The following is a 71,369-nucleotide window of genomic DNA, read 5'->3' as shown; positions in this document are numbered from 1 at the left end:
TTGTTGCTTCAGCGTTCTTATTTCATCTTCACTCTTTGAAAAAATACAAAACAAAACTTATATTGATGATAACGTCTATCACATGACCTTAAAATATTAAAACACATCAAGATCAGACACAAATATTGTAGATGAGACCATTTTAAGAGTGTTAATATTTACTAAAAAGTGCTAGAAGATCCAAGAGAAGGAGGTTTCTTCAGGTAGTTTATTGCTACCACCATACATATCTACTAACTACAGGAGAATAGTTTGTTACTACTGCTAAGATTCCCACACTTACATTAGGATTTTGTTCAATGTATATTTTATAATTATTAGTAAATAGTTTCCCTTAAAGAATTCTGCTTCAATATGAACATGCATTGTCATAGACAGAACTGCCTTTAACTCTATTTTCAGTCAATAATATTTCTTCATGAGTTTGATTGAGTCTGTTTAAGAAATTGTCTGTGAATTTTCTCACATAAGCAGAGTTTAGGAGTTGAATTCCTCTTAATTGTCAGTATTCTTATAACCACAGAGACCCAGGGACGCTTTTTCTATAAATGACACAAAAGAGGTTTCACCAAGACACAATTCCACAAAAAAAAACCACCCACTTGATCCTGGTTTTATACATGGATCATCTTTTCAGAACAATAAGCTAAAACCAACGTGTCTGAACTGGTGCAGACTTCAAAAGTTAAGTGGGTGAACTGAAGACCACAGTCAATATGTAGCAAGAATTTCAGGCTACTGTGCCTAAGTTCTATTCAGTTAGTGCTGTGATAACAATAAAAACGAAGCTATGCCCTTCCTTTGGAAGATGGAATCAGCTCTGCATCAATACACTTCATTTTCCAGATTATTTCATTAAACTTTCCTTAGTAGATAAAATTTACATCAGCATAATATTTGGGCATTTAACATATAATCAACAAAAGGATACTAGAATAGGCAGCACAGAAAATGCAAACACTCAAGTGCTAAATATTATTGACACTTTTACATAGAAGGTTCACATCAACTTAGTTGCCTTTGTTGTTTTATTATTAAAAAAAAAAATCTTACATGAAAAACTTACCAGCTCTTTTATCCTTTTCCTATGTCTGCTGTGGGGATTGTTCAGGTGACTTGTAAGATCAAATATGGTTGGCACAGCATTATCCCGCAAAACCGTTCTGTAAGGGCTCTGTAAGAGACACATCTGGATTAGGGATATCTTTGGGAAGTTCTCACTGTGTGTGCAAAAAAAGCCCCCAGAATTTCAGATGCCCCCCATCCCGTTTCTATTTTCTTCCTTTTTTTATGTTTACTTTCTGATGTCTCAAAATAACACTGAAAAAAAGAAGAGAGATGTTTAAAAAAAAACAACCACCACCCAAATCCAAACCAGAAACCCTTTTTCTTCCCTATTATCTTCACATCAAAAAACCTAGATGCAATAATTAATACTGTAACATTGTGATTTTTTGTTTGTTCTGGATATAAAGATACCTATGCATCAGAAAGGAAACTTTTTGTTACTATTGAGCTTTGGGTTTTATCACCCAAATTTCACAATTCTAGAAACAATCACATAACCATTTTGACAATGAAAACGTTCAACTGGTTCTTTATGTAGAATTATGAATTCCACAAAACACTACCGTGAAAGATCATCCTGAAGGAAAATATATCTGTCAAATGAGAAGCAGGATGAAAACACTTCTAGATGGTCATGTAAATGTTTCTAGCAATTAAAGAAAAATATTTTAAGTAAAATTTTATATTTGGATGTAGTGTGCATTTACATGATCTAAACTGGCTAATTTCATAGAACCATAGAACGGTTTAGGTTGGAAGGGATCTTTCAGATCATCTAGTCTAACCATTAACCTGACACCGACAAAAACCATCACTAAACTGTATCACTACAGACTTTTAACTGATTATGTTTATACCTGTCATTAGATTGAAATACATTAAATAAACTGAGTTTCATGAAGCTTCGTTTCAGATTCAGAATTAATTCCAACATTCATTTGTTTCTAGGGTGCTGGCTAATCAGAGACGCTGTCATGCGTAATACAAGCAGGAGCTCAAAGCCTGACCAGCGTACTTTAATTATCTTTCACAACTAAAGGACTGATTCTGCCCATCTATAAGAGTAAAATTCAGCCTGGAGATTAAAACTAGATACAAAGACCCAAATCCACCATTTTCTACTGTTAAGTAAGCTGTTAAAATCAGCATTATCATGTTAATAAGAAGAACTGAAAGCTATTATTTCATTAAGAGGAAACAGTGCCATAATTTTAGCTGGATAAAACATAACAGGAACCAAAAGCTTGACGGATGTAAAGAATGTTTAAATCTCTTGGCCACAACAGTGTAACTTAACTGAATCACACCATGTACACACTTCAGTAACAGCATATTAATGATTTTAAATAATTAGAGGTATGCAAACTTAAATACTTACACCAAATAAATTTACATAACGTTGTAATATCTAGTGACAACAAACAAAATGAGCATTGCTTTGCGTGAGGAAAGGACTGCAGCGAAGACCAGGGCTCCACAAAAATATTAAACCAGTGGGAGCAGTTCTCTTTTTCTCTTCCCCAGCTGCTCATTTCCACCTCAACCTTTGTGCCAACATCTGCGAGTCCGTGCGGTGCCCTGGCCCATGACAACGATCTCAATTAAGACTAAGAAATTAATTTTCCCAGGGATCACTTACACAGAGGATCAAAGATTAAAATGCAGCATTCTGATGAAAAACATTAATCACTTTTTGCAAGATGCAATAAACAAGTGCTTGGCTTTACTTACACTTCTGCATATCATAGAAGTCTCAAAATGTTTGGCGCACAATCTGTAATGCTTGTTGAGTTGATCTGGAGTTTTATCTTCCAGATCTGCCCTTCGACAGTTCTCTACCCATCTTTGACATCTGCATGTAAACAAAAGAATTAGCTAATTTTAAGAAAAAACAATTTCAAACCGTACCCAGAATTGGAGTGCAGTGAGTCCTGCCCCTTATGCGAGGCCAAGGAAAGTTCTGTACACCTTCTGTTGCAACATACCATCAGAATCTTTTTAAAAATTTGATTTTCTCCTTTGGCTCACCACTTAGTATCACCCCAGGAAATTCACAGATCTTTTTCCTTAATTTATACATTCTTGTTTAACAACCCCAGCAAATTCAGGAATCTTTTCCCTCATTTTTATATATCCTTGCCTTTGTCTCACACACACACTCTCCAGATTGTAGCAGCTGCACATGAAACATGCCTCTCTAATTCCTACGAATTTAATCTTAAAAATAAAAGTTACAAAAAGAGATGTGCTGTAGACTGAAGTCAAAGTTTTTAAAGGCAGCTATTAAAATAGTTGTCTTCTTCATCTCCCTTCTAAACACAGCATTTTTCTTATTTATTGTGGTCATTGGGGAGTTCAGAGTAAATTTTTGAAAAGGGAAATAATAAAAGAGCAATCATTCTACAGACAGTGCTTACGCACCTGAAGTAAGTTTTTGTTAGATGCCTACTTTTTGCAATATTTACTTCTGCTTCGGGTTAGTTCTCCGAGATAGAACACAAAGTTAAAGAAACATTTCCCCTACTTATAGGGCTCCTTTTAGATACGCAAGATACTGTCTCCTCTGGCGAGTAAAACACTTGCAGTAATTGATGCAAATGCACTAGTCAGCTTGTATTTCCCCCCAATGGGGTCTACACAACCACTTTCTTGTTATGGATTTTTGAGCAACGACACGCATAGACTGATTCTGCACAGCTACTCCAGTAAAACTCATCTGCTATACAAGAATTAACAGCAGCCATAGATATCTCTCTATTTAAAAGTTTCAAGAAAAAAAAAAAAAAAACATGGTCATAATTTCCTTCCTACGAAAATAATCATCTGAAGCAGCATTATTTTAATGCACTTGCTTACACCTCATGGCACCACAGAGCCACTGATTTACAACAGCACATAAGCAAATGGAGAGTTGAAAACACACAATACAGATGACTAAAAACCTCCACATGAACACAACTGATGACTTGTTCGTTATTCTAACTGTACAGAGTGGTTACACGAGCTTCCATTCCTCCTCCCCCAGACAAACTCAACAATGCCAGAGACAACCGTATTAAAAGAATTCTAGTAACATCAGAATAATTCTAGAACAAAAAAGGAGAAGGAACTTTCACTACAGTCTCAGAAACTTATTTTACTTTACAGTCCATCACTTTTCTACATACTTTTCAACACGGACTCATACTTTAAAGTGTTGTGTTGGTTTTGTTGTGTTTGTTGGTTTGGTTTTTTGGGGTTTTTTTTTTGTTTGTTTGTTTTTCAATTGGTACATGTTAACAATGTCCACAAAGTTCCAGGAACCTACACAGAGAAGTCACATGAAGAGTCTACTAGGACAAAAGGGGAGGAGACCTCCCCACAACCGAATCACTGCCAAAATTCACGTAAGTGAAGAAGTTACTCAGTTCACTTAAAACCAAAAGGCTTTAACCTAAATTAAAAAGAAGATGGGTCCCAACCCCAAAACCAGCTAGAAGTTACAAGAAAGCAATTTTATTATTATTTTTGACTGCAAACATGGAATTATTGCTCACAGGAGCAAGGAGGGAGAAAAACACTTAGCAATTATTCAACAATTTAGGAATGAAGGCTGTCTCACCAGATGTTTTGGTGGGCAGCCCAAATGAGGAAATCCACAGCTCTGAGTGGATTCACCATCATCTCTGCTTTAACCGAGTGCAATAAAGGGCAACTGTGAAGATGAAAGGGGGAAATCTTGGGTTCTGATCTCTGCTGGCCAAACGGTTTGCGCATCTTAATTTTTCGCTCATGCAAAATATCAAAGTGACAGTGGCAGCAAGTGCCATAAAACAGGAATCTTTTCTATTACTCCTGTAGATCTAGACATAGTATCCTTAATAATGACCTAAAATAAAAAAAAAAAAAAAAAAAAAAAATCATTTCTTGCTCAGTCTTTTGGCACCACAGATCTTGCACTCTTGCCTGGACAGTGCAACCACCCCAAAAAGAGAACATTCTTCATTTAACCAAAAGGTATAAACACAGCCTGTTTTACAGAGAAGACCTTTAGCATGCAGATTACATTGAACCTGGCTTTCATACTTTCTGAGTGAGTTCTGATTACCAGAAAACTCATTAAAGGTGATCAGGTCGGGCTGTCACAAAGGCTGATGAGCCTCCCTATACCCAGTGGGGAGGGTTTCAGTTCAGAGGGGTATCCAGAGCAAGAGCCTGACCCCAGTGGTCTCACTTGCCTTGCTCTGTGGCTCAGGGAACCTGAGGAAGAACTGCCAGGGAGGAAGGTCAGAGCTCCTCACATTACTCCTGAATAACTGCTCTGAATCCTCTCCTGGCAACCACACAGGGACAAATCAGACAGGGCCACGAAAATGATCAGGGGGCTGGAACATCTCTGCTACGAGGACAGGCTGAGGGAGCTGGGGTTGTTCAGCCTGGAGAAGAGGAGGCTCTGGGAAGACCTAATAGCAGCCTTCCAGTACCTGAGGGGGGCCTACAGGAAGGCTGGGGAGAGTCTGTTTACAAAGGCCTGCAGTGACAGGATGAGGGGCAATGGCTTTAAGCTGGAGAAGAGCACATTTAGATTGGATATTAGGAAAAAGTTCTTTACCATGAGGGTGGTGGAACACTGGAACAGGTTGCCCAGGGAGGTGGTTGAGGCCCCTTCCCTTGAGATATTCAAGACGAGGCTCGACGAGGCCCTGGGCAACCTGGTCTAGTTGGGGGTGTCCCTGCTGACTGCGGGGAGGTTGGACTAGATGACCTTTGGAGGTCCCTTCCGGCCCAGACCATTCTATGATTCTGTGAAATCAGTGGCAGCAATGGGGCATCTAGAATTGGAACACACTTGTCAAGGACAGGCAAAAATCAGCCTGAATCCCATCACCTCCGATGTAGCTGCCAACCAGAGAACAGGTTAAGCAGACACCAGTAATATCCAGGGACCAGATCAGATGGAGCGATGGCAAAAGATACCGTGAGCTCTTCAGAGGGCACATACTCAGGAAGTGAGCCTCACAAAGATTAAATTAACCACCCAATATTCCTTTCCCTTCCCAACTTTTGCACTTACATAAAAGTGACTTCGCCACAAAAGGCAGCCACCACAGCCAACACTGAGCACACGATCCTGAAGAAGCCCTTGGCATGCTGAGCCCCAGTTTGCGGGTCCTAATCAAACGCAGGCGCTGAGCTCCTCACCCCATCAGGAGCAGCAGATGGGAAACCAGAGCTCTAGCCATCTAGGAGACTACTGGCAAAAGCTGGAGGGTTGATGTGGTGAGACACTGGAACAGGCTGCCCAGAGAAGATGTGGATGCCGCATCCCTGGAGGTGTTCACGGCCAGGCTGGATGGGGCTTTGAGCAACCTGGTCTGTTGGGAAGTGTCCCTGCCCATGGCAGGGGGATTGGAACTGGATCATCTTTTAGGGTTCTTTCCAACTCAAACCATTCTATGATTCTATGCTTTCTCAGGCAGCTACAAGACTAGAGGAACATGGTGGAGGTTATGTGGCTGGACACAGAAATTCTATCTGAGTCCTGCAACAAGTTTGGCTCCAAAAGGAATCCTCTCCGAGGGATGGAAGAACAAAGAAAGAGGAGGTCAGACCTCTGAAATGACCCAACATGGCTCTCCATGATATTATCCAAGCAGCAATTAAAAAGATTTTAGAATAAAATTATGTATAAAAAATTCTCCAGTTTTTATTATTCAAGTAACACACCCTGTTCTACTGTTGCACAAGTGCTTTAGTTGCAAAATATTTGCCACAAATTAAAAGCCATTTCAATGCAATATATTACACTACTGCTTAGGTATCACTCATAGAATCATAGAATGGTTAAGAGTTGGAAGGGACTTTAAAGCCACAGGTTCTCTGGGCAACCTGGGCCAGTGCCTCACCACCCTCACAGCAAAGCATTTCTAATAACTCATCTAAATCTCCACTCTTTCAGTTTAGAGGAGAGAAGCTGTGGCTGCCCCATCCCTGGAGGTGTTCAAGGCCAGGCTGGATGGGTCCTTGAGCAACCTGGTCTGGTGGGAGGTGTTCCTGCCCATGGCAGAGGGTTGGAACTCGATGGTCTTTAAGGTCTCTTTCAACCCAAACCATTCTATGATTCTATGCTCAGAAAGCATGCTGGCTCACACACTATAGAACTATAACCCAGTACATGCTTCCAAAAACCACGTCCACTTTAGTGTTTGCAAAGGAAATATCCATAAAACAATATTGTTCAACTGACTGTAGCTGACATGCACTGGTTTCTTCAAAAGATTTTCATTTCTAAACTTCCACAAATGCTGGTTAAAAGTAGTAGTCTAATTCTGAAATATAGTTAAAAAAAAACAACTTTAAGATTAGTGCATTCTTCAATTAACTGCAAATTTTTTGATCTCTGTATCGCTACCATGGAAAACATCAATTCAAAATATCTTTCAATAGAAAAATTTTAAAGTGAAAGAGGTATTTTCTTCTTACAATAAACTGTCACATATTGTCCAATTCTGCACAACTGGACATGACTCAAGATTTTACAGCATGGACTCCTTAAAAATCAAGACTGAAGCTCAGACAGCACCAAATTCTCTTCAATTCTGCACAAACCATAGCCATCCCTTTGACTGAACAAGACCCTGCTGCTCTCACAGGACAGAAGGTGGAAAGAGACAATGCTAGGAGCGAATCATACAAATGAAAGGCTAGGAGTTAGGCAATCAATTTCAATTTCAGTTTTCATTAAACATGTAAAGATATGTAATAAGGATTGTGCTACAAAACCATGAATATAAGGGCATTAGAAAGCTGCCTGGTTATCCTAGCTTTAAGGCAAGGCACTGAATTCACTCAGGAGAGCTTGACGACATACCCAAAACCACAGCTTTAAGCACCACCTACTCCTGTACAAGCTTTTTGTGTCTTCTTTTGAAATCACTTAGAGAAGACTGTTTTCTGTGCACCTAAAATTCCCACGGATTTTGAAATTTTCCAAAAGTCAGGTAAAGCAGCTTCAAGAAAGGAATGAAGTGAATATCACGTAAAAATTGTCAAAAATTTCAGCCTTAATTACCTACTGTTGGGAGAGAGACAACTGGTATTGCTCTAGCACCTATGCACCATCGAAAATTGTGAGAAGCACGTTAAATCAAACGATTTTAAGAGTGTTATCTAGATTCAAAGGGCTTCTACATGGGGGTTTCTACATGTAAGTGCATGATTTATTTGTCATGGTATTTTCCATGGCCTCTCACAAACACTTCTTGCTGTACCAGTGCATCAAGCCCTGCTTTTCACCCATTGGGAACTTGAATATCCCACCACTTCTGCTGTTGCTCATGATGCTTCGCCACCAACCATCATCCTTGCTATCCTGTGACAGATGCTTGTCACACCAGTATCCTATTTGTCTCGCACACACCTCATCGTACAGCACCACATCACCTCAGCACACACGGCAGGACTGACAAACTTCCACCACCCGGACTAGTGCTGGCCCTGCGGGGGCTCCCCATGAAGCATGGGCTCCCTTGCCTCATCCCAGTGTTCCTGCACCCGTCCAGCTGCCCCCATACCTTTAACAGCCAGACATCCCATCGTTGCCCCACATCCTCCAACATATGTGTACCCCCTCACATCCAGGTACCCCCTCCCACAACCCTCACACCCTCAGCCCCCCACCCCCCTCCAGAACCAGGCACTCCCTGAGCTCCCCCAACTCCCCTCACAGCCCCTCATGCCCACAGCACCCCACTCCACTCAGAATCACAAAATGGTTGAGGTTGGAAAGGACCTCTGGAGATCATCCAGTCCAACCCCCTGCCAAAGCAGGGTCACCCAGAGCAGGTTGGACTGCAACACGTCCAGGAGGGCTTTGAACACCTCCAAAGAAGACGACTCTACACCATCTCTGAGCAGCCTGTCCCAGTGCTCTGTCACCCTCACAGGAAAGAAGTTTTTCCTCATGTTCAGATGGAACTTACTGTTCCAGTTTGTGCCCGTTTCCCCTTTTCCTGAAGAAGAGTCTGTCTGTCCCCATCCTCTTGACACCTGCTCTAGATACCTATAAGCATTGATGAGATCCCCTCTCAGTCTTCTCCAGGCTGAACAGCCCCAGGTCTCTCAGCCTTTCCTCCGCAGAAAGATGCTCCAGTCCCTTCATCACCTTTGTAGCCTCCGCTGGACTTTCTCCAACAGTTCCCTGTCCTTCTTGAACAGGGGGGCCCAGAACTGGACCCAGTGCTCCAGATGTGGCCTCACCAGGGCAGAGCAGAGGGGGAGGATGACCTCCCTCCACCTGCTGACCATGCTCTTTTTAATACACCCCAAAAGACCACTGGCCTCCTTGGCCACAAGGCCACATTGCTGGCGCAGGGTCAACTTGTCCTCACATCCCCTCTCAGCACCCCCACTTCCCTCACGGCCCCACTCCTTCAGCCCCGCCCCCCCCCCCCTCACAGCCAGGCAGCCCCTCACAGCCTCTCAGTGCCTTCGCAGCCCACTCACTCCCTCAGCCTCCGGCTCTCCTCACCGGCCACCCCCCGGTGCGGACCCGCCGTCTGTCACCATCACTCCCACGAGTCGTGTGTGTTCCCCCCCCCCCCCGCCCCAGGGAGGGGAAGCGGCGGCCTCCCCGGCGCATGCGCAGCCGCCCTCCCGCCCGCCGCAGCCCGGGGGGTCCGGCCGAGCCCCGCCCCCCCAGCGAGCGGCCTCCGCCGGCGGAACCGGCAGCTCCGGGAGGCCCCGGGCCCTCGCAGTCCCCTCCCCGGCTCGTACTGCGGCGGCAACCCCCGCCCCCCGCCTAGGTGAGGAGAGGGGGCGCGGGGGATAGGAGGGGGGATAAAGGGGGCGCCTGCCCGCCGCGTCTCCTCAGGCGGAGCGGAGGGCTGCGGGCCGGCGGGGCCTGAGGGGAGGGGAGAGGCGAGCGCGTCCCGTCGTCCCCCACCCCCTCAACCCGCCCCTCCTGAGGCGAGGGCGGCAGTGCCCGGTGTGGGGGGTCTCACCTGACTGGGTCCCGGGGGAAGCGGAAGAAGGCCAGGTCGGACTGGGTGCTCTTGCGGGTGCAGTTGGGAGCCGCACAGAAGTTCGGCATGGTCCGTCCCCCCCCCGGCTTGGCGCCGCTGCCCCTTTAAATCGGCGGGACGGAGGGAGGAGGAGAAGGGGGGGGAGGGTGGGGGGTGTGTATGTGGGGTGGAGGAGGATGGGGGGGGGGGGTGGGGGAGGAAGGAGGAAGCAGGGGGGGTAAGGGGGGTGGGGGGGGAAGCGGCTCTACACTGCTGTGAGCGGCCGGGAGGATTCACCGCCGTCCTCCGCCGGGAGAAGAGCCGCCTCCTTCCCACAATGCACCGCGCCCGGCCGCCGCGGCGGGGCCCGGATGAGCGGCGCGCATGCGCCCACGGCTGTGCGCCGCTCTACCCAACCCCTTCCCCCTTTTTTCTCCGCCCAGCGCGCGCGCGCGCGGGAGGGCGGCGCGCCTGCGCACGGCAAGGGGGGGGGGGGGGGGGGGGGGGGGCGGGGGCGGTGCCGCGCATGCGCAGAGGCGCCGGACAGGGCTGGCCTGTCAATCGCTGGGCCTCCGTGTGGAGAACGTATATACGTGGTAGATTGCATATATTTACCTTAAAAACGAACTGAGGATGTAGCGTGAGGTCCTGATCTTTTGTCTACTTTCTTCTTGTCCTCTACAACTCCCTGAAAGGAGGGTGTAGAGAGGCGGGGGTCGGTCTCTTCTCCCAACGAACAGGGCATGGAAGAGGAAACGGCCTCAAGTTGTGCCAGGGGAGGTTCAGATTGGATATTAGCAAAGATTTTTACACTGAAGGGGTTTTTCAGCACTGGGATGGGCTGCCCCGGGAGGTGGTTGAGGCACCATCCCTGGAGGTATTTAAAAGACGGGTTGACATAGAGCTTAGAGACATGGTTGAGAGAGGTCTCAAGGCTCAAGGTCTCGAGGCTGGTCTCAAGGCTGAGAGAGCTGGGACTCTTTAGCCTGGAGAAGAGAAGGCTGAGGGGAGACCTTATCAATGCTTATAAGTATCTAAAGGGTGGGTTGAAGGAGGAGGGAGCCAGACTCTTTTCAGTGGTTCCCAGTGAGAGGATGAGGGGCAACGGGCACAAGCTGGAACATAGGAGATTCCACTCAAATATGAGAAGAAACTTCTTTATGGTGAGCATGACAGAGCCCTGGAACAGGCTGCCCAGGGAGGTTGTGGAGTCCCCTTTGGAGATTTTCAAGACCTGCCTGGATGCAGTCCTGAGTAACATGCTCTGACATGCTCTAGGCAACCCTGCTTCAGCAGGGGAGTTGGACTAGATGATCTTTATGGTCCCTTCCAACTCTAAAAAATTCAGTGAAATTCAGTGAAATGGTTTAGTCATGTGGGTTTTTGTTTGTTTGTTTTATCAGAGTTAGATCGATGGTTGGACTAGATGATCTTAAAGGTCCCTTCCAACCTAGACAATTCTATGATTCCATGACACAGGACTAATTTCTCTTCTAAGGCTTGGGAAAACTTCACTTTTAGAAGGCTGGTGTCTGAATTCCTGAAAATACTTACTTTATAGCCAGCCAGGCTATGTGGGATTCAAGGTCTCAGTGTGTTCGAGCCTTGCCAGGCACAGGGATGAGGAGGAGCAAGGCCTGGGCACTTGACCAAAGATGCCAACAGGATTATTTCACACCATGAACGTCACATTCAGTATAAATTAGAAAGTTTGCTGAGGGGTTCTCTGGCTCCCTTGATGGAGGTAGTCCAGAGAACTTCTCACCCTGGTTCTGGAACCCTGAGTCCTTCCCTTCGTCCCAAAGCTGTGGACATTTGCTGTCTACTGCTGGGAGTGCACAGCTTCCTGCTGATAAAGTGGCTGAGTATAATCCTTGTATATTTTATATTGGTATCATGATCAATACTGGTTCTTTAGTACTATTAATGTTAATTATTTAGTCTTATCCTATTAAATCTATTTATATTTCAAATCTCATATTTCCTTGGTTTTCCTGATGCCCCTTCCCGGGTGGGGAGGGGTCACTGGGTAATAGAGTAATTGTCTATATGACAATAAATTGTTATGGGTTTCTCAAACCCTAACACTTCTGTTTTGCTTTTTAGGAAGATGTCATTACTCTGCATCCCTGATGGATAATGAGAGAAACGACGAATATTTTAAGCAATAAAGTAATCAAAGAGGGAGCATGCCTAGCATGAAGACTTTGCCAGGTCTGTTATAGGTAAAAATGAAGCAAAGATTAGGGAAAAAAAAAACAAAACAGAAAGCTACATGGCTGGAAGAAGAAAAAGACTCATTCACCAAGTGTGGCCTGCTGGTAGTGTGAGGATACAGATATAGCAGCTGTGAAATGTATACATGCTGATGGCAAGTGATCATTGTTTCAGGTGTAATAGGTAATAGTGCTATAAGGTAAGAATTCAGTTGTGATACATCTTTTATATAGCTTTAAAATCACGTAAAAAGCATCCTGACATGGAGATTTGCTGGGCATAATCCAAATTTATGACATAGCCAAAGTATGCGTCTTTTCCAAAAAGTGCATAAAGGAAAAACAAAACCACCAAAAATTACTTGCGTGATTCCTTTTGGCTGGCTTCAAAATTCGTAAGCTTTTCTGTTCAGTATGAGTTTACTTGAGGAAGCCTTGTCATCAAGTGCCCTTCAGACTAGGAATCTCAAAACATGTTTCGTTTGCAATAACATCAATTTATTTGGCGTTAATTCTAACTCAGGCGTGTATGTGAGTTCATTCCTTTTAAGTAGCTTGGAGTAGTCATTTAAGCCAAATCTAAAGATAAGTTTAGCTGCAGCTGACTGCTTTCACTTTACTGGGCGATTGCCAATGTTTGTATATAGTGAACTGTATAAGGGAGCTAATCAGATAAGTAACCTTTTTTTAAATACACTCATTTACCTTTAGGTTAGATTTAATTCAGGTAACAGATCCGGTTTGCTGTGCAGATTGCATAAATGCTAATGCTGACGCAAGGGGATGCACGGGAGAGAGTGGGATCATCTTCATTTGCAGTAATACTTCAGAGGCGTGACTGTATTACAGTAATGTGAAGTTCCCTAATTTTCAAACACTTTTGAAACCCATTTAGGTATGAAAAAGTACTTCTTCACCCTTAAATAATTGTTATTATCTTTTGCCAAGATTGAAGGGCCTTTTCCCTTCCAAATTGATTCACCAAACAAAAGTGAAACTCCTCAGGGTTCTGAAGAAGCAGAACCAGAACAGTATTAAATAAACATATTTCTAAACAGCTACTTCTGACTGAAGCTTCAGTTGATATTACGTCATTTGAATCACTATACAAGTATGTTACGGCTGTTATCTTCTATATGTGTATATATTTGTATATGAGCTGTCCTAATGACATGGATGCAATGACTTGTGCATAATGATGGTTTTTTTATGGGGAGACTAATTTTTCAGTGATTCCTATATAATGGAAAGAAAACAAAATTAATTATTTTCAAAACCGAACGATGTTACTAGAAGTACATTACTTTTAAAGAAAATTACTTTACATTACTATTTAGTTGGAGGTTCCAAAAATTAGCTTCTGTTGTAGAGTACAGAAATCACTGAAACCCTTTTTTTTTCGTTCCTGCAGAGTAGCCTTATATGTACATATATAATTTGTATGATAGTGATTTTGTCTTAAATAATCCTCCAGGTTATTCAGGTGTTCACAGTATTTTTTCCACGTGTGTCTATCTATTGTCTGTTCACAGGGAATGGGGATTATAGACTGTATTAGTAGTGTTGTACATATGATCTGTATTCTCTGGATAAATTATTCTTAAAGGAACTTTGTGCGTTTGTGTGGATTTTTTAATTGCTTTATTTCCCCACTGTGCCTCTCAAGGCCAGCTGTATCTTAAATCCAGGACTCTATCACATGATAGTGGTTGTAAAATAACCTCCTTGATTTATTTCTGGAGATGAACTGCATGTCTCTCTCCCAGAGCGAAAGTCAGTATGCCTTTATTTTCTGATTGTACTGTTTAAGTACGATTGTGTACTCCTGCAGGCTTCCTGCTATTAAAAGTTTATTCACAAGAGAATATTTGAAGTCTGAAATGCTTTCATGAATCTTACTACTATTATAATCTCTTGTGAGCCCTGTTGTTGTTGGGAGAACCTACCTGTAACAACTAAATGGACATCAGGTTAATCCCATAGAGGTATTTTTATATTCTTGCTCCCTTTGAGACCTGCTGAAATTCAGAGAACTGGGAGGCAAAAGTGGGGAATAACTAAGTCTTACACACTGTGTGAGAGGATCTCAGACCATGCGAGTGCTTGCTGAAGTATGCAATACTAGCGACCAACACGAGACTTAATTCCAACCGTAAATTGGAATAATGCAGCATCCTGGCTCCCCCCTCGTGGTTGGCTTTTTGCAAATGCAAGTTAGCAATGCCTATGATGATATTTAAGGACTGTCAGACCCAATTCCCATTGCATTTTCCCGGGTATCTTACGGGTATCTTTCTATTTTTTTATAATTCTGATTCAAAGAATGCAGATTTTCCTAGGTTTTGTATCAGGTCTTCGATAGGAGGAAATCCAGAGGGCTGTTGCCGTTGCAACACTGCATTTTTTTGTGAGCGTGTTGGGAGAGTCTGCCCAAATGACGTGGTTTTGTGCACAGGCAGAGCTTTCCAAATGGCCTGTACTTAAGCGATTTACTCACAGCCGCCTGCTAAATTCCAAGCAACTGCTCCGAGTCTAGTCCTCGCTTTCACCCGAGCTGCTGCAGTTTCTGAAGGGTCCAGCCAGCCCAAGCAGATGATTACAGCTCTGTGGGCAGCCCATGCTGATGGAAAAACAGGCATTTATATCACCACGAAGGAGTTAAAGTGAGGGAATCTGGGATGTCTTTTATTTTCCCTATTTGCTTGCTCCAGCCCAGGAGTGACAGGTTGTCCTTATTTGTCTGCCCAAGCCTTGCTAACCACCACTGTTAAGATTAACCTCTTAAAAAGTACATGAGCTTTTCCCAAAGTTTCAGTGAAGGCTGCACAGTGACAAAAATGGTACTGATTGCAGTTTGCAAACTCGGGGCCAGCTTGCTTTCCTTCTCCATTGCTGTTTTCACAATATTTTAAAGTAAACTTTCATTTCCAAAGTGTTCCGAGGTAATTTCTTGAGTTCAGGGCGCAGCAAATGAATGGGATCCTTCAAAAGCAGTTGGGCGTAAAGAGTTTATAAATGATTGTGTTGCTAGGAAAAAAGAAGGTCAGTGATTGTCGAGATAAGCAAATGCCTAGTTTAGTTGGCCATTAGGTAATTAACTGTTTATCCTGCTGTCTGTGGAGCTGCCTTTGTTTCCTGGTCTCCGTAGAGCGGGGTCGGATACATCCTTTGCAGGTGCTACCCGTCGTCACTTGCTTCCCCAGCATTTGCAGCACATCCAGCCTTGTAAAAATACTTAGTAAAATCAGGAGGAAGTCATTCACTTGTTGATGAGTTGATTGGAGCTTCCCAAGAAATGGGCAGCCTGTCGATGGGTTAAAAGTGCAGCTCGAGGGAGAACGTGCAATCTCCCCTAAAACACAACGCAAACGGGGTCCTAGTGGGGCTGAATTCTGGTAAATGCTAATCTGGGGTACATTCTTTGAGTTGCAGAACTACGCTAGAGTTGCCGATGGTTTGTAATACACGTATGTGGCCGTAGATAAGGACACAACTTGCACAGTGGAGCGATAAACTTTAATACTTCGCCTTATTCCCACGCTTTCTATTCTGAGAAGCCCCTTTGCTTTCTTCCCAGCGAGTTTATACGTTCTTCACCAACACAGCACGCTACAAAGAGGACGGAGGTTTGCATCTGCCTCGCTAGATTGCAGAGGGTACCGATTTGAATTCGCTCTTTGATATGTCGCAGAATGACACAATGAAGGGTTGTTTTTTTTTCCATTATGTGAGGTTATCTAATCGAGTTTTTGCCTCAGTATAGCGGAGTGTTTAAATGGGTGCTCGGCTTGATGCACGGTGGCATTTTGATGGATTTAAGCCGTGCTGAATTCAGGTGCTTTCAGCACTGAAGCTTTACAATTTGTAAAATAAATACATATGTTGAATGTAATACATATTACTTATAATAGAGGGAAAAAAAAAAATCTCTATGAACTGGCAACGCCAAACCACCTTTAGTGAAAGCAGTTGAATTATCTTTGGGGATTTAAATACGAATAGTCCCGGGTGACAATCCCAGTATCTGACAGGGCTGTATATAAAAGGGCCCCCCGCCCCCGGGAAGCTGCCAGCGCCTAAACATTGCTGAGGCTTCTGCTCTTATCTAAACCAGGAGCAAAAATGTGAAGGGGGGCGGGGAGAGGCATTTGAGGAGGAAGAGAGAGTTTAGGAGTGGTCGGAGGGCGACAGAATGAAATTAAAACAGAGATGCTTACGTCAGGAAAGCGCATCGAGTCACCGAATAACCTCTTAAGAGAAGCGAAAACTCCATTGGTTTGGCCATTTAACTGGGAAACAAAAAAAAGACCAAGAATTAATTGAACTTTTGTTAGAATCCAGGCTATTTCTCTCTTATGCGAGAGATGGATGATACTTTAAACCATCGTTAAATTCCCTAAAAATTTAAATCGCCTACAATGTGGCATTCATCTTCGTATAAAAGCATAGTGGGTTTCTTACTTTCGTCAGTTGCTGTCAGACAGACAGAAATAAGATTTTTTTTTTTTCCCTTGATTTTCCAATTTTGCTTTTGAAATTCTCAACGTAAAACTCTTGGAAGCTGAAAATTCCCCATTTATAGCAGAAAAGCAGCAGCTGCAGTAGCTGTGCCTGGTTCTCATCCAGTACCAAGCTGATCCGCCTCTTTGCTACCCAGGAAAGGCTGCTCTGAAGAAAAAGGATTATTTCAGAGTCTGTATCAATCAGGTTGTGGCCACGCGAGCGGAGATGCAGTTAATAACCCAGCGAGAAGCGCGGTGAGGCTGCTGTGAGCCCCTGAAGAGCTGAGAAGTGCGGTTTTGTTGCTGGTGACCCGGGCTGCATACAAATCACCTTCTCCGCCAGAAAACCACCGCTCCTCCCATGGGCCATCTCCCCGCCGATGCTTCCAAGCTCATTGTCTTCCCTTTCCCATTGTTTTAGGGGCTAGAAGGAAGTGTGGTGAGACGTAGATTATTCTCTAAGTGCCCAGGAAGTTTAATTAATTAGACCAGTGCCTGTAATTGATGAAAATTGTATTATTTAAGCTCATGGGGGATCTGAGGATGTCAGATCGTAGAGAATAAAATACAAAGTAGGAGTGCTTGATGGTCACTACATTTCTTTCCCTTACTGGAAGGAGGAACAAATTTTGCTGAAATGCATATAGAATAGAATCATAGAATGGTTAGAGTTGGAAGGGACCTTAAAGATCATCGAGTTCCAACCCCCCTGCCATGGGCAGGGACACCTCCCACTAGACCAGGTTGCTCAAAGCCCCATCCAACCTGGCCTTGAACACCTCCAGGGATGGGGCAGCCACAGCTTCTCTGGGCAACCTGGCCCAGGGTCTCACCACCCTCACAGCAAAGAATTTCTTCCCAAGATCTCATCTAAATTTCCCCTGCTTCAATTTAAAGCCATTACCCCTCATACTATCAATTTTCTATCAATTTTTACCTCTTGTCCTATATAATTTTCTATGATTCTATCCTGGAGGTGTTTAAGGCCAGGCTGGATGGGGCTTTGAGCAACCTGGTCTAGTGGGAGGTGTCCCTGCCCATGGCTGGGGGGTTGGAACTAGATGATCTTTAAGGTCCCTTCCAACCCGAACCATTCTGTGATTCTATGATAATTGAGCAAATTCTTAAAGAAAATACCCATCAGCACCCTGTTACTAATAATAATGCGTGGCTTTTGTATATCACCGCCTGCCATTAGTTTTTAAAACGCTTTATAAAAGTGGGAAACGGAGGCGCAAGAGAGGCGATACAGCTTGCACGGGGTTGCTCACCAGGGCAGCATCAGATGAAGAATACTGCCGGTCCCAGTTTGATGAGTCCCAGTTCCACCTCTGCTGGCCGTAACGGGAAAGCTTAACGGTGAGCTGCTGTGAGCACATTTAGAGCTAAAGGAACCAGCTTAATATCACCAAGCTCCAAAAAATTCAGTGATTTACTGCTTTGAAGCTGTTTTAATTACATGAATTCTTAGCTTGCCTTGGCTCCAAAATCAATTGGGTTATTACAAACTGCTTTTACCTTGTGTTTTTCACACTGTTGAGCCTCGCCTCTGTAGGAAACAGCAAAACGTTGCCGCTATCGACCAGTCTGTCCCTTGTTTTGCTTTCTGAACAGTCAGAAAGTGCTCTGTAATTTTGAGCCTCCTTCACTGATGACTCAGTCAGAAACCGAGGATGTAGGTAATGAGAACTAATTGATTAACATCTGGAAAACAACTAAGGCTAGAAAAAACACTGGCATTTTCACATTCAGTATTTTCTTCCTTCACCCACAATGAATTTCTTGATTTTATATGAATTTACTGAGAAAAGTTCATCTGTGGGACTTTGACATGGTTCTGTATTAATGAAGTCAGCCTAAACCATATTGTCTTTATTGCCCTTTAAAGGAAGGGACACTCTTGACATTTTGTTCATCAGACATACAGAAATGCTGTCAAGTCTTGTTCTCCTTCGGGTGACCTCCTTGGATTAGTCCAGAAGATCCAGGCTGGCTCCATGAAGTTCTGAGTCTAGATAACCTTAGTTTTATGGAAAGATCTGTGCTGCTCCTGGGACCTGTTAGAAGACCCTCCTGACTGAAGCCCGCTGGGCTTGGTGCATCTTCTGGGACTCACCTTTGATCCTCTGCAGGGACAACCTCGGTGGATCCATCCCAGCTGATCAACCGCCGCAGAGCTCTGGCCTTGGTTCAAGTTACTTACGCTTTACAAGACTCATTATTTATGTGTTTTGGGTTTTTTTTTTTGCTTTGTCCATGGTGTGTCAGTCCTCCTATTTTTATGGGTAATAGAGAATTGATTGTAGATTAACCTGAAGTAAATGGCAACAGTGCTGCCATAAGTACAAGCAGAATTTGGCCTTTGGACTTTCTGGACCTCTCTCACATGAATTTTTCAAGTCCGGGTCTTCATTCTTGATAAAACAAAAAAAGAAGTTTTCTTGGAAATCATCTTACAACATCTGTAGAAATGCAGCAATGGCAGCTTCAGACACTTCATACAGAACCGGCTCGTTTTTCACATCTCTCTCCTGTTTCCTGTGCCGAAGGAAATGAAGAGTAAACCGTTTTCCTGAGTACACACATATGTACGTACGTGCGTGTCAGCGTGTGTCTGTCCACCTTGCCCGCAATAACTTTTCATCCCATTGGCCAGTTCCATCCACATTTGAAAAAAAAATTAAAGATCTGAAAAAAAAAGCCAACTTGATGTAAGTAAGTTCAACGAATATAACTGCTGGGCAGGGCTGAGAAAGCGGATTTGTGCTTTCTCTTATTTGTGGTGTTAGCAGAGACTTCACTGGAGAGCGTGTATGAAAACAGAGGGCATTAATGAGCACACAAACTCGAAGAAAACATTCAGCTAAAATCTACACCTTAGTAGATAAATTTTCTTAAAAAAAGGAATTTGGGGGATATTCTTGCTCACAGAATGATTTATTCTACAAATACAAGGGCCAGCTGTTAAACACCTCAGATGCAATAAAGCTGATACTCTGCTAGAGCATCACAGTTAGAACTGACAAATAAACCTCAAAAAAGTTATTTTATTTCTTTAAGCAGCAAGGCTGTGCTGCCTGTTCCTATTGACCAGAGTAATCACATTAAAAAGCACATTTCCAGATGAGTTTGCAGCGGTGTCTCCGACCTGCGAAGGAAAACTTCAGCTTCTGGCACTAACCTGGTCTGCACCTTCCTCTGTTTTGGGCTGAGGAGATTTATTTTTATTAGGTAATACTATGCAGAGATGCTGCCGCTGGCCTTCAGCTGGTTCTTGTTTAAGAAGGCATTAAAAAAAAAAAAAACGAAGGAAAATTGTTCTAGCTCTCCTGTACTGCTCAGCATAATTGTTTTCAAGTACTTGAGATTTATACCGCTGTGAAGAACAATAGGAAATTGCAAGTGAGAAAATGCTCATCGGTGATCACAGGGAAGAAACATTTTTATCTATTGTGGGGTGGAAAGAAGAGCACTTGCAAGTCTGGAAATAGGTGCTGTGATTCAACGCACACCATCCGCCCGCCTTGTCTTCACTTCAGCAAATGTCCAGCTGTTCCTGGCATTGTAAAAGCAAGCTATAAAATGAGATTTTTCTGGGAGAAAGCAGCACAAGGAGGAGCCCTGCCCTCCTCTTCATCAAACCGTCTGTCCCCTGGGCGCCCGTTCGCTTCGCAAAATCAGGAAGCGTGCAAGATGAAGCGTGGAAAACAAGTGCCTGCAGCAAAAAACAAAGCCTTGTGAGATGGAGACCCGACAGCAAAAGCTCATCCTGACGGGGCTCTGGTATGATTTTCCAGCGATTGCCTTGCAGTTTTATGGATCTGATTTTTTTTTTTTGCTTTCTGGCAGCAACATACACCCACAAACAGACAGATGCGTTGTTTTCAAGCTTCAGCTGCACCCCAAAAATATTTTCTATTTTTAATCTGATCTAAGGACTTTTTTAAAGAGATATAATTACGGCTTTGCTGGGAAATCATAGAATCACAGAATGTTTAGAGTTGGAAGGGACCTTAAAGACCATCCAGTTCCAACCACCTGCCCTGGGCAGGGACACCTCCCACCAGACCAGGTTGCTCAAAGCCCCGTCCAACCTGGCCTTGAACCCCTCCAGGGATGGGGCAGCCACAGCTTCTCTGGGCAACCTAGGCCAGTGTCTCACCACCCTCAAGAGTGAAGAATTTCTTCCCATATCCAATCTAAATCTCCCCTCTCCAAAAAGTGTCGGTTTTGGGAGGAGGCAGTTGCAGATGTTAAAGGAGGAGCTGCTGCCCAAGCACCCACACACCATTCATGGTGATGCTCACACACACACACTCCTTCCTCCTTCTTCAGGCTTGACTGTAGGTTTCCTGCAGCAGAATCTCCAGATGTTGGATTTCATAAAATAATTAATTTAGTTGGAAGGTACAGCAGCAAGGACAGCCCGGGCTGGGTGCCTCCAAGGAGAGGGACCCCAAGCAAAGGAATCCCCCCTGGGCAATGATACCGTTGCCATCTCTACACGTGCCCCTCGCACACTTTTCAGATCATCGAGTCCAACCATCAACCCAACGCTGCCAAACCCACCACTAACCCATGTCCCTCAGCACCACATCTGCCTGGATTTTAGATACCTCCAGGGATGGTGACTCCACCACTGCCCTGGGCAGCCTCTTCCACGGCTTGACAATGCTTTCAGTGAAGAAATTTTTCCTGATATCCATCCTAAACCTCCCCTGGCGCAACTTGAGTCCATTTCCTCTTGTCCCATCGCCTGTTCCTTGGGAAAAGAGACCGACCCCCGCCTCTCTACACCCTCCTTTCAGGGTGTTGGAGAGAGCAAAAACAAGTCCCAAACTTGGGGAAAAAACACTACCAAAACATTTTTCTTATACTAGAACCCTAAACGCAGCACTGCATCTGCCTCTAGGAAAATTACTGAGACAATTAACTGTGTTGCGGCCTAAAGGCTTCAGCAAATCTACCCGCTCCTGCTGAGTAAGGCTAAGCAAACAGCGTAAATCACACCATAATATAACCCTGAGCAATTTATTCTAATTAAAACTTACTTATTTACGCTAATGTCCCTCAACAGCGGGGAGCGAAACCCGCCCTGAAGCAGTGTGGGGTTTATGACCTCATTGACTGCGCGGAAGCTTTTTGCACTGCATCACCGCTACCCGTTTTGAGTCAGAAAGCTGGAAACGGCCAAATGACGTCAAGGCTGATGTCAGCCCCGCCAGATTTCTTTAAATTTCGGGGTACGTTCCAACCCTCCCGCCCAAGCGGACAACGCGCGGCCGGGGGTGTTTTGTCCCCTCTCGCTGCCCGTCCCCATGGCGGGCATGGCCAAGGGCTTCAGCCTACCGCCTCGCTGGAGGACTACAACTCCCAGCATGCTATTGCGCCGATGCGCATGCGCCCTGCGCCATCTTGGCCCTTCATTCTGCCATCTCCTCGCTCGCCGAGGAGGGCAAGGGGAGGGGGACTACGATTCCCGGCGTACACCGCGGCAGCTCGCGCTTGCGCAGTGCGCGCAGCCGCCATCTTGGCCCCGGGAAGCGCCGCCGCCGCCGCCACTAAACAAACCCGAGAGCGGCACCGGGAGGGAGGGAGGAGGGGCCCGGCCGCCGAGGAGTCTTTCGATGTGCCAGGCACGGCCGGGCAGGTGGGTCCCGCTCCCCGGTAGCCCCGTTGCGTTTCCCCGCCTTGCCCGGGGCGCTTTACCCCCTCAGGGAGAGGGGCAGCTCCCCTTCCCTGGACGGCAGGGACCCGCCGCCCCCTCACGGGCCCGGGCGGGCAGCGCCCCGTCCTCCGCCTGCAGAGAAGCAGCGACCGCCGCCCGCTCTTTCCCTCCCTTTCCTCCCGCCGGTGAGGGCCCTGGGGGCTGCCGCCCCCTCCCCCCCTGCCCCCCGGAGCCCGACGGGGACCGAGGGCCGGAGAGTCCCCGGGTGGCGGCTGCCTCCGGCCGCCCTTGTAGGAGATCCTCCCTCCCTCGCTCTTTCCAGCCCGGCGCTGGAAGGTGAGACGGCGCCGGGGCTTTTGTTCCCGGTGCCTCCCCCTTCCTCTCCCCCCCCCTCTGCTGTGCCGTTCCCTGCCCGGGGAAGGCGGCGCGGCGGCGGGCTGGCACAAGCCGGCTCGCCCCGCTCTCCTCCGGCTTCTGTTTTCTTTAATTTTTCCCCTTTATTATCCTCATTTCAACGGGGGGATGCGCCCTCCTCCTCCTCCTTCCCCGCCACCCACGGAATCTCGCCGAGATGCGATCGGGCGAGGGGGTGTTCCCCTGTTTGGGGATTTTTTTTTTATTTTTTTTTTTTGAGGGGGGGGTGGGTGTATTGATGTGGGTACGTGGAAAGCAAATTTTCACGGTGTTTCTGCTATTCTGTCATATAATAGGCTAGTGCTAAATGTATTCCCCGAGGGGAAGCGGGGGGGGGGGGAAGGGGGGGGCGTGCGGTTAGCTGGAAGAGTTCTTATAATAGGTGCTCTGTGCATAAAGAGAGGGAGGAGACTGGAACATCAATTCGGGGAGCGTTTCAGCATGGGGAAAAAAAAAAAAAAAAGGCTGGAGAAGGAGGTAGGAAACTCGGTAAAAAAGCTTGGGTGATGGATCCGAGCAGGAGAGTGTAGGAAGTCCGTGCCCTTGTGAAACTGGTGAATTCCTGCATAGCAAAGCGTGCCATTACAAAGGCTGGGGCAGGGATGGGAGCGAATGTGTCGGTGGAGTTGCGAGCAGGATGAGGAGAGTTTACATTAATCGGCTTGGGAAATCGATAAACGATGGACTTGCGCTTACTGCATTTATATTCCTTTTTCAGCGAGGCTGAGCTCTGTGGGAGCGCAGACGGAAGGGAAAGATGCCTGTGGTGTGGCCAACGCTTCTGGACCTCAGCAGAGATGAATGCAAGAGGATCCTTCGCAAACTGGGTACAGTAAGATACAATTTGTGGGTCTGTATGTTTGCCCTTTTAAGATTTGCCTGGCTGCTTCTTCCACAAAATACTTTAATATGTCTACAGGCAACTTACAAGTCATTTCCTGCATTTTGCATGTGTCATTGGTTTGACAGCCCTGGCTTAAAATGATGTTTGGCAGATGCTCTCTGCCTGAGCAAAATGAGTAGAGCAGAATCGTTCTGGCTTGGTAGAAGCTCTCATGGAAGTGCTGGTCCATCTCTGCCTCCATGTTGCAGCGTTGCGCTGCTGTTCTTTTCATGACTATTAACGTGCGATGGGATAGGCTGTGAGAGGAGGATCTTTGTTTTTCAATTCTGTATTAGACACCTTTTTCTACCCAAAAAAAAGATGGAACCCTGGTTTAACTGGCACTCTGGGGCTGAGTTCAAGTAGTAAAGGTACTCTATCATAAAGACCTGAAACAGAAGAAAAAAGGTAGTTTGTGATTTGCAGTTACAGAGGTTGGTAGGGAAGTGTGAAAACAATGTTCCCAATTCATAACAACAGGAGTGTTTTGCATTATTTCAAATGTAGCTCAATATCTGAGAGCCCTGCCCAATAGAGATATATTGGGAGATTTCTTTGTGCTCTGTCCTTGCAAATACATGTATACAAGGAGACTTGCCTTTGTATGTTGGAAGGTAATAAAAATATTTGCTCTTTCCTCATCCACTTTTGGCTGCCACAGGAGAGAGAATCCTTTGTTACACCTTTGATCGGATCTTGTACAGTCATTTTTGAGTTGTTAAGAGCTGAATTTCTTCTTATTTAGTTAAGGATTTTTTTGCCAGTTGAATGATGTGGGGAAAAAAAAAATCTTGATTTCTTTTCAGACTTTCTTCTGAGGAGCATAATTTAGGAGATGATGTCAGGAAGAAAGTTGAGACTGCCTCTAACTTCCTGTGACAGTCAAGTCACAGCTTTTCTTGTTCTCATTTTACTTGAATGTTAAAAGATGATGTGCTGCACTTCTTAACTGTGCCAAGGTTTTCATACATCATGAAGCCATCCACTTGATTTTTGGAGAGCTGAGAATTTATTTTCCCTTGCTTTGCCCTTTTTATTTTGTTTCTTGGGAATCTGGGACTTGCGTTCTCTTGAAACAGACAGTGACGCAGATGTTGCAGACGACATTGCAATTAAGCTGTGTGTCCATTAAGGTGACAGCCCTGGGTCTTAAGCGAGGCTCAAGAAGTACGAAAACTAGGAGAAAGTGCAGGATGCCGATTTGGACTGGATCCATGCTACTAAATTTTGTTAACGTAGCTCCGCTGGCTGGGAGCGTGGAAAAAAAAGAACTTCCAGCTGCCGGCAGTTGTGCTGGCAGAACCTTGCTGGTTGCAGCTGAGCCAAACAAGAACTGCAGCTACACCTCCTTCAATGACATAACCTAGGCTGACGGGAAAAAAAAAAATTAAAAAAAATAAATCTTTTTTTTTTTTTTTTTTTTGTTGCTGGCATGAGCTGTGTCCCCACAAGGGGGCCCTGCCAGCGTTAACAGGATCAGAGCCTGGTGAAGCCGTGTCTCTCCCAGGGTAGAGGAGCTCTCAGTTTAAATAGATCGGAGGATGAAGGAACACGGGTAGTGGGAGCAGATACTTGTCTAATGGTCACATCCAGCAATATTCATCTGCTTGGTAGAGTCCCACTTTACCATCTCTCATCCCAACATCTTCTTTGGTTGACCGCTGGGCGGTTGCGGGGTAATTCCTCATGAGTGAAGTGCAGTGGTGTAGGTGAGGCTGAAATGCATCCTGAGGTGTGCAGTACCCAGCGTTGTTCTGTGGCATTCGTGGCTTATAAGTGATGAAGGGGATGAGGGTAGCACCTTATGCTCAGAAATAGTATTTATTTGTGAAACCTGGTTGGTGTTGGAAAGAGACTGCATCAGTTAGTGATTGCTGCATAGACATAAGGGTGAAGAAGCTAGCTATAGCTGTTCTGTAATCTTTACTAGCATCCAAAAGGCCAGACTTTGCGTTTTTAAAGCCCTAGCGTAGAGGATCTCTATTAAAAATACAGAAAGGAAAAAAATAAAAATCCTTGCTAAATAATTATACGGTTGTATCTGAGAATTACTTTGTGTTGTTAAGAGAGGAAAATAATTAGTATCTTAAATATTGTAACATGGTTGTCTAAATAAATGTTGATATTAGTAATAACCATTGCATTAATTAGCAAATGTTTTATAACCGAAGCTGCAAATACTTCTGTAGGTCACTCAGCATCCCTGTGCAGGCTGCATAGTTAAGCAAAGCGACTCTGCTTTGTGTTTTGTCTGCTTTAATCAGGACAGGGGAGCAGGACTTCTTTTCAGCTCAATTCCTTGATTTGATTTGTAAATTAGCTCTTTGGAATCCTCAACTGAAAGCTTTTCAGAACAGCATCAGTCTTTCTTTTGCAGCAAACTTCAGAGGTGTTAGGTTTTTACCCTGCCCCTTTTATTCTTGCTTTTGGTTCACTGGGATGGGTTGGTTGGCTGCTGAAATGGGGGTGCCGAATGAAAAGCACCCATGTTAAGTATCGAAAGAATTGATATTTCTGGCTTAAAGCAGGAGTTTCAGTAACATCTCCTTAAACTGTGCTAAGCTTAGAACGGCAAGTCATTCTCGGGCAAATTAACAGACTCCATTATTTGCATTAGGTGTAGCAGGACAAAATTCACAAGTTTCAGTAGCCTTTAACTATTCTATTTTTTAAAACACCAATAGCAGGACATTTACATAGGTCGCCTGGAATTACAAATTTATGTTAAATCAGAGTTGAGTTTTTGTGAGTTAATCTTCGTGATGGGTCTACATTCAAGAACAGCTGGATTGATTCTTTTGCGTTGAGTGGGTTTAATTCAGTATATTGCATTCTTTTCAGATTCAAGCAGTTCTGTGTATCAAGTAAATTGGCATAAAAGATTATGATGATCATATTTAACAGACTAGAGCTGATGTTCTCCTGCTAATCAAGCAACAGCATTACAAAAAAAATAATCAGTTGCTCTTTTTCAAGCCAACCTTTTCCATTGAACTTCTAATAATGATACGTGTTAAAGATTTTCTTCTCCAGCTTCTAGAGAGTTCTGAGCGACTGTCCAAATTTGGGGACTGTTTCTTCAAGCTTTCTGGCTGAATTGTCAGCTCAGAGAGAGCTTGAAATATTCGGTTGGGTTTATAAACCAGATAATCCTCAGTGATGATACAATTGTTTAATAGAAAAGCTGTACGCTGCAGAGTAATTGACTGAGAGAGTTCTAAATCATCAATCTTCTTTGAAAAGCACTAAATAATTGAAAGACATGTTCCTCGTAATGCTTTTGAAAATTAATAGAATACTGTCAGTAATACTGAAAATAACATTTTTTTTCCCTTGCTGTGAGTGTTAAATAGAAATATTTGCTCTAATTCTTCAGAACTGGAGGCATATGCAGGTGTCATCAGTGCCTTACGTGCGCAGGGAGACCTTACGAAAGAGAAGAAGGATCTTCTTGGAGAACTCTCTAAAGTGCTTAGGTAACCCCGATCTTTTTAAAATAAGAACCGGTGACCTGTTTTCTTTTAAGGTGTTGCGGGCTTTTTCTGTCGCTAGGATCACAAAGCAAATCTTAATTTATAGAGAGGCAATTCTCCCATCTTGTGGAGGTTTAACTCCTATTCTGCTTTGAGTTTTTAATAAGGAAAGCAACTGTGGTTGAAGCTTTACTGTTTTGTTGGTGTTTTGTGAGATACTGAGCGTTAGAAGGATTGTAGGTAGCTCATGGGGGTGAGCTACCTTGGAGTTTCATCAAGGTAGGACTTCAAGGTCTTCGGGCCCAAGTTACATCAAGAAAGGACTCGGCACGTTTTGTGCAAATTTTTCTATCATATGCTTTAAATTTATTGCTCCCATTTGGAGGTTGGATTCTAGCTGTTTCACAGGGGTACCCTACGAACAGTAATGTTCTTTTTATTCTTCAGTAATACATTCATTCTTTCTCACTGTGATAGCAGAAGTTAAGTGACAATCTCTTAAATGTAAATGCCTGTTCCCTTTCGTCTCTTGAGCAGATTATTCACAAGTTTAATTTTAGGTAGAAGTTTTAGATAAATGTTCGCGTCTCCCTCTGACTAAAATATATTGCCGGTTTTTTTAATAGTATTTCAACGGAGCGACATCGTGCTGAAGTTCGGAGAGCAGTAAATGATGAACGACTAACGACTATTGCACACAAGTAAGTTACAGGTCATTTTCTATGTGATTTCCAAAAGTACCCTTTGGAAAATCTATTATGCCTTAACTGAACGATAGAACTTTGAGGATTGATGGTGCTTTAAAGAACGGTAGTTAAGACAGTGTATGGATGAAGGAATTACTGTATCAGATTTACATCAGGGAAGTGGAAACAGTTACTTAGTTTTGGATCTGAAGGCATCCCATTCACTCTACAAGTATGATATAACAAACAGGCTTCTGTCATGAAGAGCTTTCTGTAAGACAGACCAGCAGAAAAAAGAGAAATCCAGAAGGAGGATGAACATGTTTGCTTTATTATTTTTTGGTTTACCTTTAATTTTATTTAAATCCATTTGGCAAGGTTCTATTAAGAGGGACTTAATTACATGGAAAGACAAAGGGAGGGAAAGAGATGGCGGAGATTAGTGGAAAACAACGTATCAGCACAGAGGGGAAAAAATGGTCAGAGTTAAAAAAAAAAAAAAAAAACTGCAGCAAGCTGACTGGTGACATCAGTGTCCCCTGTTCTCTGCCTGATGCAGCTGCTGTGCTGGCATCAACTGGGCTGGTTCCTCCTTGCTTTTGCTTTTGCAAGCTCCACATGATTTTGGGAGGTGGAGAGGAGCAAGAGGGCAAGTGCTTATATATCTTTGATAGCTACTTAACAATCTTACTGTTCAGAACTGGCTTTAAACAGAGCTGGATTGTAAGTGTGCGTATATTATTTTCTTTCTCTGTGTTACAACCAGTGATTTTTAAGTTTGTTGTAGCTGAGGGGTTTTGGGGACAAGAAAAGGAAGTCCTGCTTGGAGTTAGCAATTATCTGATCCAAGATTCACCAAAATCAGCATAATGTTTTAGTGCTGCAGAAGGACATTTAACATTTTAGTGTTTTAATGTTCAAGTTTAAAGAGTTAGAAATATGCTGTTTGCAAAAAAAACCCACCAACTTTCTTATACTCCTTTAAAGAAAGAGGAAAAAAAATGAAAAATAAGCATTTAATTATTGTATTAGGTTTATTTTCTTGAATTGAATTTCCTTTTTAAGTAGTAGTTCTGTTTTTAGCGTTTTACAGAAGAAGCATAAAGTTTGTCCTGAGGTGTTGAACTTCAGATGGATGAGATATTATATTCCAGACAAGGTGCAATTGTGAAGTGCTGCATCTTTTTATTTTTTCCTGTGGTAATTCTTTGTAAGTGCTGGTTGGTAATACAGTATTTGACTTAAATAATTCTCTAACTCGTTAGGAAAGCCGACTTCGCTAGCTTTGCTATATGCAGCATTTGTAGTCTTATTTTTGATTTTAAAAATGCATTTTGACCTCAGCTGATGTAGATCTGCTTGTACTATATGAATATGTATGAAGGACGCTGAAGCGTATCAGGATTTAACACCAGAGCAGATCCTCTGCGTTTTGCGAACTAATTTGTGGTAGCTTTTGCTGGGATTTGCTTGCAATAGTTCACGTGAGAAGTTGTTTTTCGGAATATATTAATACATTAAATGGGTTGATTTGCTTAAGAACGTAACAGCATTGAAAAACAATTTGCCATTTGGTTTTGCTGATTTGACAAATGAGTCATGTAAAACAGTCATAAACGGAAACACTTCTCCATCTAGATAAGAGCAGCATTTTCTGGAACTGTTCTAGTTTGTGTGTAAATTCTAAGAGAAAATGAGAGCAGCAGGTTGGTTGCAGTTGAAGAAGGTGCACAGGGTGTATTTAAATAATTTCATGTCATGTTACCCTGTTTGGGAGTATTTTAATTAAGTCTGAAAATCTTTTCTGTTCAGGTAAAACAAGGTTTACATTAGAAGCTGAGGGTGTTTTTTTTTCCTGTAACATAATCAGTTTCAGTAGTCTTTTATGAAATCTATTGGAGGTCTAGGCATTTTTGTCATCCAGAAGTAGAGAGTGTACCAACTCTACCTGAACAGTAGCTAATCTAATTATGGGGTTTTGAATATCCACAGACCTCTGGCCCTTTAAGGGCTCTGTGAAACAAAACAGTAAAACAAGAAGCAACTCTTAAATTTTCTATGGGAGGATTTCTACATCAGGTGGGAAAAATGTAAGGGCTTTCATGAAATGAAGAAAGTTGAAGATCATTGTTCTAGTATGTCTTTAGAAAATGCCTTTTAGGCTTTCACTGTTAGAAAAAAAGGCACTTAAATAAGAGTACTGAGTATTTTGGAAACGGGGCAGAATACTTACAAAATGTGCATTTCTGTTTAGTATGTCGGGACCAAATAGCTCTTCCGAATGGTCTATAGAAGGTCGTCGACTGGTGCCGCTGATGCCACGGCTGGTTCCACAAACGGCTTTTACTGTTACCGCTAACGCTGTTGCCAATGCAGCTGTTCAGCACAACGCATCTCTGCCCGTTCCTGCAGAAACTGGAAACAAAGAAGGTGAGAGAAAGCCGGGATTCTACTGCAATCTCTGGGAATATTAAAATAATGTCACAGTATAACTTGCTATCTTAGATTTTAAGTGTTAGATATTTTTTTTTTTTAAATTCTAAATCATTCTTACTGCACAGCATTCACAGAATTATGAAAAAAATTGTTTTTTTTCTTTTTTTTTTTTTTTTCCCTTTTTAGAAAGATGCCTTTGCAGCATCTGTAGCATAAATCTGACAGCTTTGTGTTAGTGAGTACATTAGTAAGTGGAATTAAAAAAATTGCCAGAAAGCAAGGAGGAAATTCACTGGTTAACTTGAGAAGCTCTATAAACTATAAAAATTTAGATTGATGGCTTAAGGTTTTGTAAAGTTCTGGAAGCGATGAAAGGTGTTTCAGAACACTTTATTTTAAGAATGTAAGTAGTTTTTGATGAAAGTCAAGAAAATTTTTTTCGTTTTCATTTTGTTTTGTTTTAATTTTTTTTTTCCTTCAGATTAAACGTACCAATTATTGAGTTAAAAAATGGCTTTCTGCTGTCCCTATGCCTTTTAAATAATGCTAGTACACATTCCGTCTAGCGGGGCTGAATAGGCTCGAATTATGCTTCATTGCAAGTAAAGAATGTGTAACGCTTCTTGAAATAGGCTGTTTTATGCTGTTTTTTTGAGAAATACTGGATCATTGTACTATTAGTTACAAGCAACAGTTTAAAAAAGCTGATTAGCAAAATCAGTTGTTCATTACTGAAGGAGTATTTTGGTTTCTTCAACTGATGTACTGCTGAGGAGAGGCACTAAGGTAGTTCCTATCAGTTACCAGTCTAGATATGGTCATTTACAGAAAAGCAAAAAGATCGAAATATTGAATTAATGCTAAAATGAAAAATAACAAATTGCAAAGTAAAACATCAGATCGATACAAATAAAAAAAATTCTAGAATGGGCAGCAGATGTCTGGGGATGGGAGGAGGGGAGGTTAGATTTCTGTGTTGTCTTTGAAGGCCGTTAATTCCATGGCTACGCTTAGGTCAAACTGGGGAGTATTCAACAATAACAGGATTGCAGAGGCAAAGATGCGGATAATGACCCAGTAAGTCTTTGGCTTCCGTTTCAATTGTTAAAAATAGTGGTAGAATAATGGGATTCTTCACATCAGTTATTTGGAAGGTGTCTTTTCTCCTCTTCAGTGGTGGTTTGCTATTCCTACACAAGTACCACTTCAACCCCAACATCCACCCCTGTTCCAAGTGGCAGTGTAGCAACAGTGAAGTCCCCCAGACCCGCCAGTCCAGCCTCCAATGTAGTCGTCTTGCCAAGTGGAAGTACTGTTTACGTCAAAAGTAAGTGATACTAGCAACTGATTAACAAAAGGGAAAGAAAGGGACAGTCTGGTGGCTGAAGCATGGACTGAGTTAAACGCTCTGACCTTGGGCAGGTCATTTTAATGCCTTTATGCCTTCGTTTTGTATAAAGAGTGAATTTATTGCTTCCCTTTTTCAGGGAAATTGTGTTCAGGATTGATCCACTCACTGTAGAAAGCTGCAGGGAGCAGTAATGGCAAGGAAAAGGGAGTGAATAGTATTTTGAAAATAAAATACAGGCGTTGCTGTATATCAGTGGATTTCTAATCCAGTTTGTCCAGGAGTTAGTTGTCTTTAAGGTGGCTCTGCTGATCGCTTCTGCAGAGGACTTCCCTCTTCCTTCTGCTTAAATAATACACAGTAGTCACTTATTTCGGTTAGAAAAGGTCCCTCCTTTCCACTTTCACAGTTGAACTAGACTTTTTTAGAATACATTAATTTGACAAGCATTTATATTTGTATTATATATATATATTGCATTAACTACGTCTGGCCATTTGTGATTTATTTGGAAGCGAATCTTAGTGAGCCTTGCGTTCCTGGGCAACTCTGAAAACTCCATACAAAATCCTACCTGATACCCATCATCATGTATTTAAATTTGGAAATTCAGGGCATTACGTCTAGAAACAGTCTTTTTTTCTTGTCTTCCCCCTCTTCCCTGCTTTCTTTGGCTAATCAATCAGCTAGTTCTAAAAGCAGAATACATCCTCATTCATATGCCCAGCTCATCAAAGGTAGTTTTATTTAACTGATAATTAAAAATGTTTCCTTCTGTCCTTACTTGGTGTATCAAAATGCAGGTGGCAAAGAACAATTAATAGTGAGGTTGATAAGGGCTATTTTTATGCTTACTGTGGATACCTTTAATATTTTTAAAATTACTGTAATCTTTTTGCTATATGTGTGTGTTTGTATAAATTTGTAGCTAGTCAGAAATGTCACATTGTACATAAATATAATGTTACCTGCAAACCACCATCTTTAATGTCTGTATCAACGCATGGAATCCATTACATTAAGATTTTTCATTTTTCTGATCTAATACACTAATCACTCAGCTCTAGTTTAAAGATTCGGGGGGAAATGTTCTTAACCTCTTAAAAATTTAATTTAGACCTCTATTGAATTATTACATGGTAATGAGTATAAAACCAGTCTAGACACATGATAGAGGGATGAAAGGTTCTCATTTTTATTCTGTCCATCCCTTGATTTCTTTCTTTTTTTTTTTTTTCCCCTCCTCATGTTTTTTTGTTTGGTTGGCTGGGTTTTTTTTAAGGAATGTGTGTTTTTCAGAATGTGTTATATCAGTCACGTTAGGTTTAACAAACATTCTTAAGAGCAGGCTCAGGAGGCCTGAGTTATAGTCGTGACTTCGCCACTGATCTGTCGTGTGACCCCATCCCAGTCACAGTCTGATTGAGCCATTAACCTCTCCGTGCCTCTGCTTCCTCGCCCGTCAAGTGTGAGTTATAGTCGAGCTGTGTTACCTTTTAGCTAAATGCTGGTGGAAAACTTTCACAGAATGATACGGGGTTGGAAGGGACCTTTGGAGATCATCTAGTCCAACCCCCTGCCAGAGCGGGTCCACCCAGGGCAGGTTGCACAGGAACATGTTTGGGTGGGTTTTGAATGTCTCCAGTGAATGGTGGTGAATGTCTCCACCACCTCTCTGGGCAGCCTGTTCCAGGGCTATGCCACCCTCAAAGGAAGGAAGTTCCTCCTCATGTTTAGGTGGAACTTCTTATGTTCAAGTTTGTGCCCGTTTCCTCTTGTCCTATCCCTGGGCACCACTGAAAAAAGACTGACCCCATGCTCTTGACACCCTCCCTTTAAGTATTTATAAGCATTATAAGCTTTGTGCAAATGCAGCTTCTAACATGAAATTGCAGAAATAATGTTCTTAGAGAACCCCAATAGTGAAAACAGGAGATGAAATGAGCTGTACTTAACATAAAACAGTGTTCTGCTAGTTTAATCTTACTTTCTTCTGTGTTGTGATTTATTTTATTTTTTTGTGGATGAGGACCACAAAGAAAGACCTCTCCCTCCACTATTTCTTGGTGAGCCACCAAAATAACAGCTGTGTCCTGACATCCTTGCTGCACATGGATTTTGATTCAAATGAATTTGGAGATTATGAAATTCTTGTACGTTTTCTATGTGATTAGTGTCCTCACAGTTATAAGTTTGTGTAGTGCACTCACAGTAATACATAAAAACCTGTTCATAATAGACCATAAAGTCATGTAACCAAATCTCTGTTTTATAGATGGAGATCACCCTTAGGCTTGTTCAGGGCCATAAACAAATTATTGGTTAGAGCTTTGAAATCTGGACTTGTAGATCCACGCTTCGTCTGTACTGCTACAGCCAGCTAAATTTTTTTTTTTTTTGGAGTTCAAAACAAACTCAAAATTGAGTCTTTTCTCCCTTTTCTGGTTCAGTTTTCCATCTTTGTGTGGATAAAACCGTCAGCCTTCTGAAATGTACCTGCAAACGAGCTGGTGCTCCCTCTAGGAGAGAATCCCATTTTCCAGAAATCACTTGCTGTGCTACTGGGCACTTTCCTGCCCATGTTGATTCCTGTGTCTTCACTTTTTTGGAATGCCACATTATTTAGTTATTTTAATTAGAGATTGTCAGTAATTAGATCTTGACCCTAATTAGGGATTGCCTGCCAACCAAGTTTGCTTGGGTTACCAGTGAGACTGCTTTTTACTGTGACAGCATTTTTTTGTCTCTAAGCCCCAGGCGTAAAGAACAACATCTTCAGCTTGTTCTGTCTAAGGAGATTGTGTATTTTTTGCATATATATATATATTTTTTTTTTTAATTGTTTAACACTGGCTAATTTGGTAAACATAAATGCTACTCTATAGCTGTAAGAGTTTTTCAAAGTAATTAAACTACATCTTAGGTATACCTATTTATGAATCTTTTGCCTACTTAGGAGAGTTTTGTATGGATTTAAGATCCATTGATCACGCTGCAGAAGGAGCTACCCATTGCTTAGCTGAATATTGCAGCAGACTTTTTTTCTACATATGCAGTAAACGATTGTGAGGAAGAATGAACTCCTTTGAGGCCGAACTTCTGTTTTTTTTCATGATTGTGTGTTAGGTACTGTTTTATGAGTGTTGCACAAAACACACCAAACAGGGCAGAAGCTGATAAAGTGAGGTTTGACCTTAATAGTTAAGGTATGTCATTAAAAAAAAAAAAAAAGGATCTCAAGGTGCTGTGCTGAGGTGAATAACAATCATAGAATAGAGTCGTCTAGGTTCGAAGCAATCCTGCTTCAGCAGGGGAGTTGGACTAGATGATCTATATGGTCCCTTCCAACTCTAAAAAAATTCAGTGAAATTCAGTGAAGGGACCTTTCAGGTCATTGAGTCCAACCATTAACCCAGCATTGCTCAAACCACCACTAACCCACCTCAGCACCACATCTGTCCACCTTTTAAATACCTGCAGGGATGGTGACTCCACCACTTCCCTGGGCAGGCTGTTCCAACACTTGACAACCCTTTCGGTGAAGAAATTTTTCCTAATATCTATCCTGAACCTCCCTGACACAACTTGAGTCCATTTCCTCTTGTCCTATTGCCTGTTCCTTGGGAGAAGAGACTAACCCACCCCCGGATACACGCACCTTCCAGGAAGTTGTAGAACCGCCCCCATGGCTACACCCTCTTTTCAGGGAGTTGGAGAGAGCGAGGAGGTCTCCCCTCAGCCTCCTTTTCTCCAGGCTGAACAGCCCCAGCTCCCTCAGCTGCTCCTCACAAGACTTGTGCTCCAGACCCCTCACCAGCTCCGTTGCCCTTCCCTGGACACGCTCCAGCATCATAATGTCTTTCTTCATTGGACTGAAGCAGCTGGAGGTTTGTGCTTGAGCATCATTAATACACATTCAGCTGAGGCTCCAGATCCTATTGCATTATTAGAATCATAGAATCGTCTAGGTTGGAAGAGACCCTTGGGATCATCGAGTCCAACCATCTACCCTACTCTACAAAGTTCTCCCCTATACCATATCCCCCAACACCACATCTAAACAGCTCTTAAACACATCCAGGGATGGTGACTCAACCCCCTCCCTGGGCAGCCTGTTCCAGTGTCTGACCACTCTTTCTGTGAAAAATTCTTTCCTAATGTTCAGTCTAAACCTACCCTGTTGGAGCTTGAAGCCATTCCCTCTTGTTCTATCGCTGATTACCTGTGCGAAGAGACCAGCACCAACCTCTCTACAGTGTCCTTTCAAGTAGTTGTAGAGAGTGATGAGGTCTGCCCTCAGCCTCCTCTTCCTCATACTAAACAGTCCCAGTGCTCACATCTCTGTCAGTGCCCAAATCTAGCATTTCCACCCCTGTTTTGAGTCAAGGAGTCACTCTGACATAAGACATCCCAAGAAAATTCAGTCTGGTTTTGATCCTACTGGAGTTCCAGACGGAAGAATCTGGAACACAGTCTCATCTGTCTTTTCTGGTCATGATTTGCCCATTGCGCTCAAGGAGCTTACCACCACAACCCACCCAGGCAAAACAAAAAAGGGAGAAGGGTACTGTAATGATCAGTAGATACGGAGGTTGAAATCAGAGAAGACTACAGGAGGGTTAAATTCAGTAGCCCAGTTGCTGTGAAGAAAACCAGCAACGACAACAACAGCGTAGTGTGAAATTTTAAACTGAGATGTGCATGATGTTATCCTACCCCCCTCTCCCTTGTGTGCGTAGCCTTATCAGTCAGGCTTCTGGAGACAGAATGAAATCTCTGTACTGGCTCTTGCAGTTTTTTAATCTCTTAAACCGACCGAAGTAACCCAGTAGCTGAGTAGCTTGGGTTTTTGGGGGCTTGTTTCTTTGCTTTATGGCACTTTAAGTGTGCTCTATCTCAAGGACTAAGACCATCTACGGTGCGATACAGGTTAGTTGTGACCATAAGAAATAATTTATCCTCTATTTCATTTCCTCTTATTTGAGAGTGGGTATAAGACGCGGCAAGTTTGAAGTATTTTAGAAAGCATTGAGCGCCGCAAATGGGGAAAATATAATTTGAAAAAGTACTTCTCTTCCAGGTGTCAGCTGCTCAGATGATGATGAAAAGCCCCGCAAAAGACGGCGAACGAATTCTTCTAGTTCTTCCCCTGTGCTGCTGAAAGAAGTCCCAAAGGCGGTGACTCCTGTCACTAAAACTATCACAGTGCCTGTAAGTGGCAGCCCCAAGATGAGTAATATAATGCAGAGCATTGCCAACTCCTTACCACCACACATGTCGCCTGTGAAAATAACCTTCACTAAGCCCTCAACACAGACAACAAACACGACAACACAGAAGGTATGTGGGGGAAGCTGCCAAATGTTACTTTATTCTGGTTTTATCAATGAATAAGACGTGATGTTTGACTTTTCCTTTCTATGAACTGTCTAGCTGGGGTTTTTTTTAAGGATAAGGTAATCCCTCTTTAAAACGAACAAAGAGGAAAAACCGAGATCTTGTATGAATTTAGTTCACCTGTGTGTGAAAGGACCTGGATTGACAGCCGTGGAGACTGAAGCCCTCTTTTTATCCACAGAACAGGTACAGCACAGGCAGCGGGAGTGCAAGCTTCCCCCAGACTGCCCCACCAATGTGCCTCAACCCTGACCTGAAGGGACCACTTCTAGGGATGAGAGGGGATTCAGTCTCCATGCTCATTCAATTCTTGGCCTCTCTGGTGAGACTGCCAACAAGGTTGCCAGTTAGTACCATTTGTGGTGTTGGGTTTTGTGATATGGACACTAGTCCACTGAGAACTGGATCACATAGGCCACTGAACAGCCTTCAGATGGTAACAACTATTGGTCAAAGGTAATCTTTCTTATTTCTATTTTCCTTATTTATAATTATTCTTTGCAGTAGTGGAATTCCAGGAGAGGTGGCGTGGGCTTTCCCTAGCCAAGCCTTTTGTCTAGACACTAGTTTTACGGGGGTCTATAAAGCTTATTCTTGGAGCTGGTCAAAGACTGGGGGGGGCTTTATTTTCCTTTCAGTTCTAGCGTGCCATTTCTCATTCTACATTAACAGTGTTACAGCAGTCAAAATCGGTTGCATTATTTCAGCCGATCGTGCCCAGCTTTCACCAGAATGCAGTGTGTGGAAAAGGGTTTTCCTGTGTGGAAATTTTGTGTTGGACTCCCATTTTATGTGCCTGATCTATAGCGTGACTATTTTCCCATGCTTTAGGAAGCATTTAAGATGTGTCTACTTTTTTGTTCTTAAGATGTAAAAAAAGATTAATGGCTCAGACCGAGTTCATTCTTGGTACAGTTATTAATTAAGGCAGACTTGGGGGGAGTCTTAATTAATTAATGGCCTTGGAATTAATTTGGCCTTGATACCAACAGACTGATGGTAGGCTGGCCACTAACAAGCATTTTTTTTCCAACTGTGAGAGTTTGACTATTGAGCTCAAACCTTCACACGGTATTTGTTCTATTAGTCGTCTCAATTGTTTTATAACTCTATTTGGATTAGCAGAGTTCCCATGTCCTGATTTTTGGAAACTTTAAAACCAAGGAAGATTAACTGAAGTAATGTGCAATAAAGAACTTGCTTTCTGGCCTTTTCCCACTTCAGAGTTCTTTGATGCTTTCAGTTGATTCACTGTTCTTTAACAGTGTCCTTAATCAAATTTCATCTCTGAATACATGTGTAGAAATCCGTGAGCAAGCATAAACCATCAAATAAAATGTCCTGCATCCAGTGCAGCAAATTCACAGTGAGAACAGAGTTTCTTCCACCCATCCTGTTTCTCTTATTTTGCTCATCTTTTGTGTAGGAAGAATTTTTTTGCCTTAAACATCTTAAACATTAAATGAGTATTATATCATGGTAGTTAAAAATGGAGTGTATTAAATCCCTGAAAGGGAGAGAATGGACTGTTGATAGAGTCTTTTCTGCAGTTGTGCCTCTGCTTGTCCTGACGTGGAAATTTTAGGGTTTGCTTTGCGTAGTAGTATTTGACTCTCTTACTGATCTGCAACGATAGGAAAATCGTCACTTGTTTCATTAGGGAGCTTTAGTAGCGTTTGTATCTGAACTTGTCACACTGCCCTCTTTTGTTGGATTTAGATAATGTCAAAACCAGATCATTTTGGTGGGAGAAATCCCTTTTAGTAGTTTTAAATTAAATGTCAGACTTGTTAGACTTAAATTGGAAATGTACTATTTTAAACAAGTACAGTTGGTATGAGTGAAGTTGTTGGATATGAAAGAAATTCTCCGTTTCCGCGCGCCAGCTTTCTGAATTGTTTTGACATTTTAGTAGGTTGGAGGAAGATTTGTCGGAAGAACTAATAATGCCACAGCTCTAATTTTTGGATTCTCTTATAATAAAGTCCTCTGTCTAGGACACAGAAGGAATCTAGCTAGTGAGGCTTCTGGCAGCTAATGCCTTTATTTCTTCAGGGACTAGATTTTGATGTCTCTCAAAATAGAGCTGACAGGACTAATTTCAGTGTATGTCAGGAATTTGTTTTTACGTTAAGAATTAGAATCAACAACAACAAAAAAGCAAGTTTTGTTTGTTTGTTTTTTTTAGATCAGGCAGTCTTTCTGCTGTAAAAGATGTGATGCAGTTTTGGTACCCACGATGAGGTTACTTTGGTCATTTCAAAGTAAAATAGTATCAAAAATAGTATCTTAAAAATACAATTTCTGTAATTTGAGCTTTAGTGCTTTTACATTTTTACCTGAAAGTTCTCTCTTCTGGATAGACTTTATACATGGAGACCACTAGACTTTGTTCTGTGTGAATTTTGAAAGAAGAAATAGAATAGAAAGACCCAAACCTGCCTGGTTACAGGACAGCAATCGCTGTTGAACTGTAACGCTCTACAGACTTTTTTTCCTTGCATGATTAAATAGTTATTAAGTGATAATCTTGGGCTGATGGTTTTATTTCTGTCTTTGAAGAACATTGGTCTTCAGGAGATGTGATTACGCCTGATTCATTCTACATACCTATACTTAGTTGAGATGCTGAATTTACCTTGTTGCACTATGGATTATATAGGAACCTTAATGTGAATAATCTGCCTTTTTTAACTGCAAGTTGTCCTTTGGCTGTATTTTTAAATTAATTATCCTAGGTGGAATGGAGCTGGCCCTAAAATCCAAACGCTTGGGAAGTATTTCTAGCATTAACTGACTATTTAAGAAACAAGATAAAACTCCAGAGGCATGTCATAGGATCTTTCCACCTGCAAGTCTTGTACCAGAATCAGACTGTGTCGGGTTCAGCTCGTCTGCGTGGTCATAGCGTAAGAGCAATTTCAGAAGGGTGTTTTGATTAAATCAGGGTTAGACAGAAGGCAAAAATAAGAGTGATGCAGAGAAAATGGTCTCCCTGGAGAATGCAATCAAGTGGTAGAGCAGCAGATGTGGAAACCTTGTCCTTCACACATTGGTCAGTTGTGGTGAACCTGCTGTAGGTCATGGAGGTAGTAAGGCTTTGGTTTTCTTGAGATCAAGATATTAAAGATTTAGCTTAGTAGTGGGGACCATAAAAACTAAGCACTTGGAGGGAAAGGAGAGGCAGAGGCAGTCATGGTTGTGAAATTTGCTGCTTTTATTCCATCCATGTGATTATCTTTTTTTTTTTTTTAAAGACAAATTATAAACACTTAAACTCTTGATCTTCCACCTAAGCCTATTTCAGGTGCCATTATCATACTATTTTGTTTCTCTGTCAGGCAAGGTTTCAGTAGTCCTTGGGCAGTAGTGTAAGAGTTCTGGTTTGAGGTGACCCAGATTTTCTTTATTCCTTCTCTACCTTTTTTTTTTTTTCTATCTGCTTTTGCTACATCAAATCATTAATTTTCAAGGTTTTAATCAATGAAATTTTTGTTGGAACAAATGCATTATTAAAATAATTTCTCAATATTCTTGCATGGTAAACTGAAAATGTGTTGTATATCTGTGCTGTCTGTTTCTATTTTAACTCTGTGTCTGTAAGTACAAGGAGGTACATATAAGCAGAATAAAAGGAATCTCTTTACATAAATAGTGCCCATATTTAATACTTGAAGAAATACGTAGTTTTTCTAGGTCAGTTGCATAAGAACAGACCTCTTCCAATGTTACAACGAATTCTGTGGTTTTCTGTGTCAAATCAGATTCATGGAGTTGTAATTGTAACTCACACCAGGGGTAATGTTTACTGTCTTTAGACAAATGGTTTTCAGACAGATAAAGAATTTCTTGTTATTGAGAGCACTAATTAAAGCAGAAATTGTTTTAAACCTAAACCAGGTTTTTCACTGATGAAATATTGATTGCTTACGGCCTTGTGAATCAAAAATATTTCCCATTACTGACTCAGCAGCTGCTGAGTGGCATCGATTCTCTCACTGCCATTTTTTGATATATGTGCAGGGTTTTGGAGAATGGTGTGTAAAACCTGCTTGAAATCCCTTCTGTTCCATTTAAAATGGGCTTCCCGGCCCAGTTTAGTGAAGGCGAGCAGTATATTCCTGTCCATTTGCCTTCAGACATGAGATAATACTACTTTAATTAGATAGCAGTTGTTTTCCTTAAAAACAAGCAAAAAAACCCCAAAGGAACAACAAAACCCTTCTCATTTTAAGGATGTTTATCACCACTTCTTCAAACAAATTGAAAATTTTTATTGCCTGCAAATGTGAATATAACACTCTTAAATGGTCTTAAACGTGTATCCTTGAAACTAAATACACGTAGGCAGATACATTACTGAAACTTTGTGCTTTTAAAGAGTTGCAAAGAACAAATAAATTTCTTTTTGTTTTTCTTCTTTCAGGTGATAATAGTAACCACCTCTCCAAGCTCAACTTTTGTACCCAACATCCTTTCAAAGTCCCACAACTATGCAGCAGTAACGAAACTTGTCCCGACGTCAGTCATTGCCTCAACTACTCAAAAGCAGCCGGTGGTTATAACCGCGTCTCAGTCCTCCTTGGTCAGTAGCAGCAGCAGCAGCAGTAGCTGTTCCACTCCCTCCTGTACCGCAAATACTATTGCTGTGACTGCTGTCGTATCATCAACTCCGTCGGTGGTTATGTCAACCGTAGCACAAGGTATGGCAATAATACTGTGTTTATAAAAGGTTTTTCACTGATGAATTGGCTGTGCTGTCCTACAGTGAGACCTGGGCAGGCTGGAGAGCTGGATGGAGAGAAAACATAGAAGTTCAACAAGGGCAAGTGTAGGGTGCTGCACCTGGGGAGGCATAACCCCATGCACCAGTACAGGATAGGGGTGACCTGCTGGAGAGCAGCTCCGTAGAGAGAGACCTGGGAGTCCTGGTAGGCAACAGAATGACCATGAGGCAGCAACGTGCCCTTGTGGCCAAGAAGACCTATGGTCTCCTGGGGCGCATTAAAAAAAGTGTGGCCAGCAGGTCGAGGGAGGTCATCCTCCCGCTCTGCTCTGCCCTGGTGAGGCCCCTTCTGGAGCACTGGGACCAGTTCTGGGCTCCCCAGTTCAAGAAGGACAGGGAACCGCTGGAGAGAGTCCAGTGGAGGGCTACGAAGATGATTAGGGGACTAGAACATCTCATGAGTAAAGGCTGAAGGACTTGGGTCTTTTTAGTCTGGAGAAGAGAAGGCTGAGGGGGGATCTGATCAACACCTATAAATACTTAAAGGGTGGGTCTCAGGAGGATGGGGTTAGTCTTTTTTCAGTGGTGCCCAGGGATAGGACAATAGGTAGCAGGCACAAACTTGAACACAGGAAGTTCCATCTAAACATGAGGAGGAACTTCCTTCCTTTGAGGGTGGCAGAGCCCTGGAAGAGGCTGCAAAGAGAGATGGTGGAGTCTCTGTCTCTGGAGACATTCAAAACCCACCTGGACGTGTTCCTGTGCAACCTGCTCTGGGTGGACCTGCTTTGGCAGGGAGGTTGTACTAGATGATCTCCAGAGGTACCTTCCAATCCCTATCACTCTGTGACTTTGTTTTGAGAATAGCATTGGAGAGATGCACTTTATGTTTGCATACAATGAACAAAGCACAGGAGATGTAAAAGAAGTCTATTGATGAACCTAATCCAAGATACTCTACAGAAGTTCTTGGTGAACTCTTTTCCTCTTCAGCAATTAATGTGCAGATCCGTTTTTAAAAAAAAACGTCGTGAGATGGTGTGGCATAGCTTTTTATTTGGAAAAGATCTTACTTGCAGCATTAAATCACTATAGCCTCAAAGTGACTGTCTTTAAGAGCTCTGTCTGATGCGTGGAAAATGGATGTTTCCAGTATTTGAAGATGATTGCTTCTCTTATAGCCTGATCTACAAAATCATTCAAAGTTGACATCAAATAAATACAATTTATGCTTGATGTGCCCAGTCTTTAGTATATTTCTTGTGGTAATAAATCTGGATGATAATTCTGAAAGGTAAAGAGGCGTTTACACCTTTTTATCTGTGTATTTTATCAGCCTGTCAGTTTTCAAGTGCTTAAAAAATAAGACCTGAGTGGGCCTGGATTAAAATTCGTAATTTTCTGATTTCTAATTCAAACTATGTGTGGTAGCTTGACTGATTCAGCTCCACAGCCACCAGCTAACATTTGGGAGGGAAGCTGTGGATGGGTGAAAGGGCCTCTGTGACCAACACCTGAAAAATACCGTGTCTGACAATGACAGGTGTCACGTGGCAATTTTTCCTGGTTCGTGTTTTCCATTCCACAAAAAGTTGAGCAATCAAACTAAGGCTGAGGAAGTATTTTGCTTTCCACGTTGCTTCTATTAATCGGCTCCTTATGATGCAAGTCTACAGAGCACAAAGACTTACGGCAGAATTTCATGTTGTGGATTTTTAGTTTGGTTTGATCATGGAAGAGCTGCAATTCTAAAACACGTTAGCTGGAATATCTCTTTAACAGTTTGGTTTTGTTTTTTTTTTTTTCAACATTATCGGTGTCATTGCAGAAGACACTGGCGAAACGTTTTGTGGTGTAAACTGATAATCACTTCAAATGTGGGAAAGTTAAATTCATGAATGAAAACAACTGACCAAAAAAATGGAGAAACTGTCTTAGATGATGCAGTGAGAAAAGGGTTGCTTATTTGGATTGCCAGAATTGTAGCTTATTATGATTTCTACCACTGCCATCTTTAAAAGAGAGATAAGAGAGGAGTTTTTCTTCCCATTTTCCACTACAGCTGGGACACGGTTAAAAACTACCTTCATAAGACACAGACTTTATGTTTGGTTTTATTGGTGCCTCTGGACGTGCAATTTCCAATTCTAGATGAAGCCAAATTTTGCTGGAAATGTTGTGACAACTATGTAAGGGAATGGCAAAAATAAGGATTAAGATTGATTTGGGAACTTTGTCTTTCCGTCTTACTGCAAATTCAGTTTAATCACTTTATTACTTGTAAGATGACCTAACCCATCGGTGCAAAAACTGTGAGTTCCACAGTTTTCTTAATTAGGTACCATTACTTGATTCATTCTTTTAAAATAACATTGCACTCAGTAATAAATACTCCCTTCTAATGTTGATGGGTTTGGTATTTGTCATCCTCATATCCTAACTTTCTGTAGTCGTGATTTTCACTGTAAATATTTTGCTTTCTTGAAGCTTAAAGATCAGGCTTTAAAAATATTTTTGAATTATTTGTACTACAAAAGGTGCAGGAAGTAGTCTGAGATTGTGGTCTTTCCATTAGCTGCTGTTCTGCTGCCACACTGAAAGTCTGTATAAAGCTCTCTTGTCTCTGACCAGAGCACTTCTGCTGTGTGGGAGCTTTTTTCGCTCATGTCTATCTATGCATCTTTCAGTAGTAAAGACACTTTAAACACAGAAGTATTTAAGAAATTGTAATACTGTTCTTTCGTGTTGCACTGTTCAATCTTAAACCATTTGCTCTTTCACAGGTGTGTCTACATCGGCAATTAAAGTCGCCTCTACCAGACTACCTTCCCCGAAAGGTTTGGTTGGGAATCCAACTCAGATCTTAGCACAGTTTCCAAAACAGCATCAGCAATCCCCCAAACAGCAGCTGCACCAAATACAACAACAACAACAGCAGCAGCAGCAGCAACAACAACAGCAGCAGCAACAACAACAGCAGCAACAGCAGCTGGTTCAGTCTTCTGTAGCTCAACAGCAGCCCCAGCAATCTCAGTTGCCACCTGGCATCAAGCCCACCATTCAGATCAAACAGGAATCAGGTAGTTGGAGTTAATCTTGGCTTGTTTTGCTGATTGGTGAGGTCTCACCACCACTCGAGACAGTAGAATTCTGTCCCAAAATGTGCATGGGGATCTATCATTAAGGCGGTTGAGTACAGGATTTGGCATTAAACCTGGATATAAGTAGATGTGAGGATGTCTTAATGTTTTCAGTTAACAATAACTGGAGGATTTGTCACTCTTCTTGTTTGGTTCAGGTATACAGACCATGCTTTAGGAATAAATGTTTTATCTTTAGAGATTGAAAGGTATGTAAGTATCTTCAAAATTTACATGATTGGCAACTTGGAAGACACCAGTTCTCTGAAGATCCTAGAGCTGTTCAACTGTATCAACTGGAAAAAGGAGTCAATCCATGTTTTAATTCTTTTCTTGGGTCTAGAAATCAAAACCTACTTTTGAGGTACTCGTCAAAACAAATACAGTTAGGTCTGAGACTGGAAGTTGGACTGGATTCTTTCTGTAACATTTGATTCATTCAGTTGACTTTGGGCAAGTCGTATAATTTTTCTATGCTGGCTCTGTAGGATACAGTTCTTATCTCCGTAAGATGTAGTAAGAGGTAATGCTTGTGAAGTTATCTAATTCTAAAGGAAGAAGTGCTGTAGAAGTGCAAAGTATTTTATATTAATAATGTCAGTAAAATTACTATTTTATATTCATGCTATTTAGATCAAAGAATTAAAATAGACCATAGAATGAAAAAATAAGCAGCCTTACACCTGTCCTTTGATAAACTTCCTTTTGGATTATAGGACCTATAGAAAAATATGTTGCGTAAGAAAATTATCCACTAATGAAGACAGATAAGGGGCCTCCATTGTCCAGTCACTGAACAATATTTGACCAATTAGAGCTTCACTTCTTGACTTCTACCGTGGGTTTAGGCTCAATGTTTTTTTTAGTTGAAGTTTCTTTGGAAATACCATCTGATACCTATTCTTTCCACAAGATGTGAATTGATTTTCAAGGACACTTTACTTCTTACCCAGTTTTGTGTCTGGATGATGCAAAGGCTCTGGTTTATCTTTCGTAACTTCAGGTAGCTCATTATTTAAATTTCGAGCTTGTTTGCTCTGTGGTGCTTTTCTAGTCAATAGAGAAAGAAGAAAATCTCTCTGAAGGATGTTTCACGTCCCAAGTGGACGAAATTGCTCACCCAGAGATATTTATGGACAAATATAAGTGCCTACTTTTAGATGGGATTAACTCAGGTTGAGTGTTTCATGGCATTTGACCGACACAATACAATCCATTTACCTCATCGTGGAATGTAAGATGCACGTGTCCTGGATATACTTTTGAACAGACAACATGAATCTCCTGGTTTGCAAGTGAGGAGTGAATCTCGCAGAGGTCCCGTTCCACTGCACAAATTGGGAAAGAGGGAGCAGAATCCTTGTATTAAGGTGTTCCTCATCTTTTTTTCTTGCTGATTCTACTCAGAGCTTGTTTCGTACCAGTTCCTTTGTGGCTTCAAGATAACCAGTAATTCCAAGAGGAAAGAAATCAATTTACTCAAAGTAGCCTGCCCTAGACAGTGACACAGTTGCTTCTTTACACCCACGAATACTCTTTGTGCAGAAAGCTTTTTTTAATTTATTCAGAGGGATTAATTTCAACTAGACTAATTAAAACATATTAGAATTTAGAGGCTAAATTGATGAAGAACTATCTCACTTTTAGATGGTTCATTGTCTATGAACCACTTCAGTATTGGTTGTAACCTGTTGATTCCTGGGAAACATTCTGGTTTTGAATCATGGACCAGAAAAGGTTAAAAGTCACTACAACAAATCAATGATGGAATGGAATCCCATGCCTCAGTGGGAGTAGCTAGCAGTTGAAACAGGCACATGAAAGACAAAGATGCTGACTGTCTTGTTATTTGCAAAAGAAACAAAAAAGAAACCCTTCAAGCTGAAAAAAAAACCCAAAACAACCCAAACAAACAAAAAAATTATATTCAGAATCAAGAATAGAAGCCTCATGAGGCTGCTTGCCCACTAGGGCTTGGTCTGAGAAAGCATTTCAGAAAGTAACTTTTCGTGCCTGTATTTTAACAGTGACCTTTCTCCTTTCCTAGGTGTTAAAATAATCACTCAACAGGTGCAGCCCAGTAAAATCCTTCCCAAACCAGTTACAGCGACCTTGCCCAGCAGTAGCAATTCACCCATTATGGTGGTTAGCAGTAATGGGACTATCATGACAACTAAACTGGTCACTACTCCCACTGGTAAGTTATGGCTCTGAGAAGGGAAGGGAGGGTAAACCCAGACATACAGGTGATCAAACATGGTTTATTAGGGTAAAAAAACCAAAAGCACTTCTCTCTTGTGAACAGTGAGCACAAAAGCACATTCATAATCCTGTTGATACTTTTTTTTAGATGAGGATTTTTAGCACTGAGTGCTCTTTTATTCCTCTTACGATCTTTTTGAATTGGTACGCAAAAATATGACCCTTCATTCCCCACTGGGTTTATTTTCGAGGAAGTTTTCTTGCAATTTATACTTTGCACTTCTGTAGCACCTTATATTAGACAATTTACATTAATTTAACTTTCTAGATACCTCAGATAAGTCAGCATTGTTCCTGTTTTGCATGTATGGACTTTAAAAGACAGGTGACTTGCTCATAGTCCTGCAATGAATTTATAAAAAGGCCAGTAAATTGAATTTTAAACTTCCATTGTTTTTCTGGGGATCTAATTGTGTTTGTATTTTCTTATTGATTAAAGACGAAAAATAATGCAGACAGTTCAGATTTTACGAGGAAAGCTTGAAAGGCAGCTTTATCCTAGTTTTCTGAAAACTGTAACTTACTTCCTGAATTATTAGCATGCGTTGGGAATTTTAGCATAAACTAATAGTTAATACTCTTTTTTTTTAACTTTTGAAGTACTTCACAAAAACATTCTTAAGTACATAAAAAAAAAAAGTGGAGTGGTTTTGCAGTTCATTTAATTGGTAAGACCCGTATTGTGCTCTCTTGGATTTGAACACATGGCTGTATTCTGGTTGTAACAACTGTTTTGCTTCGTGATCTTCAGCAGTTAAGGTCTGTAATGCCCTACTTGCAGCAGTGCAAGCAGAATGGAAGTACAGTGTCCGTGTAGCTGTTGACTTGTATTATTTTGAGCAAGTTTCTTTTGTGGACTCAGTTCTGTTTCCATTCTGAGAAGGAGTAGGTCTGAAAAAAACAGCATTTGTACCATGTCAGGAGGTTTCTTTTGTACTGCTGAATGCTATATCCATAAAATTGCGTTATCATTGTAAATTACATTTTTCTTTTAGAGTGATATTTAGCCCTGTCATTGGTGGTGTTCTTTATAAACAATTTTTCAGAGAGGAGAAGTGAGAGTAGGGGTGTCTTTCAGGAGAGGAAGGGATCAGTTCTGGTAGTGTCATTGGATGCCGAACTCTTGGGCATCTGAGGGAGCAAGTGGCAAACATGCAGGCAGAATCTAAACACCTATTGAAAATTAAAATCTTAGGCAAAAGGATGTGAATTAAAACATGGCAGTCATGGAACATTTGGTAAAATACTTCAGAAGACTCTTTACATTTATTTGAAGTTGGTGTGTACTTGAATATTGCTCTGCAGGTTTAAAAAGTACTAGGAAAATTGTAAAAGGTGGTAACAAATTGCAGTGTGGGGTCTCTTTGAATAAAATCTAATTTTTTTTTTCTAAATTAACTTATTTTTCCACAAATACTAGTACAGGATCATGTTCTAACAGTGATTTTTCTTTTTATTTCTTCAAAACAGGAACTCAAGCAACATATACGCGGCCAACAGTTAGCCCCTCTATAGGGGCTCGGATGGCTGGAACCCCAGGGGCTGCTACTTACGTGAAAACTACAAGTGGCAGCATCATTACTGTGGTACCAAAATCACTGGCTACGCTGGGAGGGAAGATTATCAGCAGTAATATTGTTTCTGGTAGGTCTATGAGTATTAATACTTTGATATTAAGTCTCATTTCAAAAGTAACTGTAGACTTCCTCTAGTGGTTCAAGGCTTTTCTGTGGGTTATGTGCTCAAATAATTATTGGGACCTTTATTGGAGACTAAATTACTTCAGAAGAAAAATAGCTGGGGATGAAGAAGAAAATAATGAGTAGAAGTCATGGAGTTAAAGTGTTCTTAAGGATTGCAGTAGTTCTTGTATTTAAGAGGGAAACATTTAACGTGAGTGAAGCCTGGGAGGAAAAGAGAAACGTGGCAGAGAACTACTATGTTGTCTTCTATTAGAGGGCAGAAAGATCAGAAAACTATATTAGCCCCAATTTAAAGCATTTTATAATTTGGATGCTGCCCTTTTCTATTCCATTGCACATCCAAAGAACCAGAATACGTACAGAACTGTGTATGTTAAATTCAGCTGTGCAGTCCCCGCCTGATCTTCTTGTTCTCTTATCAGTGACAGTCTGGCTTTTCCTTACCCCTTGTTCTAAATTATGTTTTTTCTTCCCAGCCTCATGCAGACCAGCCTTGATGCTTTCTGCCAGTACAGCCTCTAAACACAGGGGGTTTTTTAGGACCAGGACCAAGTACACTCACACCAGTCACAAATTCTTAGTGTGTTTTGGACTTTTAGCAGTGCTAAAGCAAAGAATGCTGCTGCATTTCCTTCTAGGTACACGTGTACAGCAAGATCTGCTGGGTCTGTTTATCCTGGCTAGTAATATCTTTAAATTACTTGGTGGTCCCGCTGTCGGTGCTTAACACAGACCTCACATGGCATCTGAGGCTCCTGTCACTGGAAGGTGTAGTTTGGTCTAGGAACCTCAGTTTTTCACATCCTGATTTCTACAAAATGATATTTAGGGCTGATACAGTAGCATCTTTGGGGAAAAAAAAAAAAGTAAATATTTAGCCTGTTGTGGGTATAATGAGTTGTTAAGAAGGTTTCTAGATCTACTGGTGAGTTTATACACAAATGCAAGTATTACTCTGCAGAGCACCAGCTCAGCATCAGGGTTAGGAAACCCTTGACTGGTCTTGATAAAGATAATAATGATTGTTCTGAAACAACACAAGTTTGGAAAGGATGCCTGCTTTTTTTTGTTGTTGTTTTGTGGTGGGGATTTTTTGGGGGATTTGGGTTTTTTGGGATTTGCGTGGGGTGGGTTTTTTTGGTGTTTTGTCTGGTTTGGGTTTTGGTAAGGGAGAGGTCTTCAGATGCCTCTGAAGTCACTAGAATTAAGTAGATCATAGAATCACAGAATGATATGGGTTTGGAAGGGATCTCTGGAGATCATCTAGTCCAACCCCCCTGCCAAAGCAGGTCCACCCAGAGCAGGTTGCACAGGAACGTGTTGAGGCGGGTTTTGAATGTCTCCAGAGATGGAGGCTCCACCACCTCCTTGGGCAGCCTGTTTCAGTGCTCTGCCAACCTCACAGTGAAGAAGTTCCTCCTCATGTTTAGATGGCACTTCCTATGTTCAAGTTTGTGCCCATTTCCTCTTGTCCTATCCCTGGGCACCACTGAAAAAAGACTGGCCCCATCCTCCTGACACCCACCCTTTAAGTATTTATAGGTGTTATCAGATCCCCCCTCAGTCTTCTCTTCTCCAGACTAAAAAGACCCAAGTCCCTCAGCCTTTCCTCCTAAGAGAGATGCTCCAGGCCCCTCATCATCTTTGTAGCCCTCTGCTGTACCTTCTCCAGCAGTTCCCTGTCCTTCTTGAACTGGGGAGCCCAGAACTGGATACAGGACTCCAGATGGGACCTCACCAGGGAAGAGTAGAAGGGGAGGATAACATCCTTCAACCTGCTGGTCATGCTCTTCTTGATTGCCCCCCAGGGATGCCTTTGGCCTTCTTGGGCACAAGGGCACATTGCTGGCTCATGGTCATCCTGTTGTCCACCTGGACTCCCAGGTCTTTTTCCTCAGAGCTGCTCTCCAGCAGGGCAGCCCCCAACCTGTACTGGTGCAGGGGGTTATTTCTTCCCTTTCTCAGAGTTAGTAGAATTATTAATCTGAAATATGTAGTGAAGTATCTACAGGCACAACTAATGGGTAGAAGGTTGCAAGGGGAATCCTTGGGTTTACAGCTCCGCTGTGACTGAGTGGGGCTTTCTTCAAGGAGAAAGTGGAAGGTGTTTTAAAGCTCTCTGAGTAGATATAGAAATAGCAGTCTGATAAGACTGATGACTTAAGTATTGATGTATGTACTCTTGGAGACTTTGGAGGGGCTGACCAGAATTACCTGTCACTGCAGGTAAGTAAAAAGCTGATTCAGGGAATGGAACTAATTAAATACTGGGAGAGAAACAGAAATAGCCAACACAGCTCTTCAAAAACAAAAGAAAACAAAAAAAAAAAAGGAAAAAAAAAAAAAAAAAAGGGAGAAACCCCCCCATATTTCTAAACTCAACTTTTAAGAACTGATTGTCAAACAATAGCATATTTTTCTTTTTTCCTTCTTTTAATCCATTACTCACTTGTATTACAACAGTTCAATGCCAGAAAGAGCCGGTATTTCTCTTGACCGGAGATACATTCTTGGTACGTGGATTCTTCTACAGCCGTCGTCTGTAGAGGAATACTTGTCTGTGCAAATAGGACCTTGAGTTGAGTAGTAGTGGTGTCCTTACCCCTCCCTAATTCTAGCCTTTGAAAAGTTAGACATTTTAGCCTGAGAAAGCTGTTATTAGTCTGCTCTGTAATTTATGAGAAGGGGCTGACTCTTCTAATATAGAATAAATCGCTCTGTCCTGGGCGTTCCTGCTTTTATTGTAGGCGAAAGATTTGTAGAGTGGGTATCGCATGTTTAAGTGTTGAGTTGGGTGACATAAATTCCCATGCCAGATGCTGCCCCCTTTTTTTTTTTTTTTTTTTTTTGTTGTACTGTCAGATTTAAATGCAGTGATTCCCGTATAGCTCACAGACTTCTACAGAGGAAGGAAATGTACATGTGATAAACTGCACGTTATTTCTTTTCCCACTAAAATTCAGGAACTACAACCAAAATCACTACAATTCCCATGACGTCCAAACCCAATGTGATTGTTGTGCAAAAGACTACTGGAAAAGGAACTACAATTCAAGGGCTTCCAGGCAAAAATGTGGTCACCACGCTGTTGAATGCTGGGGTAAGTAAGAGTTTCAAGTCTCAACCGTCAAGCGAGAGGCTGTGTGGTGGCTGCTGCGTTTGTTCTGCTAAATTCCCTATTAAAAGCAAACTGCGCATGAGCTCCTTAACAGATACAGCGTGCCTTAATGTCAGGGTTGTTTGAAAAGCAAGGATGTCTTGCAGGATATGAAAGATGCTTAAAACAAGCTGGGAATGTCCTCAAAGTTAAAGGAAAATGAAAACTTTTGAGCTTGCCCATTTTCCATGGTTAATGATTTTTGTAATCTGGAAGGGATTAAGTAGGAGAAAATTACTAGAATCTTACCCTGTTTGTGCTGTAGCGAGAACCACGGTCCTGTGTTATAGACCTGCATCTCCAACCATTTATCTTTTGGATGTAAAGGGCAGAAATAAACTGTCCCCTCGCAGTAAGGGTACCACCTTTCAATTTCTGTGGTGTGTAACACAGTAATATTCTATACCTGAGTATTGTATAGTGTTCAGTTATTTTTTGGATAACCTGATGTGTACCAAGAGCAAAATCAAGTTTCCAGCTCCAACTGCGTTTACCTATAAGTGTTAGTAAATAAAAATGATGACGTGCTTTATGTTCCTAGATAGAACTGTGAGATTTAATGCATTAATCACGTAATCTTTAAAAGTCTACTTGGGTAGCAGGGCTGAGTAGGGAGATTTCTTTTTTTAAAAAAACCTTTTAGGAATTTCTTTAAAGATTTTGAATTTTCCTAGTTTATAAAACTTGAAGCTGCATTTTCACACAAGAGGAAATCTTGTGCTGTTACACAGTAGGAACCACCAGAATGTGGTGATATTTCTGAAACAAGTATAGTTCTTGAGATTTCCAGCTACGTGATGGGAATGGGTAGGAATAGTGGGAGAGCTGGTGGTGTGTTTTTTCTCATCTGGTTTGTTACTGTGCGGAGCTAAAAAAAAAAAAAAAGCCTGCTCAATGTCTTTGCTCTTCTTAAGCTATCAGGAGTCTAGTCATACGTCAGTATTATTCCAGAATCAAATGTTTCCAGTGAAACAGCTGTAAATCTGCATTTTTGTAATAAGTGAACTTTTAGTTTAACAAAAAAAGTCCATATGTAACTAGTGTCTTGATCCTGAGGATAAGACAGAGATCTACAATTAAATAATTCCTTTTTAGAATCTCAGTTCCTAAGTTTTGTAGATGTCTTGCCAAAGTTAGTGTTAATAGAAGTAAGAAGTTTTAAAAAAAAAAAAAAAAAAAACATTTGAGGAGGATTTGAGGGAAGTTCCAACTTGTGTGAAGTCTTTGAAGCAACTTGAAAAAAACTTGTCAGTGTCTTCTAGTAACTCTTTTTTCTTCACCACTTCAGAGCAGCTCAAAAGGTAAAGTAATGGAAAAGGGGATTTTGGTACCTTTTCCATTCAAAGCCATAGAGTTTTTTGTTCTTGGTCTTTGAATGGTTTTTTTTGTATCAAATACTAGTTGCAGCAGCAGGAGGTTGATTTCATGGTACACACGCTCACCTATAACTGTGTATTTTTTTAGAGAAGTGGGTCTCTCTGAAGAATTTCGCTAAGTTAACCTGTAAACTTTGACTTCTCTACAGGGGGAGAAAACTATTCAGGCAGTGCCAGCAGGAGCAAAACCTGCTATCATCACTGCCACAAGACCCATCACAAAAATGATTGTTACACAGCCAAAAGGAATAGGGTCCACGGTCCAGCCAGCCACCAAAATCATCCCAACTAAAATTGTTTATGGTCAGCAAGGGAAAACGCAGGTACAGTGAGGACCCATTTCTGTCTTGAAATGTACCCCTAAATTTTAATGGGAAGTAAATAATTTTTCACTGTGTTGCCGCATTTGTTGCAGGATTAATATATGTCTATGGGGAAGAAGACTTAGGGGTGTAACGAGGTGGCCTTGATTCTGGTTTCTTGAGCACAGTGTTTATGTTTGTGTTTGCTGTTTCTGGAGGCCTAGAGTGAGCCAGAAGTATTTACTAAACCTTTTACACAGCTGAAACTGTCTGGTCATGGCTCTAGACGCCTGTTTAAGTCTTGCAGGTAATGGCTAGATCGTGAGAAATAAAGACACAGAGTCTGGACATAGGTCATCGATCAAATCTGAGGTTTTATTGAAGTTATTTTCTCGTTAATTTTATGTTCAGGTTGTCCCTACAACTTTGTGTAGTTGCTGGGGCTGTATACAGAGAATCTGGCTTATTTCTGGATGCTTTCAGTTTCAGCTTTTCCTCTGGTTGCACTTAGTATCTAAAAGAACTAAACTTTTATCAGATACGTTATTTTGCATGTCTTGATTGTTCAAGACTGTATTTATTGTGGGCTGTGGAGGAGAAGTGCTTGTCCTTACCAGTGCAGTGCATGTTCCAGCTCACTTGCGTAGCTTTCTGTTGTCACACCATAGCTGTATCCAGCCCTGAAAAATGACTGTTTAGTGGTTTATTGTATTGAATACACCAAATTACCGAGTGAGAAGTACATTCTTGTGCATTGCCATTGGGCTGTTGGTTTAATAATCAGAACTGCTGAATTTACAGGTAGATTTTTTTCAGTAAATTATTAATATTATGTAGGTCTTTACATTGATCCAAGTAGCACCATGTTCTCTGTTTGCTCAGATCTCGTCTTTTGAGTGCTCTTACTATACACAAAATTTGTCTTTCTAATTAGGTTCTCATAAAACCAAAGCCAGTGACGTTTCAAGCAACGGTTGTGAGTGAACAAACTAGGCAGTTGGTGACTGAAACGTTACAGCAGGCATCAAGGGTAGCAGAGACAGGAAATTCATCTCTCCCAGAAGTGAAAGAAGAACCACAAACCTACACCGAGAGCAGCTCTTCTTCTACGGAGTCCTCCCAGAGCTCCCAAGGTGTGTATTAGTGTCGCATAAGATACGAATGGACTGTCTCCCAAGCATGCTGGCGAGTTTCACATAACTCACTGTCTCCTTTTAGCACAAGTTTTCATCCAATCTGTTAGCAGTGAGTGTCATGGTTCACTTCCCTTAGGGCTCTATTTATCTTTTATAAGCTATTTATGGAAATCATGGAATCATAGAATGGTTTGGGTTGGAAAGACCATCCAGTTCCAACCCCCTGCCCTGGGCAAGGACACCTCCGACCAGACCAGGTTGCTCAAAGCCCCATCCAACCTGGCCTTGAACCCCTCCAGGGATGGGGCATCCACAGCTTCTCCGGGTAACCTGTTCCAGTGCCCCACCATGCTCACAGTAAAGAATTTCTTCCTAATATCTCATCTAAAACTCCCTTCTTTCAGTTTAAAACTGTTACCCCTTGTCTTGTGGCTCCCCTCCGTGATCAAGAGTCCTTCCTCATCTCTCTTGTAGGCCCTCTTCAGGGACTGGAAGGCTGCTATAAGGTCTCCCCGGAGCCTTCTCTTCTCCAGGCTGAACCCCCCCAAACTCTCTCAGCCTGTCCTCATAGGAGAGGTGCTCCAGCATTCGGAGCATCTTTGTGGCCCTCCTCTGGCCCCGTGCCAACAGTGTCCATGTCCTTCCTGTGTTGAGGACCCTGGAGCTGGAGGCAGTACTTCAGGTGGGGTCTCACCAGAGCGGAGCAGAGGGGCAGAATTGCCTCCCTTGCCCCGCTGGCCACACTTCTTTTGATGCAGCCCAGGATGCTGGGTTGGGATGCTTTCTGGGCTGCCAGTGCATGTTGCCGGCTCACGTTGAGCTTCTCGTCCACCAACACCCCAGGCCTATATGCCTCCATTTCCTATATGAAAAGGGGAGATAATAGTTTCTTGCTGGGCTCTGACTTGCTGTTCCAGTGCTTTTTCCAGCCAGTTCCTTCTTTTGGGGGAGTTTGCCAGAAGTAAGCAGTGTAGCAGTTTTTTGGTGCTTTTTGGTTTTGGGTTTTTTTTTTTGGCAGCCTGTGCTCTGCCACCCTCTTTTCTGAGTGTATTGAAGCATCTCTCCACTGCAGGACTGAAAGCTGTTACGGCACCACAAATTTTGGTCCTTTTCTAGGCACATATATGTGCATCAGGACATAATGTCAGACGTGTAATCCCGATGGGGATGCTGCCATGGCTTCAAGCCGTGATATGGATGCAGCTCTTTGAGTGGTAGAAGAGGATTAATAATAGGGTGTAAATAACACCCAGCCTTTGATCAGGAGTGGCTGTAGGGTGTATCGCTGCATCAGATAAAAGCAAACGTATGTACTTATGTGGCTTTCAGTCACCTTTTCTATATAATTCTGTAACTGTTGGTCTATACTGCCATTTTAAGTAAAATAAAAAAAAAAGCTGAAGATGCAACAAACTTAGAAAAATTAAGGAGCTGTTAATTCGGAAAGTTAATTAACATTAATACGTGTTTATCACCTGAACTGCTAAAACATTGATCCAAGGCAAATTCAATATACAAAGAAACCCGCCGAACTTTGTTCAAACCAAAGCTTTTACAAACTTTTTTTCCAGCTTTTTTTTTTTTTTTTGCTGGAAACAGTTCGTAACAGCAGCAGTGTTTTCCTTTAGTTTTTATTACAATTGACTCAAAGCATTGAAGAATGAGAGTATGAATCCTTGGCAGTGTTCAGAACGCTAATGGATAATGTGTAACCTGGTCTGATTTTGAACTATAGCCCTGCTTTAAAGCAAGAAGTTGGACAGGAGACCTCCAACCCAAAATGATTCTATGATGACTTGGTGTGCCTTTGTTCTTTTGTGAGCAGATTCTCAGCCCGTGGTCCATGTGATTGCTTCAAGAAGTCAAGATTGGTCAGAACACGAAATAGCTGTGGACACCAGCCCTACAATAATTTACCAGGATGTATCCAGTGAATCTCAGTCGGCTACTTCCACGATAAAAGCGTTGCTGGAACTTCAGCAGACAACAGGTGTGAAAGCACGTCCATTTGTTTAGGACAACTTCAAAGCTTATTACTTGCTTAAGCAGCAGTTTGTAATAGATTTTGTAATTAAAAAGCACCTATCTTAAATCAGCCTGATGCATTTCTCCTTATCCTGCAATAATTTGTTTAAATCTATTATATAATATTCACTTTGTACTTAATTAAACTTTTGCATTTAGTATCATCTGGGTTGGAACGGACCTTTTAGATCATCCAGTCCAACCATCAACCTAACACTGACAAAAGCCATCACTAAACCATGTCTCAGCACCACGTCTGCCCAGCTTTTAAATACCTCCAGGGATGGTGACTCCACCACTTCCCTGGGCAGCCTCTTCCAATGCATTATAACCCTTTCAGTGAAGAAATTTTTCCTCATATCCATCCTAAACCTCTCCTGGGGCAACTTGAGGCCATTTCCTCTTGTCCCATCGCCTGTTCTTTGGGAGGAGAGACCGACCCCCCCTGGCTACACCCTCCTTTCAGAGAGTTGGAGAGAGCAAGAAGGTCTCCTCTCAGCCTCCTTTTCTCCAGGCTGAACACCCCCAGCTCCCTCAGCCGCTCCTCACAAGACTTGTGCTCCAGACCCCTCACCAGCTTCGTTGCCCTTCTCTGGACACGCTTCAGCCCCTCAAGGTCTTTCCTGTTGTGAGGGGCCAAAACTGGACCCAGCCCTCAAGGTGGGGCCTCACCAGTGCCCAGTACAGGGGAACCGTCACTTCACTAGTCCTACTCACCACATATTTATATCAGAGGTTTATTTTATTATGGAGTTTTATATATTGAAGCTTTACTTTGTTTTTCTTTTCTTCTAAAGCAGTGAAGGAAAAGCTAGAATCGAAGCCACGGCAACCTACCATTGACTTGAGCCAAATGGCTGTCCCGATCCAGATGACTCAAGAAAAGAGACATTCTCCAGAAAGTCCTTCGATTGCTGTAGTAGAGTCGGAATTAGTTGCTGAATATATCACAACTGGTAAGTGACTGAGGCAGTGTGATGCTGGGTTTGCAGTTGTAGTCTGAGGACTTGGTTTTGGAGTTTTCTTAGGATGGGGTTTCATTTTTGTGTTTTTTGCTGTAATTCGCTGTAGAGGAAATGAGTCTTCTACTCTTGAGACCCTGTGTAGGGGGCTGAGATTGCAGCTGCTTTTCTGGGGCACAGTGGAGAACGTTTCTAATTGACAGAAAGGGCTGTTGCTTCAAGACATCGTAGTTGAACAGTTTTCTGTTCCCTGATCTGATGGAGAGGACAGGCTTGTCCCACTTGTCTTTAAGGAAAATGTCTAGTAAGAAGAAAATAGAAAATGAAGTGACAGGAACTGAATACTATTTTTTGTATGTATCGAGAGGAGTCAGGCTTTGAGTTAGTTTAACCCATATTTGAAAAATGTTACTTTCCAGGAGTAAGTGGGTTTTCAAGCCAGGTGTGCATTTAGCATGCTAATGTAATCCCCAGTTTCTTCATTTGCTAGAAGGCTTTGAACTGAACGCTTTTAAAATAAATTTTTCACATTGGAATTATGGCTGGGATTCAGGCCTTAACTTTGTAAACTCTTGACTCCTCCTGTCTGGTTGTCCATTTTGTGTAAGTCCTTGACTCCCATGTCTCTCTGACGCTCCCTCCTACCCCAGGGTGTGAGCCCCTTCCCATACATACACGAGAGGATCAAATAACCTGTTTTCCATTTTAATTTCTTAAGTCCACGTTATTGGTCCTCTCTACTTTATTTGGAAGATGAAAACAAAAGCGTGTTGAAAATCCACATTCGAAAAGAGGAATAAAGCTTGATTATATTAAATTGTATAAGTACATCTCTAACTCCAGTGTCTTCAGTGTTAAATGCCTAATCTGGTATTTTCATTTTTCATTTTCCTGCTCTTTGCCTCCTCCCCTCGCTTCCATCCCTTGTATGGTCTGAATTTAAGAAGTTGTGTGAAATTGGAGCTGGGGGAGGGATGTTATTCTTTTAAATAACACTTACTGTGTCTGGCTTCAATTTTGAATGTTTGAGGCGTGCTCCCTGGATCTCTTTTAAAACAAACTCAAAAGTGTAATAAATAGCGTTAAAGGGATCTCCAATTAACAGTCCGTTATCTTCGCTCACACAGATGCTGTGCATTGAGCTTCTAGTCAAGGTTCCAGTTTTTCCTGGGTCTTGCTGTAAAAGTTGATGTAAAATAGGGCCCTTTGCAGGGAGGATGGGAAATTACAGTTTGGTATCTTTGTAGAATTAAGTCCTTCTCTGCAGCTTAGAAGTACAAAAGTTGAAAATTTCCTTGAGCTTTGATTACTATTTGAAATACTGGAATTCTTATAAACCATGAGTTGATATGCAGGAATCTGCCAGAGAAATGCAGGCTGCTTTGGGTTGACCAACAGCAGTTTCTGCTACAGCCCAAAACTGGGTGTTTTGCTCTTAGATTTTTAGCCCTTCCCCCAGTTTCTGTGAACACGGGGAATGCAGGTAATTAAGTATTTTATATTAACTTGTGCTTCTCAGCATTCATCAGTAATCCACCTAGCTCTATTTTCTGCTCAAAATTCAGTAGTGAGATAGTAAACAGTCTGTAATCTGTTGTGAAATCTCCTTGCGCGCCCCTAGACCTAAGGATTAGGCACATTTTATATGGGAGCTGGGCTTCAGCATGTGCTTCCTCGTGAGATGAAGGGAGCGGGTCCCACATCTTAGTGTCACCGTTTTTTGTCTGTCTGCAGACTCAGGAAGACAACACTGTATTGCTTCACATTCGGAAGAATATCTACACAACCATATAGGTTAGAAACTTTATTTTTAAATGAAGTTTTCCAATTGTGCAGGAACTGTTGGGGGATATCCGTGACGGATCTGGCACAGCATGCAGGCCGATATTGATAGAATCCAACTCCTTTCTTGGAGTGGAAAAGTAAAATTATCATATTAATTCAAAACAGGACCTTTCTTTTAACTTTCAGGAAGGTCACTAGAAACTTTTCAACTGTGTTACAACTGAATTTAAATTTTGCTTGTTCTGCTTCAGTTACTAATTATTTTGTAACTCAAAAGTTAATTAAAGCAAATATTTACATATTAGTATGGACAGGCTTAAAGCAATTTGGATTCATGTCTTATCAGTGACTGCAATATAGAATTGTGGTTGGTTTTGCTTCTCGGCAGAAGATCGTTTCTCTGTCAATCCACTTTTTAATTACAGAGCCGTTACTGTAAGTGCATAACTCATGGTGGATCTGTTCTAAAAAGTGACATAGACCCATGATAAAGTCTCCATGTTTTGGTCTGTGACTTCTTATCAACCTCACTTGCTTTCACAATACCCAAACACTTTCTAATTGCTGATCTTTCAAATTTTAGCCTGTGCTCTGGAGAGTATTTCTTGGCTTATCAGCGATAGCAATGTGGTGAGCAAGGCTTGCTGTTCCTAATTGCAGTCAATTGTGCAGGTGCTTTTAACAGCTTGAAAACTGCAGAATAGCTTGTGCTCTACGGAGTTACGCTGGTGCTGTATCAAGAATCCAGCTGAAAACAGAGTCTAAATTCTGCTTGCAAAGTTGGTGTGACGGGAGAGGGAGGCCAGAGGAGGTTTCGACCAAGCGTCAACCTTCTCTGGAGACATTCAAAACCCGCCTGGACGAGTTCCTGTGCAACCTGCTCTGGGTGGACCTGCTTTGGCAGGAGGGTTGGCCTAGATGATCTCAAGAGGTCCCTTCCAGCCCCATGAGATTCTGCGATTCTGTCATTACTCAGGAGACAGAGACAGAAGCAAAACCCCTGAGATGCTACTTTAAGAGGCTTCTCAGAATAAATCTGCACTTTAGGTTGAAGCTGGCATACAGTAAAAGATCTTTTTTGTACTCGGATCTTTATTTCACTGATGTACGCTTTCAGTTGAAGCCTAAATAGTTGAAGTTACCGCAGTTAGCTGTGGAGAAGTGCCACTCACCTCTTTCCTTGCAGTCAGTCACCGGTCCCAGCCCCACCAGCAGTCGTCTCAGCCCCAGAGGACTCTGCTGCAGCACGTGGCTCAGTCGCAGACAGCAACGCAGACTTCTGTCGTGGTGAAATCTATCCCCGCATCCTCCACAGGCGCAATTACCCATATCATGCAGCAGGTTGTACCCTTTCTTTTCCCAACAGTCTATAAACATATGAATTTTGTAGGACCAGGGCTTGTTCTGAATGAGTATGTTGTGTTGCTGCCACTGAAAATGCGAAGCCTAAGGGCAAATTAGTAACTTAATTATGATATTGCCTGTTTTGATGATGAGGGTGGTGGGATAAAAGGGAAGCAGTTAATAAGATCACTTGAGATTGTTAAATAAGAGGTATTAAGAGTAACTGTGGGCAAGATAGTGAAGATAGTGCTTCCTGGATGAGTTCTTGCTGTCTCTCTCATCTCTCCAACAGCAATAAGCATTTTTCTGTATTGCAAAGGTCAAGGCTCTTTAGGTTGTGTTGGTGTCAGTGTCAGGGGAAGAGGGATGAAGCAGGATTTGGTCAGTACACAGAGCACGCAGTGTCTTTTTTCACTGGAGGGCTTTAGTTTGTGAATATGCAAACTTCTCTGAATGAAGAAGTAAGATCATATTTAGACCAGTACCACGAGGATCCCAAACACTTCAAACAAACACTGTAGCTTGTGGTGAAGTCTTACGGAATCCACTCTGTTGTTGTTCAAGACCTGTTCAACTCTGCAGTGCTTTAATTTCTAGGAACCTCAGCTGTGGATCAGGACACCACTGTGTTGGGGTTATAAACCCACTTCAAAGAGCATATTCTCACAGGTGTTTGAGTAGCTGCTTCATCTTGCTAAGGCCATTTATTAATACATTTATACCATGGTGTGCAAAGTATAGTAATGTAGATCTCTTGCTCCTTCAAATCCCTCAAAAAAAAATCAAACAGTGTTTGTGCAATGCCCGAAAAAAATTGCAATAAAGATTTTGAGGAAGGAAAGAGAAGAGAGGTTACCTGCTGAAATAGGGTAGGCTGTAGGTATATGGAGAGCTGCAGAAGAAATCATGGAGAAGATGAAAGCTCTCAAGAGGCAGAATAAGAATTTATTGTGCAGGGAGACTCTGGCTTTAATGGGGAGCTACTGCTTCAACCACCTGCTAATCCCTGCTGCTTCATACCATCTTAGCACGATGAAGATACAGCGCTCTGAGGACTGGAGCACCTCTCCTATGAGGACAGGCTGAGAGAGTTTGGGAGGTTCAGCCTGGAGAAGAGGAGGCTCCGGGGAGACCTTATAGCAGCCTTCCAGTCCCTGAAGAGGGCCTACAGGAGAGATGGGGAGGGACTCTTGATCAGGGAAGGGAGCCGCAGGACGAGGGGTAACGGTTTTAAACTGAAAGAGGGGAGATTTAGATGAGATATTAGGAAGAAATTCTTTACTGTGGGGGTGGTGAGACACTGGCCCAGGTTGCCCCGAGAAGCTGTGGCTGCCCCATCCCTGGAGGTGTTCAAGGTCAGGTTGGATGGGACTTTGAGGAACCTGGTCTGGTGGGAGGTGTCCCTGCCCATTGCAGGGGGGTTGGAACTCGATGATCATTAAGGTCCCTTCCAACCTGAACCATTCTGTGATTCTATATCGAACTGCTGTGCAACCTTAGGGGCTTTGATCCTTAGTCTGACACATGCGAGGGCTACATAATCCAACCCCATATCATTCTGTGATAATCTCCCCTGAGGATGAGTTATATAGGTATTGTTGTTACACAGAGCTAGATACACCATATTTTAACATGATAAGAATAGCTATTGGCTGCTTACATATTGTGGAATCTCTGTGTAAAGGTGTCTTTTTATACATGGATTGGGAGCCTGAAGAAATGGTAAAGGAAGTTAAAGTAGTCCAATTGAAACATTAAAAATTATTTTTAGGTTGTCTACTATTGTGAAATTATGTTATAATTTCTATTTCTCTTTACTAACTTGCTCTAACTTCTTCTTATTAAGGCCTTAAGCAGTCACACTGCGTTTACCAAACACAGTGAACAGCTTGGAACTGAGGAAGGAGAAGTGGAAGAGATGGACACCTTAGATCCTCAGACTGGCCTGTTTTACAGATCTGCCCTGACACAATCGCAGGCGCCAAAACAGCAAAAACTGAGTCAGCCGCAGCTGGAACAGACTCAACTGCAAGTGAAAACTCTGCAGTGTTTCCAGACTAAGCAGAAGCAGACAATCCACCTGCAGGCCGATCAAATCCAGCACAAACTCCCACAAATGCCCCAGCTTTCTATAAGACATCAAAAGCTAAACCCCCTGCAGCAAGAGCAAGCACAGACCAAACCAGATGCACAGCACCCCCCCCACCACATGGTGGCCAAAGAAAGGCAACTCCCTACCTTAGTGGCGCAGCCACAGCAAACTGTAGTACAGGTGCTGGCAGTAAAAACCACGCAGCAGCTGCCCAAACTGCAACAGGCACCAACGGCACAAAAAATCTACGTGCAACCCCAACCCCCCCAGAGTCAAATGCAGCTACCTGCCTCTTCAGAGAAACAGCCAGCGAGCCAGGTAACGGAATATTGATAGCATGCAAAATACACCTCGCTGTTCAAGGAAAACAAACAAACAAACAAACAAAAAAATATAATTCAAAACACCAACCCTGTCGCTGTAGCAGTGTTTTGCCTGGCAAGAGAGAACTCCTCATTCCGCTGGTATTAATTACCCCGTCAGAAGGTTGACACTAGGAAAGAGAAGCACATGTTATCGGGGGGAAAAAAAAAAAAATCCATAGAGCTCACAAACGTGTTTTGTTGGACAGTTTTTATGAATTTCTGCCACCACTGGTGCATGGAATTTGTCCCTAATTATTTTCTTTTAATTTTTAGATAACGACACGTTATTAATTTCCGTTCCCGTAGCACTTTCTATTTCTGTGGAAATAAAGATGAATACACTGCAGTCTCCTAAGGCTCTCCATTGTACGTCTTCCTTTGTAGTTTACATCTTCCTGAAATTATATGGCTTTTGTGTACAGGAGTAATTTGATTTTCCTTGGGAGGGGAAAATGTAAAGACGGAGGAACATGGAAAAAAAAAAACAAAAACAAAAACATATTTTAACTAAATCCAGAAAAGTACAATTATTTTTTTATTCTTTTTTTTTGGCCCTTTCAGGAATACATGTGAAAACAAGAGGGTTAACATCACATGGGGATGTAAATCCCAAAGGAAAACAAGGCTGCTGTGGTATTATACTGCTACAATCCTTATCTAGCAGCCTAAAAAGCTGCTTTTCCCCAGGCTTCAATTAACTGTTACCAGATCATTGCTAATTCCTATGTTAAAACACTTGAGTTTCAACTGTCTTCCTAATAGCAAGTATGTTGTTTGTGCCATACTGTCCTTGGAAATATTGATTAGATTTTTTTTTTTTTCAATTTAAAAAAAAAAATAAAATTAATCTAGCTGTAACATGCACAACAAAAATTTGATTTTCAGGTGCAGCCTCCAATTATAACGCAAGGATCCACTGTTACAAAGATAACTTTTGAGGGGCGTCAGCCGCCTCCTGTTTCAAAGGTAGCAGGTTCTGTGCCCAAACTGGCGTTGCCGGTTCCAAGCCTATTTCCCACGCAGGCGCCCACGACGACAGCAGTAGCAGATATTTTGAGAGTGTCTATGGTGGAAGCTCAGATTGATTCAAACCTAGAACGTACCGTAGTGGATCCCCCAAAGGAGGCCGTGTCCGCTAGTAAACTCGTTAGCGAAGCAGAGTCGTCACCTTGTACCCGGGTGCCGAGGGTGACCGCAGTAGGGATGACGGCAACTTCCATCCCCCAGCAACAGACACGTACAGAATCCAGTTCCAGTCCTCCTGCTGTTGGTCCTACTTTAACAGAGAGGAAACCCGATGCACACGGAATGCCTACAACAAACCAGTTTATACACATTCAGAGTATGTCACAAAAGAAAGCTGAAGAGAGCTCACCAGAAATTGTTATCCAGGTAAGAGAAGACCAGAGCAAATAAGGCAAAGGTTGAGCAGAGCAAACTCGTGTCTAGTGTGATGATAACAACTGAACGGTGTTCCAGTATTTTTGTTTTCCTCCCCCTGTTTTTGGTTCTTTTCCTACTTTGTAATGGATTACTACTTCATAAGCGTGTCATTCTTAAATTGAGCTCGAGTTTCTCTAGCGCTGTATCATTCCCCATGTCCTCGGTGTCTCCCTTTCTTTTTCTGTTCAGAAAACAAACCAAGCTCATCTCATTTTACAAAGTACTTTTCATTTGAGACGCTTAAAAATGCAACCTTCACCGCTTACTATGGAACTGCAATGTAGAATGTTTTTATGGTATCAATCTTAGCACCGAGTATAAAATTAGCACCCAAAAAATGAAGGTGGTTTTCATTTTTTTTCAGCAAAATAAGGTTTGGATTCAGAAGAAAGCTTGTTAATGTTCAAAATCTGCCTGGACAGGTTCCTGTGCAACCTGCTCTGGGTGGACCTGCTTTGGCAAGGGGGTTGGACTAGATGATCTCCAGAGGTCCCTTCCAACCCCGTATCATTCTGTGATTCTGTAACTTTGCTTTTAACCAGTCTTACTGCTTCTGAGATAAAATGGCTATTCATCCTTAGCCTAAATGCCTTGAGTTGTTGCCTAAACTGACGATTGATATTTTCATTGATTTTGTTGTCTTAAAATATGATGTTTTATGATGTAGTACGTGGTCAGAATGTCAACCGAGGAAGTATTTAAGTCATCCGAGGACTCGTAGTCATATTATATGACTCTTTGTAGACAAGTTGGCATTGTGTATGTTCACACAAATGACAGCATGGCTTGAAACGGTTTTATTGCGTATCATATTTTGTGTTGCAGTTGAAAATACTTCTGATGTGGGAAAGTAATTTTTCACGCTACTTTGTAAAACCTTCATTGCAGCGAACCTCACTTTTGTAGAAATCATCATTTTTGTGCTCATTTTTAGTCCTTATTTCCCTAAATAGACAAAGGTAGATTTGTTTTACTTTTATATTTTGAGAATCTGCGTCGTTTATTATTGTGGTGAGCTATGACCCAATTCAAAAGTAAAATACTGCCGAGAATTTCAGTTGTATAAAGCTGTAGATTTTGTTTCTAGAACCTATGGAAATTATGAGCAGAAATAAATAGCTTAGATCTGTTGTGTTTCCTCAGCAGCAGCTCTGAGCGGGGCCGGAGCTCGTATTGTATCATACGTTAAAACCACAGCTGGTATAGATGTTCTTATCTGAATGTCTTGTCTTAAAAAGATAAGAAAAAAAGATAAGGCTGAAGAAAGTATTGCTTCTGCTTTTCATTTGGGGAACGATGGATGGTGGATGTTGAGGGTTGAGCTGTTGGTTGTGCTCTCACAGCCCTTTAGTGAAGATCCAAAGCCACAATCAGTGCCTTAACAGCAAAATTGTTCAAATTTTACCTTTCACCACCTAATTCGGTGAAAGGATGGTTTGAAACTTTAGCTAATGTAACGTGCCACGAGCTTTATGTAGGGAAAATTGCTCTTGGAAACCCAATATCCCATGTCCATGAGTACTTGCACTCGTGCAGATGCCTTTCCCCGTGAAAACTGCACGTTTAAACTTAAAATCTTTTCTTTCTTGCAGACCATCCCTCACTATTCCATCCCTTGTCACTCCAGCTCCAACGTGGTGGTGGAACCCAGCGGGCTCCTGGAGCTCAACAACTTCACCAGTCAGCGCCTCGACGACGAGGAGACAGCGATGGAGCAAGACGTGGACAGTAGCACGGAGGACGGGACCGAGCCCAGCCCCTCTCGAAGTTCTGCTGAACAATCCTAAGGAATTGGGACACCGGGAGTGCACTTTAAAATAATCTTGGGGATTTCGAGTATCCAAGATGCCCTTTGTATTGCGATGTCTTAGAGCACTTTGCCTATTCGAGTTCTTCATCGGACCCTTGAAGCATCAGTGTGTTTTAACGAGATGGTATTGCAAAAAAAAAGCTGCATCTTAACAATTGTTTCAAAAAAAAAAAAAAAAGCAAAAAAAAAAACCTTAAAAAAAAGATGTAGTTACCGAGATTTTAGTAAAACCCGAGACAGTGGAATGTACTCCTGGTAAAAAGCAAATCTGCAGCGAATTCTCCAGCTCGTGCTCTTGAAGCCCTCACCCAGATACTGAAAAAAGCTTTCAGTGAAAAGGGACTGTTATTTTGCTGTGTCTTTTTGTTAGCTGTTGAGCGAAACACCATCAAAAAAAAAAAAAAAGAAAAAAAAAGAGAATGTTTAATAAATATTTGTATTTTTAAATAGCATGTGAGAGAAAAAGTGTCTCTGACAGTGCTGGAAAAGCCCCAGGAATTTTGGAATTGGTCAGCTTTCTTGCACTTGTGCTCACTTAGAGTTAAGATTTTTTCATAAGCCGAAAAAAATATATAGTTTATTTTTTTAAGATTCTTGTTGGTGAATGTTTGGAAATGAGCAAAATCACTAACTGGTAGCAAAGTGGATTTGTGTTTTCATGCTTTACAAGAGGTAGGGTAAGGGTGTATGAGGCATTTCTTTGTGCCATAAATTAGCACATGAAACGCTCATCTGCTCTAGTTAATCTTTGATTATTTATTTAAATATGAAATTTTAAGTGAGGCCAAGTTGTTTAAAAAGTTCCTGTGAAACAGGCAGGTGTGTTAGTTCTAATACAAATGGGGCTGGGGCGGGGGGGGGGATGTATTTTGCTATAAATCACTTTTTTCCAAAATTGGGGATAAGTGGTTCGGCCTCTTTCTAAGCTGAACCTCCGAATTTCGAAGTGAGCTAAGACTTTAAAAAAAAAAAAAAAAAGAAAAATCTGTATTTTACTCTTACATGCTGTTTTTAAAGTGACCGTTTGGGGAGTTTAAAAGCCGAAATGGCTATGCAGCGGTAGGTTTTGGAAATTAGCCTTACGACTTGGCTTGTTGAAGCAATACATTGGGGTTTTTTGACTGTTACAAGCCACCGAGAGCGGTTTGGGTTCAGACGGGATAAAAGAACCAGTTTTAATACATTCTGCTAATGAAGACAATACTTCTTTTTTTTTTTTTTTTTTTTTTTCCCCAAAATGTATATAAAACCACGTTTTTAACTGTTTTGTATAGATTTCATTATAAATAACAAAGCATTTTAAGACTTGGACATATCATTTAATTGTATATACATCTATCAGCCTAACTGCCCACTTTCTGGTGCTGAAGTACTACTGTAAGTAGATTTCATCCAAAGTCTAATATAGGTTTTTTGCGTCAGTCCTTTTTTTTTTTTTTTTTTTTAAAGCTGTGATTTTACTGTTAATATTGTAGTTAAGATTAAATTCCGACTATAGTAACTCAAACTCAAAATACAAAGCCTAAAAACCCGCTTATCTTACTTTTCCCGAGTATCCACCTCTGTAAGAACATGCCGTAACCCCTAGATGGTGCTCTTGGTTTTTCATTTACCCTCAGTTATTTTATCAATTAAGTCCCTAAGACTTTCATGCAGGTTTTTTTCCTCCTCCTGTTTTCTTTTCTATCAGAATTAGTTCCAAAATAATGTTATTTATTATGGTGAAGTGTCCTGATAAATTCAACGTGCAAATGCCAGAATAACGGGGTAGGAAACTAATTATTTTTGCATTTCCTTTATGTTGGAAGAGATATTGGTTTGGTTTCTGCTGTTCTTAGTGCTCAGGGTGGAAGAGAGTAATATATATGAAATTAAACATGCCATATTTCTTTCTCTAGTAAAAAATAACCCTATAATTATGCCAGGTTCAGGTTTTGACAGTTGTTTGGGAGCTTTTACTCTTGTTTTATTGAAATAACGCTGACCAACAAGAGTGACCAAGTGACGATCCAAGTCCTGAAAGTTCCACGTTGCTCTAGAATGACAAAAAGCTATTTATTAGAGATTTTACTGGGACGGGATGGTCTGTTGTGCTTTGCCGGTGCCAGCATGAGGCAGAGTCTGTAGTTTTCCATCCAGTTATGGAAAGCCCGGAGCAGGTAACACCCGGTTCTGCTGGTTTGTGTCGCATTTTCTTTGTCACCTGGGGGTCTTGCAGTATTTTGAGTGTCCCCGACAGATCTGGGATGGAAAGACCATGAGAATATAAAATAGAGGAAGGTTTTTCTTAAGTGCTTTTGCTCAAGAACTTTACTTTAGATTATGGTTTAAGGTTTAGGTGAATATATATGCTCTTTCCAGCCAAAAGGGGACACTCAGAAATGCCATAAGGTGAATTCAGCGCTCCTGATGCACTAAGGAAATTGTTAAATTCTGTTCCAATTTATTCCAATATTTTATGTAAGAATTGTGTTTTCGTCTTTAGTGATGATTTTACAGCAAAGGTATGAACAATGACGGTGAATTATTTTGACGGTTCCTTGAAAACAGCAAATCTCTCTTTTTTAAAAACAGGAAAGCTTTTAGCGTTGCTGTGAGGGGTAATTGTTTTCAGACTGGCAAATGGAAGCACGTGGGGAGGGGGGTATATCTAGGGGTCACGGAAGACATTTAGAAAAAGGACTTTTGCAATCGATGACATTCCTTCTTGAAGCTCCTCTCTTGATGCTTTCCCAAACCGAGCTGAATTTTTTCACATTCTCTAACGTGTCTGTTGGAGCACTTCACCGTATAAACACCTTTAATCATAAGGAATATACAAGTTGAGCTAAAATTTAGGGTTGAGATGTTCATTTTTGAGAAATGTAAGACGACGTTCTCGGACCGTTTGGCCTTCTCCCCCTTTTTTGTGAACTCCAGGCAGTGATTTTTCATACTTGCCCCTGGGGTACTTCCTTCATCCTCCTGCAGCCACGTTTCCGTTCCTCAGAGCATCAGAAATACCACCAGGCTGCTAAAAATAAAACATTGGCGCGTATGATAACATTTGCATATCCCTTCTCCCTAATTAAGCTGCGTCTTCCTTCCTGCAATGAATTTGATGGTCCCTCCTTGGAGTAGGAGAAAGGCGATGATGATTTTTGGTGGTGATGATGATCTTTGGTATTAGGAACTTGCAGGCTGTGAAAGAGTCGCTGTGATTTCAGCATTTTAATAAATGTGCTCTGGCACCACGATAGGTCGTGAATTTTCAAAAAAGGATGATAAAAAAAAAAGAAAAAGTAAAATTAGAGGAAGTAGTGAAACAAGGGAGGATTTACGCGCACTTTAAAGATGTGAACAGTCACAGGGGATGACACTGTTCAGTCTGGAAAGATTTAACCAACACGGTAAAAGTATTTTCAGTCTGGGTCTTTCTTCCCCTGACAAAATGAGCTTTTGAAATTTCAGGGGGAAACCAGAAAAGCAGAAGCTACTTGCAGTTGTGTCATCTTACATGTGGAGGATCCTTTGAACAGAGCGCATGACTGAATAGACAGGATTTAAAAAAACCCCAAACCTAAGACCTTTCAAAAGAAAATCAAAAGTCAGAGAAACTTAAAACTATATGCTTTTTTTCTCTAGTGTATAAATAGATACTGAGGTCTAAGGGTTTCACAGATGAAGGTGGTTGTGCATCCCCGAAGCTTCGCTGCAAAGGTAGATGGTTTCAGCTTGGCAATGTTCAATCCAGCAAAGACTAAGCTTAAGTTATGATAATGAACTAGAAAAATCATACTGTTTTGGGGTTTGCCTGTATTCAAAAAAATAGTATGTTTTGCGCCTGTTTGTCTGTGCTGGGCTCAGGACTTGCTCCTTTTCCTCGGTTTGATGCAAACCATGAAGAATCGTAGAATGGTTTGGGTTGGAAGGGACCTTAAAGATCATTGAGTACCAACCCCCCTGCCATGAGCAGGGACACCTCCCAAGAGACCAGGTTGCTCAAAGGCCCGGCCAACCTGGCCTTGAACACCTCCAGGGATGGGGCAGCCACAGCTTCTCTGGGCAACCTGGGCCAGGCTCTCACCACCCTCACAGCAAAGAATTTCTTCCTAATATCTAATCTAAATCTCCCTTTTCTCAGATTAAAACCCTTCCCCCTCGTCCTGTGGCTTCCCTCCCTGATCAAGAGTCCCTCCCCAGCTTTCTTGGAGCCCCTTTAGGGACTGGAAGGGGCTCTAAGGTCTCCCTGGTAACCTTAGTTAATTATCTTCCATCTTGGTATTGTGGTGAGACCCTGGCCCAGGTTGCCCAGAGAAGCTGTGGCTGCCCCATCCCTGGAGGTGTTCAAGGCCGGGTTGGATGGGGCTTTGAGCAACCTGATCTGGTGGGAAGTGACCCTACCCATGGCAGGGGGGTTGGAACTTGATCTTTAAGGTCCCTTCCAACCCAAACCATTCTATGATTCTGTCACTTGGAGTCTTTTCTCTCCAACAAGCCCCCGGGGCTTCAGGTTGAAATGCAGTAAACCTCGTATCTCGTATAGTGGAGATGAGACAAGACAGTTCCCTTGGTATCTTAAGGCTTTAAACTATGGAAAAAAAAAAAAAAAAAATAGTACTTCGTGGTACCTTGAGGCAGCTGGAGCTGGGATTGGCAAGTGGAGGTAACTGGCGATCTTGGATGGCTT

At 42.0% G+C, this 71,369-nt stretch overlaps 2 protein-coding genes across 2 annotated transcripts in view; one reads left to right on the top strand and one right to left on the bottom strand.

Annotated features, from left to right (window-relative positions):
• The window catches only part of THAP12 (THAP domain containing 12), a 13,553-nt gene extending 3,154 nt beyond the window's left edge, over positions 1–10,399 (bottom strand). The window contains exons 1-4 of the mRNA XM_074153688.1: positions 10,050–10,399; positions 2,800–2,920; positions 1,067–1,174; positions 1–33 (exon numbers count right to left, since the gene is read on the bottom strand). The exon at positions 1–33 is cut by the window's left edge and continues 4 nt beyond it. Of these exons, the coding sequence (XP_074009789.1) occupies positions 1–33; positions 1,067–1,174; positions 2,800–2,920; positions 10,050–10,138 (351 nt within the window). The 5' untranslated portion in view covers positions 10,139–10,399. The remainder of the gene's footprint in view (positions 34–1,066; positions 1,175–2,799; positions 2,921–10,049) is intronic.
• Positions 10,400–23,606: 13,207 nt separating this feature from the next.
• EMSY (EMSY transcriptional repressor, BRCA2 interacting) lies at positions 23,607–66,862 on the top strand. The gene is made up of 19 exons (XM_074150248.1): positions 23,607–23,676; positions 27,109–27,208; positions 27,832–27,906; positions 30,146–30,321; positions 31,502–31,654; positions 36,756–37,015; positions 41,499–41,775; positions 44,582–44,878; positions 46,986–47,135; positions 48,671–48,844; positions 51,867–52,003; positions 53,586–53,759; positions 54,673–54,871; positions 56,700–56,864; positions 57,700–57,855; positions 60,833–60,987; positions 62,837–63,400; positions 64,333–64,839; positions 66,483–66,862. Exons 1-19 carry the CDS (start codon positions 23,607–23,609, stop codon positions 66,675–66,677), a joined length of 3,984 nt encoding a protein of 1,327 aa, XP_074006349.1. The 3' UTR covers positions 66,678–66,862.
• Positions 66,863–71,369: the final 4,507 nt, after the last annotated feature.

This window comes from Numenius arquata, chromosome 1 (assembly GCF_964106895.1).
Source record: "Numenius arquata chromosome 1, bNumArq3.hap1.1, whole genome shotgun sequence".
NCBI lineage: Eukaryota > Metazoa > Chordata > Aves > Charadriiformes > Scolopacidae > Numenius > Numenius arquata.
The sequence above is the reverse complement of the archived record's forward strand: the minus strand, read 5'-3'. Positions and strand labels throughout refer to the sequence as shown.

What these genes read in the sequence shown, in the direction of transcription:
- EMSY (XM_074150248.1), top strand. Translation starts at nt 23,607, where the DNA reads ATGCCTGTGGTGTGGCCAACGCTTCTGGACCTCAGCAGAGATGAATGC. An exon ending in AAGTACTGTTTACGTCAAAA is followed by an intron (nt 31,655 to 36,755) that starts GTAAGTGATACT and finishes CTTCTCTTCCAG; the next exon opens with GTGTCAGCTGCTCAGATGAT. An exon ending in CAAACACGACAACACAGAAG is followed by an intron (nt 37,016 to 41,498) that starts GTATGTGGGGGA and finishes TTCTTCTTTCAG; the next exon opens with GTGATAATAGTAACCACCTC.